Genomic DNA, 68,619 nt, shown 5'->3' with positions numbered 1-68,619 from the left:
CGCACCCCCACTAGCAATGTGTAAAAGCTGCTGCTGCTCGTCATGCTTGCCAACCTTCGATGTTGTCTTTGTTATTTTAGCCATTCTAGAAGGTACGGAACGGTACCTCATTGTGGTTTCATTTTGCATATGCCAATGATTAAAGACTTTAATGGGCTTACTGGGCATTTGCATATCTTCTCTCTTGAGGTGTTTGTTTAGTACTTTGCCCATTTATTGCCCATACTTACTGTTGACTTTTGGAGTTCTTTATTTAGTCAAGATATGAGTCCTTTATCAGATATATGCATGGTGCATGTTTTTTTCCCCCCAACCTGTTGCTTGTCTAATCATTTTCTAAATAGTGTCTTTGATGAGCAGAACTTTTACATTTTTAGGAAGCCCAATTTGGCTATTTTATTGTTTTCATTTTACAAGAGGCAGAATCTGTTTAAACTCAGTAAACCACCTTACAATTCATGGGACTAATGCTATGGCAACAGCAAACACCTGCCTCTGCTAATTTGACAATTTTAAAAAGTGGTTTGTGTTTGTATCCTACTTAAGGAATCTTTGCCCACCACCATGGCAAAGATACTCTAAGTTTTCTTGTAGAAGCTCTATGTTCTGGACTTTACATTTATTTCTATGATCTATCTTAAATTTGCTTTTGTGTATGAAGTGAGATAGAATCAGGGGTTCTTTCCCCCTGTATAGACATTCAGTTGTTCTAGCACCATTTCAAAAAGACTTTGCTTTCCCCATTGAACTGACTTAGTGTCTTTGTCAAAATTTGATTTGTTGTATATGTGTGGGCCTATTGCTGAGCTCTCTACCCTGTTCCATTGATATATTTGTCTATCTTTATACCAATACCACAACTCTATTCATTGCTGTGGCTTTATAGTGAGTCTTAAAAATCAAATAGTCTAGGGGTGCCTGGGTGGCTCAATACGTTGAGCATCTGCCTTCAGCTCAGGTCACGATCCCAGGGTCCTGGGTTCAAGTCCCACATTGGGCTCCTTGCTCAGTGGGGAGCCTGCTTCTCCCTCGGCCTGCTGCTCCCCCTGCTTGTGCTCTCTCTCTCTCTCTGTCAAATAAATAAAATCTTGTAAAAAATCAAATAGTCTAAGAATTTTGTTCTTCTTTCTCAAAATTATTTTGCACATTCAAGATCCTTTGCTTTTCTATATGTAGAATCAGCTTGTCAATTCCATTAAGAAAACTTGCTGGAATTTGGACAGGGATTGCATTAATCTATAAATTGCCATCATAGGGGCGCCTGGCTGGCTCAGTCAGTAGAGCATGCAACTCTCGATCTCAGGGTCATATGTTCAAGCCCCACATTGGGAGTGGAGCCTGCTTTAAAAATATATATAAATTCATGGTCATCTTAACAATATTGAGTCTTCTGATCCATGAACATGGTATACCTCTCCATTTATTCATTTCTCATAGCAACCCCTTGTCATTTTCAGGGTGGCAGTCTTGCACATCTTTTGATAGATTTGTTCCTAGGTATCTGGCTTTTTTAGCTATTAAAATTGGAATTTTAAAATTTCATCCTCCAGTTGTTCATTGTTTGACTTATATTTTAGTAGGATCACTCTGGCTCCTGTACTAAGAATAAAATATTAGCAGTGGAGGGCAAAAGCAGAGCAGGAAGACCAGTTTAGAGGCTATGGCAATAATCTAGGGGAGGGTTGAAATGGCTTGGGAAAGTGGCAGCAGTGGTAGTGTTGAGAAGAAATCAGACTGAATGTAAAGCCGGTAAGATTTTCTGATGGAGTGGATGTAAGTTGCAAAAGAAAAGGGAAAATCAAACTATCTCCAAGGTTTTGTCCTAATCAACTGGAAAGGTGTAGTTGCCATTAGCTGAGGTGGGAAATACTGAGTGTGGAACATTTCAGGTGGAGGCAAGAGATTAGGGACTTAGTTTTAGACATGGTAAGTTTGAGACGCTTATTAGAAAACCAACTGGAGATGTGGACATCAGTTGTGTGTATGAGGCTAGAGTTTGGGATCAAGGTCTAGGCTGGGTTGTTTGTCTGGGAGTCTTGAGCATATGGACAGATGAGCTCATGGAGGGAGTGGGTGTAGGAAGGGAAAGGAAGAGGCCCTGGGGGATCAGGAGGTGAGGGAAAATCAGCAAATGACAGAGAAGAGGCAGCAAGGATGGGGGGGTAGGGAGTGCAAGGAAAACCAGGAGAGGGTGGTAGGCTGGAAGCCAAGGGAGGAAGGTGTTTCAGGGGGAGAGAATGGTCAACTGTGCTGAATGATGACCACAGGATGCATCAGATGAGTCCTGAGAGCTGGCTCTGTGATGTGGAGTGTCAGTGATTTCAACAAGAACATTCTTATTGGTGTGGTGGGGCACAGCCTGACTGGAGGGGGTTCAAGAGCAAACTGGAAGACAGGAGTGGGGTCAGCCCACAGGGACAATTCTTCCGGGGCCGGGGCGGGGTGGGGGGGGGGGTTCCTGTATAGGCGGCAAAAGGACTTCTTGTGAGTTACTGGAATAACTCAACACATAGAGGTTACAGTATGTGTTTTCCACGGTGGGTCTGCTCTCAGCTTCTGTATTGAGGGGCTCACAGGACCCGCTAATGAAGTATATGCTGGGAGAGGGGTCGCAGGGGAAGGCAGTCTCTGTTCTGAACTGCTGGGAATTCCTCAGTCTGCCTAGGGTTGGTGACTTCTGTGTTTCAGAAGCCACCTGTTAATAGATAGTCCTATAGTCCTATGGTTCCCCCATAGCAAGAGCTCAAAGTTCACATCAGTTACCAACCCCTTAATAGATTGATTTCTTCCGGAGCTTAATGGAGACTTTCCATTAACCCAGTGGTGCCTGAGCCCCACCTAACTGGTTATCACAGCCAAGCCGTGGCAATGGGAACAATTACAATCCAGCGGTCCCATTCTAACACATATCCACGGGGTGACTCAATTCATACCTGATTGGAAGCAGAAGGAGTGACACCTGATACTGGAAGGTGACTTGCTCATAAGCCATGTCTCCTAAGAGAGAGTGGAGTAGGGCAACCAGAATTAGGGGGAAGGGAAAAGCCCCCAGCTTGTCTGCTGCACTGACAGCAAGAAGCCTTTAATCTGTATTTTAAGAACATTTTAAAAGAGCTCCTGCGCCCAGGCCTCCCTGAGGAGAGTGCTCCCAGCCGCCCAGTGCTCTCAGCTGGGGGCAGGCTGCACCACCTCCCTTGCCCATCTTCGTGACAGCCCCACATCCCTCTGCATTGTCTCAGCATGCCAGCTCTACAGGAACTCAAGTGGAGCCGGCGTGCCTGTTCTGTTGGTTTTGTGCATTTTAGATATTTTCCGTAGCCGTCTGTGTGGTTCAAGTTCATCTCCAGATACCACTCATTATCTTTATGAGTGCTTGGTTACAAAGTGCCTGGCTTTTGCGGGTTGGCTCCAACTCTGTATCTCCTATAAGCCCTGTTGTTTATTTTGGGCGATTTTGCAGGATACGGGGATTTTTAAGAACACATGTTTGATGTTCAAGCAGAAACCTTGGACTGTCTTTTCAGTGGGAAGCAGGGCCAGGGGAGGGGTGAGTGAGGCGCCCCAGGGACCACCCTGGGAGATCCCGCAGGTGCAGGTTGGGAAGGCTCACTTCCTTACTTCTGAGATCCAGTTGACAAGGCAGATACGTGGTCTTGACACCGATCATAACACTGACCCCCCTACACACACACACACACACCCAGCAGCCACAACTCAGGGTTCAAGGCATGGCCAGGCCTGAGGGGGCCACACTCAAGGCCCCTACAGACCAGCAGTTACCAGGGTTTGAGAAACAATTACGGGAGAAAAACGTAAAATTTGCAACTTTTATAATTGGTTTTCCCTGAATACTGGAAGAAGATTACCAGCATTCTTCTTCTGGGCAATGCCCTAGCCCAAGGGACAGAACTCCCCAAGCACAGCATGGGGACCCCTGCGGCAGCATGCCTAGCAGCATCCACTGAAGGTTCTTGAGCAGGGGCTGCTGAGGGGCAAAGGGGTGCAGACAAAGGAGGCTGAGCAGAGGTCCCCTGCAGGATGGGGTACACTCCTCTCTGCTCCCTGTGAACCCAAGGACAAAGTGTGCAGCTGAAGGGTTTAGATCTGATGTCCCCACAACACACAGTGACCCAGGGAATGCTGATGGTGGTGTCCAGGGGAAGGTGCCAGGTGAGCACCATGGCTCACAGAATCAAAGCTCTTCGGGCTTACAAGTAAGCTGGACCTTCAAGAGCATCTGGCCAAGACCTTCCTGTTACAGATGGGGAAACTGAGACCCAGAGAGGGGCAGCAACTTGTCCAAAGTTATAGAGCAAATTGGAGGCAGAACCAGAATTATTAGGACATAGCTCTTCTGAGCCTGAGCCCAGCAGCCTTCCCCAGCCTCCTGGTCAACCAGGTGGTCAGCCACCTCCATCTCACCTGTCGTGGAAACCAGCCACCCCTCAACAGCTAAGACCTCAACAGCTGTGAGCGCTTTCACTGGGTCAGGCCCCGCCCACGGTGCTGGGGACACAGAGATGGTCAGATGAGGCTCATGCCCACAGCAGTTTGCTGCTCCTACAAAGGGGCTATGACCAGGGGCCCAGCAAGAAATCCTGTCCTATGGCTGGAGGAACAGAAAGTAAACGAACAAATGTATATACGTTCCAGAAACAAAATGGGAGAACAATGGATTCTGCTGGGGAAGTCAGGGAGACTTCCCGGTAGAGGGGGCAGGGAAGTTGGTACTCGAAGTCTGGTAGGAAATTCTAGGCAGAGGGAATGGCATAATCAATGCACAGGCTGGGACTAAGACCCAGAAGACACTGATACATTTATGGAGGGGGTGTGGCCAGGCAGCTACTGCACTACTTGTTTGCATACTGAACCATTTAATCTTCCCTCCAACCAGGTGCTTATATTATGACCATTTTCTCCGACAATTGGGCAGGTGTCTGGTGTGTTAGGAGTGTGGTGGGCTGTACTGGACTGGACAGTGCAAGGGATGCTGGGGCCTGGGAATGATTAGGGCCACCCTGATCACACCCACCCCGCACTGCACACAGGTGCAGACATTCCATGGAGATCTGCTACAGCACATGGAGAAGAACACGAAGCTGGACATGCAGTTCATCAAAGTAAGTGTGGCCCCCCCCCACCTTGGCCCCCCAGCCCATCACCGCAAGACGGCCTCTCCCCGTTTGATGGATGAGCACACCAAGGCCTGCGCTGGGCATTGACTGGCCCCAGGCTGTCCATGTTCCCAGCTGAGCCCCCCGGGGCCCTGTCCAGTGCTCTGACCTGTGGACCTGGAATCTTGAGCTCTTTGACATGGGGGTCTCCCTCCTCTCTCCACCTTCCCCAAGGACAGCTGCCAGCACTATGAGATGGAGTACCACCACCGAGCCGCCAACCTGGAGAAGTGCATGTCTGAGCTGTGGCGCATGGAACGCAAGAGGGACAAGAATGTGCGGGAGATGAAGGTGCAAGAGCTGGGGGCAAAATCAGGCTCTGGGGGGACCCCCTGACACCCTCCTGAGCTCCCGCACCCAGCACTGGCCCAACTCCGGGAGGGCCGTCTGCCCCACGCTCTGTGGTGAGCATAGCGAGGGAGGTCAGCAGGCCCGTGGTGGGTGGGCACCCCTGGCCCTCAGGCCCACCTCAGTGCCGATCCTAGCGTGGTCACTGCCCGGCCTTCCTTCTACTTCACGGAGAAAACCTAAGGCCATCAGCCATGCTGCTCCTGATCCAAGGTGTAATTCCCCAGCAGCGCAGCCATCCTCTGCTCCCTCCTGCCCTGGCAGTGCTCCCCTGCCCCTGGCTGGGGCCAGCCTTCCTCCCAAGCTCAGGGCCCCATCCCTGGCCTCAGTCTCCAAGACTTCTATCTCCTTTCCTGTCTCCTCTTCTGGCTCCTTTACTAAGCTCTTATCTCTCCTCTTCAGAATCTACCCTCCCACGTAGGGACTTAAATCAACTCATTCACATTTCCTTAAACCAATCTCCCTGGGCCCCCCTTCCGTGCCTGGCCCCGTGCCTGGGGCTGGGGCAGAGCGATGGCTCAGACACCAGCCCTGCCTGTGAGAAGGGCCTGGCCTGGGCAGACACAGAGCCCAGGCTCAGGAGGATGAGGATGCCCGTGAGAGGTGGGCCTGGGAGCTCTGCTGAGCTGGGTGCTCAGGGGAGGATCTCTAGGAGGAGATGGCTGATTCAGGAAGGACAGGAGGCTTCAGACAGCTGGTACTTGTGGAGGGTGGGATGAGGCATCCACTCGCTGCCTCCAGCCAGAACCCGCTTCTCCCACAGGAGAGTGTGAACCGGCTACACGCACAGATGCAGGCCTTTGTGTCCGAGAGTCAGCGGGCAGCTGAACTGGAAGAGAAGCGGCGCTATCGTTTCCTGGCTGAGAAGCACCTGCTGCTTTCCAACACCTTCCTGCAGTTTTTTGGCCGGGTGAGCTGGGGCTGGGCGACAGCTTACAGGGCCTTCCTAGGGTCTGTGCTCTCTGTGAGCTGGCTGCCCACGGGGATTTCCCTCCCTTCGCCCATTTCCTTCTATCCTTCCTCTCTGTAGTTATTTATTCTTTACTGTCCCCATCTATTTCTTTGGTTGTTTCTGTGTTTATTTGTATCATCAGATACTCCTTCATGATTTTGTTTATTCTCACATTCATTCACTAATTCATGCCTTTATTCACTCATGTATGAACCATTTATTCTTTCATTCCTGCTTGCATATACTCACCATTTGCAAATTCATCAATTCATAAGTTTATTTTGTTATTGCCTATTACTTTTATCATATTATTTAAATCCTTTATGCTCTTGCTCTGTTCCATCTACTAGACCAATCAGATTCTTTCATTTCTCATTGGCTTTCTAGCAGATTTTGCTTTCTGTATTTAACTGCCATGTTGTTTAGTGCTGTTGGGTTTACAACTATCATACCTTCTCTGTAAATGTTGCCATTTATGTATTTAATATCTCATAATCCAGCTTGATGCTTCTCATTTCACTTTGTCTGAGATTAAAATTACCCTCCTTTCTCTTCTGTTAACTCTTTGTTTTAAGGTTTTATTTATTTATTTATTTTTAAAAGATTTTATTTATTTATTTGACAGAGAGATAGAGAGCACAAGTAGGCAGAGCAGCAGGCAGAGGGAGAGGGAGAAGCAGACTCTCCGCTGAGCAGGGAGCCCAATGTGGGGCTCGATCCCAGGACCCTGGGATCATGACCTGAGCCAAAGGCAGACACTCAACTGACTAAGCCACCCAGGCACCCCAAAGTTTTATTTATTTAAGTAATCTCCACACCCAAGATAGGGCTTGAACTCATGATCCTGAAATCAAGAGTTGCACACTCTTCTGACTGAGCCAGCCAGGCACCCCTTTATCTCTTTGTTTTAAGTGTGTTTTCTGTCATTAACATATAGCTCAGTTTTGACTTTTGACCAGTCTGGCAGCTTATGTCTTCAAATAGAGGAATTCAGTTCATTCACAGTTAACCCAACAACTGATATACCTGTTTTATGTTACTTGGTCATTTCCTCTTTTTCTCCCATGCTTGCTCTTGCCACTTTGGTTCTGTTACTGTAGATTCCCCTTTCCACTTTATTAATTTGCAAATCCTACTGTTCTTTTCATCTCTATTCATGATAACCTCACTTTGTGACCCTCATGATAACATATATTCATCTCTTATATTTTCCAAAATATACTGACACCCCCCTGACACTACTCTGTCCATTGCGCCCCCCACCCCTTAAGATAAGGCCTGGAGAAGGATTTTGCTGCCCTCCCTGGCACTCTAAATTGTTGCCTTACTTCTCCCCTTTTCCTTCCCGACCCCCAGCCCTTGGTTTTGCCAAAAACTTCAGGACTTTTAGTTCTAGACTCTCATAAGTCATTACTTGGCAGCATGATCCTTCTATTTCGAGAAACTTCACTTAGATCATGTATATTCCCACTGCCTGGTGCATGGTCACTTGCACCGATATTTCACTACACATGTGATCAGACATGCTGATACCACTGTTTTCACTCCTTTTCATTTCCTGCTGTCTTGAGGTTTCTGTCTTGATTAATTGAATGTCTTCGGCAGATGTGTCACCTGAATACATGCATATGTGCAAATGTCTCACTTTGACCTTGAGTACTGAGTGGCATGTTGGCTGGTTGAAGGACTCTAGAGCTGTAGGTTTTTTCTCCTGCGGTCCAAGAGGACATTCCCCTGTTTTCTGGTGCTCTGTGTTGTGGATGAAGAAGTCAGGTGCCGGTCTGTCTTCTTTCTCTCTTAAGTAACTGGCTCTTTCTCTGGATGCTTCGAGATTTTCTCACTGTCCCTGGGACTCAGGAATTTGTCCAGGCACCACTAGATGAGTGCCTGCTGGTGCTCCTCATTCTGTGGGCTCAGGTCTTTCTTCAGGTCAGGGGAGCCATTTGCTCTTCCGTTTCTCTATTATCTCTCTGCCATCATTCCTTCTTCTCCTTCTAGAACTCCACATCTATGACCTCCTCCCTCACCAATGCTGTTTCATTTGTCCTTGTTCTGTAGTTTGAGATATTCCCTCTACCCGCCCCTTGACCTGTCAGGTCTGATTGTGTTCTCAACAGGACTGTTCTCTCTTCTAGTTCATCTGCTCAATCTTCAATCTTAAAATTGTGCTTTGTCTGGGTAAGAAGGTCTTTGGTATGGAGCACATGCTCCTATCAAGATCTTGTCAAGCTTGTCACCCCCTTCTCTCAACTGCCTGCGTAGTCTGCTGGGTTCTCCTCCCTCACCGCTGGGTCCTCTCTGGTGCCTTGTTTCTTTCCTTTGCCTCCTCATAGTCCTGTTCCCACTCAGGGTTGAGCTGAACTGCAAGGCCTCAGGCAGTAGTACTGGCAAATGTGGGAGGATTCGGGGAATGGAGCAATCTTTACCCCAGTGGGACCCCTTCTAACCCAGGTCTTCCTGTGGCAAGCATCGGCTCTCACCTCAGCCTCAGGGATAGGGATCAATTTAGCCTACTCTTGCGGAGAACCACTGCAGACACGGCTGCCAGGGAAGATTGTGCAGACTGAGCACTGCACAAGGGAACCTGGTTGAGAGTAGGGGCTGTGTTCTACTCTTCAGGCTGAACACACTGGTGCAGACTGTGTTTTCCTGGAGAAAGGAACGTCTCTTTCTTTGCATAAAGAGTCCATCCTCTCACCAAATGTGGTGGCATCTGCAGAAGGAGGGACCAAGGACACTGGGACATCATTTTTTTCTACCATTCCCTCCTAAAGTGATGACCCTTGTCCCTGCATTTTTCCAATGTCATCTGTTCCTTCATTCATATATTTAATAAATATGCTTTGAGTCCAGATGGCATGTCAGGCTCTGCTCTATGTCATATCTGAGACAGAGCGGGCCACGGACCCCCCACCCGGCAGGCCAGCCTCTCTTTCCTGATGCCCCCGACGCAGCTCCTCCACCCCTCCCCCAGCCTCGTCGCTCCGCCCAGTACTTTCTATTTCTTTGTATTCTTGTTCAGTTTCCATTTCTCTTTCTTTGTATTCTTGCTCAGTTTCCCAGCCACTGTGCTCTGGCTGCGAACCTAGCAAGTGATTTCACTTCTCTGAGTCTCATTTTCTTATCTGGCAAAAGAGGGAAATAATCCCCATCTCGCAAGGTTGACGCAGTGGTGGAACCTCATATGAGGGAGCCCAGTGCAGTTAGGTTCTCCTGCCCCTACTCTCTCCCCTCCAAAGCTGCAAACAAAAGCTACCCTTCAGGAGATCTGTCTGCTTGCAGTCAGCTGCCTCCAACAGCCCCCAGTAGACTCCTGCCTCCCCGCTTCAGCCAAGCCCCTTCCCAAGTCTCTGAACCCAGGGACCCTCTGGTGCTGAGCAGCGGTGGGAGACATGGCTGGACGCAGTGACTGATCTCGGCTCCAGCTGATATCTTTCCGCTGTCCCCACCACAGCCGGCCCCTGGCTCGGGGCTCAGCCTTCTCCTCCTGCCCCTCCTCTCTCCCACAGACTGATGCTCCTGGGAGGAACGGCTTGTTCTTCTTTGAAATAGTTGTATTGCAATACAGTTCGCATGGCATGCAATTCATCCATTTAAAGTGCACAATTCAGTGGAGTCTCGTACATTCACAGACTTGTGCACCCATCGCCACAATCAAGTTTAGAACATTTGCATTACCCCTAAAAAACCCAGCACCCCTTGATCGTCATTCCCTAACCCTCCCCCATTTCCCACCACAACCCCCCACTCTGGTCTAGGCGACCACGGATCTACATTCTGTCTCTAGAGATGTGCCTCTTCTGGACATTTCATATAAATGGAATCATACAATATGTGGTCCTTTGTGACTGGCTTCTCCCATGAAGCATCGTGTGGGTAGATTCATCAATGTTGGGGCACATATCTGTCCTTCATTCCTTGTTACTGCCAAATACTATTCCGTTGTCTGGAGAGACCACATTTTATTTATCCATTCATCAGTTGATGGACTTCTGGGTTGTTTCTACTTTGCGGCTATTATAAATAATGCTCCTATGGATATATGTAGAAGTTTCTGTGTGGACATATGTTTTCATTCCTCATGGCTGTATAGGAGTGGCCTTGCTGAGAATAGGGTAACTCTATGTTTAACTGTTTAAGGAACTTCCAGACTGTTTTCCAAAGTGGCTGCACCGTTTCATGGTCCCACCAGCAGTGCATGAGCTTTGCAATGTCTCCACATCCTTGCCAACACTTGTTATTATCGGTCATCTTGATCCTAGCCATGCTAGTGGATGTGAAGTGGTATCTCATTATGGTTTTGATTTGCATTTCCCTGATGGCTAGTGATACTGAATATCCTTCCCGGTACTTGTTGGCCATTTAAGTACCTTCTTTGACAGGAAGCTCCTTTCTGCTTGTGTCCTGAACAGTTAACCTCCAACGTTAAGGGGAGAGCTGACCCCTTCACTGACTGCCTCCTGATGAGTGATCGCCCCTCAGGAGGGGGCCGTGGATTGAATGAGCCAGATTTCCCCTAGGTATGGGGAGGGGTAGGGACAGGTATCAGGTTGTCTGACCCAGCTGGACTTTAGGACACACAAGATCAAACTCCTAAGATAGTCAAGCATATTTACCCATTACTATATCTATAAACAGAATGCACAAGATTTGGAACAAGATTTAAAGAATGATGAGGGCTGACCCTCTCATCATGAGAGTGACCCACAGCAAGGGGTCACTCTCACGTGCCTTGCGTACCCAATCCTGGCTGAGTCCGAGTCTGGTCATTAACATGCCTCTCTGCTCACCTCGCCCTCAGCTTCTCTACGTTTATTGTACTTGTGCAAGTCTATCTCCAGGATAAATTCCTAGGAATGGAATTGGCGAGCCCAAGGATATAGGCATTGACTGTCCCAGTTTACCCTTCTGCCGGCCGTGTAGGAGATTCCATTCTCCTTGACAACGGTGTGAGAGCAAACTTTTCGATGTTTGCTAATCAGCAAGGTAAAACTGGTATCTCCGTGTGGTTTTATTTTATACTTGTCTTATAAGCGAGACAGATCTTTTCATGGTTCCAAGCCACTGGATGTCCTTTACTAGGACATGTCAGCCTCTTTTCCTCCATTTTTCTTATTCATTTCTAGGAGCTCTTTATATGTTACTGAAATTAGCCCTTTCTTGGTGATGAGTTGCAAATATTTTCTGTTTGTCATTTATCATTTGATGTTGCTTATTGTAAGTTTTGCCATGTTTAAAAAAATTTTTAGTCAAATTTATCGGTGTTTTCTAGTCTATGGGGTCTATAGCATACTTAGAATGACTCTTCCACTCCATAAATGTTTTTAAGACTTCTCCCATGGTCTCCTTAGGGTTTTGAAAGCCTGCACAGTGTTTCTTCCTAACCACAGGTGAAACCACCTGGAGGCAGGGCTGAGGGAAGCCAGTAAAGTTGGGTGCTGTCCAGGCTGGGGCTTGGTGCTGTGGCCTTCACTCCCAGAACCCCCTAGGACCCTGGCAGGTGCTTTCCACGGAGTGTTCTCAAACTGGACAAAAACCCTTTTAAAAATATGGTATGCAGAACCTAATGTCCTTGCTTTGCATACTGCTTCTGCAGCAAGCACACGAAGATCTTTGGAGTTTTGGCTTTGTGCTGTTTTGCTAATTAGTTATGCAAGACAACAGAGGGGGTGTCCACCTAGTGACCAACGGGACTAGTTGCTCCTGTGACGTGAGTTGCTTCTGTTTTGCTGCCAAAGATCCCTATGAGGTTTTCAGCAGCTGGGCCAGACTGAAGGGAGGAATCATGGAAAGGTGCCGTCACAAGGACAACTTGCTTACTATCTCTAGGAATTATCTAGCCCTGGGAGGGGCAATCCCTGCAGGATTGGCAAAGGCCCAGGATGTCAAAACATCATCAAATACAGAAAATTAAAAACACAATTCCTGCACACAGCTGGTCTGACATTTAAAGCCCTCCCACTCCCAAGTTGTTATGGACTGTGTGGTCAATGGCTGAGTTTCCCGTCCTTGAAAGTATTCAAACAGAGTTAGATGCCCATGTACCAGGGACACTAGGGATGCTTATGTAGACTAAAAGGAATAGACTGGAAAAACCGTATGTGAAAGGCCTCTTTTAGGAAACGACTCAAACTGGCTTACACAGAAAAGGTACTTATCACTTTAGTTACTATGAAGTTCAAGGGTTTCAGGTATAGCTGGATCCAGGAACACACATGTCATCAGAAATTTGCCATTTTCCCTTAGTTGTAGTTTCCTGTGTTGGCTTCACTCTATTTAGCAAAGCCCATGAAGTGAAACAATATATTTTTCCAGATTGTTCCAGGATAAGTACTGGAATTGGGTTCTTTGGTCACAGTTTCTGGGGAAGTGCCATCCCTGAGTCCATCACTGTAGCCAGGAGGATGGAGCAACCTGAGTGGCCAGGCCCGGGTTCTACCCCTACCGCTGTACTGGGCAGTGGGAGAGCCCGGCCAAAGCACACAGACTGAGAGAAGGGGCAGGAGAGGCACCTCAAGGAAAACTGAGGGGCCTTCTTCGACAAAAGAGGGAGAGGGTTAGACGGTGGGCGAGTCCAAAGGGGCACCACAGTGGTCTCTGGCTCCTTCCAGCTAGAAAATCGGGTCATCCTCCGCTTGCGGGGCCCGAGTTCCCAGGTCTAGGGTGCCGCTTTTGAGGCCCCAGGACCGGGGGACGGGGGCGCCTGCTCGGATCTGGCTGACGCCTGTGTCCCCACGCGGCCAGGCCCGGGGCATGCTCCAGAACCGCGTGCTGCTGTGGAAGGAGCAGTCGGAGGCGAGCCGCAGCCCGTCGCGCGCCCACTCCCCGGGCCTGCTGGGCCCCGCGCTGGGGCCGCCCTACCCCTCGGGCCGCCTGACGCCCACCCGCCTGGACATGGTGAGGCCCTGGGCGCCCCCGCCGCCGTTCGCGCCCCCGCCGGCCCCCGCACCCTCCGCGGCGCCCTGGGGCCTGCGGCCCTCCGCCCGGAGCCCCCCGCCCCCCAGGCTCCCGGTCTACGCGGCGCCCCCGGGCCGGCCCTTCCGCCCCCGCGCGGCCTGGGCGCCCCCGCGGTGGCTGGGCCGGAGGCCCGAGAACCCCTACGCCGACGGCCGGGACTGGGGGTGGGGGCTGGACTAGGGCGCCGCGGCGCCCCCCTCCCCGCCCCACCCTCCCCTGCCCGTCTCCCCTCGCAGCCCCAGAGGCCCCTGGCGGAGTTCAGCGCCCCCCGCAGCCGGCACGGCTCCGAGCCCGGCGAGGCGAGGTCCCCGTCGCAGCTGGAGCCAGACCGCCGGTCGCTGCCCCGGACGCCGTCCGCCTGTGAGTGCAGAGGGAGGCCCCCGGGGGGGGGGGGCCGGGGGCCCGGGAAGAGGCCCTGAGGGGGCGCTGCAGCAGGGGGGTCGGGGCAGCCGTCGGGGCGAACCGCGCACCCACGCGCCGCCGCGCTCTCCCGGCCCCGCAGCCTCGCTCTACGCCAGCGGCAGCCCGCGCTCGCGCTCCAACTCGTTCGGCGAGCGGCCGGGCGGCGGGGGCGGCGGGGGCGCCCGGAGAGTCCGCGCCCTCGTCTCCCACTCGGAGGGCGCCAACCACACGCTGCTGCGCTTCTCGGCCGGGGACGTCGTGGAGGTGCTGGTGCCCGAGGCCCAGAACGGCTGGCTCTACGGCAAGCTGGAGGGCTCATGCGTGTGAGTGGGAGCCCTGGGGCCCGGGTGCAAGGGGGCCCCGGAGGCCCCAACGGAGACTGGTGCCCCCCCACTTCCACTCCCGGGGCTCAGACAGTTCTCCCCGCTCCCCCCCCCACACACACACATACCCTGTGCCGCCCTCGGTGTCCCCATCCAGCCAGCGGGGGTAGGAAGAGGACAGGGCGCCGGCCCTCTCTGTCACTTGTGCGGACACTGCGGGAACCCTACTGCTTGGGCGCTTACTGTGTGCCCCGCACCGAGGGAGGAGAGGGAGGAGCAGCTTCCCCCATACCCTGAGAGTCAGCGGGGCTCTCTGATGGAGGGGGTGGGCCTGGAGGCGGGCTCCCCCAGGCCAGGCCCACGGGCCATGCTGGGACCTCGCAGGCTGAGCTGTGGTCACGGGTGCAGGGAAGATCCTGGGGTTGGTTTTGACACCAGGGGTGGAGACGCGAGGTGGGGAAGTACATTGTGGTCACTGCAAGGCTGGCGGAGGGCAGGGGTTGGCAGTCAAAAAAGGGGAGTGTGCAAAGATCACTCTTTGTGCCAAAGAAAAAGGGGGAGGTGGGAGCTTGTTGGAGCCAGCCAGTGACCCCCACAGGGCTTATGGGCCGGAGACTGCCTCTCCCCAAGCCCCAGCCCTCTGGAAGTGCAGTCATGAGCCTCCAGCCAGGCAGAGTCCAAGAGCAGGGATGCCTGGGGTCACAGGAACCAGAGTCCTGGGGTGGACAGAAGCAGCGGGGCGGAGCAGGGAAGGGCACTGGGTTGGTAGTCAGGCACCTTGGGCTCCGTACGCCTTCCTCTGCGCTCGTACATCTGCCTGTGGTCCTCAGCCCCTGCCCTGTCCCCTTCCCAGTCACCCTCGTCATCATCCATTTGTACGTCTGTCCATCCGCCTGGCTGGGAGCCTCTGGGGAGCAGGAACTGTGTCTGGCTCTCTGTGGGCCCTCACGTGGTGGGTGCTCAGTGAGTAGGGAATGAAGCGGGTCACCACATGTCCTTGGACACATCACTTTCCTGCTTGGACTTCCAGTGCCTCCTAAGGCGACCCAGCCCCTGGCAGGACATGAGGCTGGCTGGATGGACTTGAATGTTGAGAAAGATCTCCTTGAGGGATTAAATGAGTTAGTCTGGACAAGGCCCTCCGAGCGAGGCCTGGCACACAGCACTGCTCAGTAACTGCTCTCGGGAGTGGGGTTTTGGCCACTGCTCTTGGGCCTTTTGCTTATGGGCCCCTCTGCCTGCACCCCGCAGGAGCGGCTGGTTCCCCAAGGCCTACGTGAAGCCTTTGGAGGAGGTGCCCGTGAGCCCCATGTGCCCCTTGAGCCCAGTGACCTCCATGAACCCGATGAGCCCAATGAATGAGTTACCTTCCAGGTATCTGGGTGGTCGGAAGGGGGGCAGGGGTGGGGACATCTGTGAGTTGCAGTCCTGAGTGGGCCTAGCCTCCGTCAGCCCCTGGAGGAAGGGGACCCCCCATATGAGAAAGTCATTGTGTCCATCCCTCTGCCTCCTCTTGGGGCTGTCTTCAAGCCCGTGTGGCCTCCTTTCGCCTGGGTACAAGGGAGGAGGCTGTAGGACGCTCAGGAGCCCGGCAAGATGGGATGCGGTGCGGTAGGGGCCTGACGCCTGACCCCCTTCCCGTGCCTCCCTCCTCTGGACTCAGATCCTACCCGCTCCGGGGCAGCCACAGCCTCGATGACCTCCTGGACCGGCCGGCCAACTCTACAGCACCCTCAGAGTACTGGGACGGCCAGTCCCGCTCCCGAACCCCGAGCCGCGTCCCAAGCCGCGCCCCCAGCCCCACACCTACAGCCTTGCCTGATAGCCGCCAAAGCAGCATGGGCAGCCCGGGGGTGGCCAGTGATGTCAAGGTGAGCGCCGCCCCCCCAACACACACACAACCTGTCCCCAACCCTGGGCTCATCCCGTGGGCCCGGAGACTGGAGACCAGGTAACCCTCCCTGCTTGGCCACTGGCCGGCTGGCAGGGGGCCTCCCACCCCGGCTTCAGTTTGCCCATCTGCAGGGGAGGTGTGGGATGGACTTCGGAATCTGGGGAGGGGAAAGCCTTCCTCTCAGGGACTGGAGCCCCTGTTGTCCTGCTGGGAGCACTGGAAAAGGCCTGTCCTTCCCACCTCCCAGGAGAGGCAAGACCAGGATCCTGGGTCAGAGCCGGGGCTGGGGCTGGCTGGCCAGGACCGGGGTGAGGAGTGGGGTGCAGGGAGAGCGGCTGGAGCCTGGGGGACAGTACTCTGGCCCAGAGGCTTCTCACGTCTGAAACCCGCAGAATTTTGGGCTTCAGCACGCCCAGGCCTTATTTCCCAGAAGTCTGGCGCTGCCCGGGCCGCTGGTCTGGCCCTCTGCCTTCCTGGAACGGGGAGTGGCAGAGGCAGGGGTGCCCCTCTCCCCCTAAACCTGGCCCTTCCTCCACCCCCACTGCAGAAACTTACGTCCTGGGAGCAGCACCCTCCAGAGCTCTTCCCTCGGTGAGTCCTAGGGTGGGGGTCGGAGGGGACGGGGCTCAGAGGAGGGCTGTTGGGGGAGACGAAGCAGGGGTGAGTGGAGGTGGCCAGTGGGGGCAGGAGGTAGGGGTGAGCCCTGGCTCAGGTGCCCAGCCACTTCCCCTGGACCCAGAGCCAGCTGAGGACCTGGGCCCCTTTCACCCTGACCTCTCCCCTCACAGGGGCACAAACCCCTTTGCCACGGTAAAGCTGCGTCCCACCATCACCAATGACCGCTCGGCGCCCCTCATCCGCTGAGGTGTCTGAGGTCGTCCCCCCACACCTGCCCAGGGGCTGCCCAGAGCTGGCGGCGGCCGCAGCAGCAGTGGATCCGCGAAGCCGGGGTCCGGATACTGGGGGTGGCTGCCCTGCCCCAAACGCGCCGCCCGCAGCTTGAGCAGCTCCAAGGGGACTGGCCTGGGGTCTGGGACCTTCAAAATAAAGCAGGCAGAATTGGGGGACAGGACCATTTCTTCTTCCTCCAAGGGCCCCAGGACTCTCCCTGGGGGCCTACCTCGTGCACCCCAACCCCCTTCCCCTTCTCTGCCCCAGCAGGGAGGAGCCCCTGCGCACCCCCCACCCCACCCCGCATATGTCCTCCTGTTTAACTTTTGTAAACGGTGAGAAATAAAGCAAGTGGACACAGCCGCAGGACTGGTGGTGTCTGATTTGGGGGACAGGGTTGCGGGGGTTGGGGCTGGAGGCCTCTCGCTGGACAATGGGGGTCCAGGAGGTCCTGTAGGTCACTGCCTGGCTCCCGCACAGCCCCTCACGGCCCTCATTTTAAGCAGATCTTTAGGTCTGCCCTGAAGCCCTCGGGCTGTATCCACCCACCTCTGGCCCAGTCTCTGCTGCTCTTGCTTTCCCAGGAAGTGGGCGGGGGGGGGGGGGGGGGGGGGCTCTCCAGAGGGGGAGGGGTGGCAGTGGCCAAGGTCTGGGACCACCAGCAAGTCACCCTCCGGCAGCCTGGGACACAGTACCCTTTGTTCTGTCCCCTCCAGCCCTGTCAGTCCCAGGCTCTCTAACCTGGATTAGCCTGATCCTGGATCCCCTCCTGGAATGTGGCCTGGGGGTGGGGGGCAGGCGAGGCACTGAGGTGAGTAGGGCTGGTGGGGTCTCTCCAGGGCAGGGCGATGCCGCCAGCGCCACTAGGACCCCCCTCTCCCCCAGAGCGGGGCTCTGTGTGTCCTCTGCCCAGTGGAGGGGCTTCCTTATCTCTCTAGCTCTGCTGGGAGGGCCTGACACAGGGACCCCCACCGTGAGGTCCAGCATGGCCCCGCGCTGCGGTCAATGCCCTGTCCCTTCTCCCTTTCCAAGCAAAAGCCTCTTAGAGGGCTGGGGGTGGGGGACACTCTAAGCCCGAGGCCTGAGGGAGTGAGCCGTGGGTGAGTCAGGCCAGCAGCTGATCTGCAGGCAAGCCTGGGGGTCTTCGGCTGCGTGCCCCCATAAGACCCGGCTTCCCAGGGGGACCCAGAGAGGCAGCCCCTCCTGGGAGGCCTCAGGAGATGTGAGGCTGGACATCCAAACCCACCGGACAGCTCAGGTAAGTGTGGGGCGAGAGCTGCCAGGACCACCCCCTTCCTTGTCTTGGTCTTCAGGGGGCTGCAGCCCCGGTGAGGGGACAACAGGCAGTAAAAGCCAGAACCTGGTGCTGGTGAGAGAGGGTCGGGGTCCCAGATCCCCACGGGGGGCCCGGCATCGCCCAGTGCCAGGAGGGAGACCCAGGTGCGGGGGGCAGTGGGAGGGAAGGGGGCTCCTGCCCCAGCTGTGGGCTGGCCCACCCTGCCTGTGAGGCCCACCACCTCTCTGTTTTGGGGGGCAAAGGAGGCTGCTGTGTGAACCCCCGGCTGGAGCTCCCGGAGTGTGAGAGACTTCAGAGCTGTTTTCTGCTTGTGGAGGGTTTGGGGGTCTGCTAGGGGTCTGGCGAGCAGAAGGTCTCTTTAGTGCCCCCTTAAAGGTCCCGGTGGAAGCAGAGAGCTGACCAACCCCCACCAAGACCCCCGGTTGGCCCCGGGTAATCAATCACCGATCTTACAGGTGGCAAAACTGAGGCTCAGCGAGGGAAGGGGACCTGCCCAAGTCACAGCAAATCCATGGCTAAGCTGGGATGAACTGGAGCTCAGCCCCCTTGGCTCCCCAACCAAGGCTAATGTTATCACGGCATGTCTTGGGTTGTTTGTTTTTTCCCCAATGTTCTGATGGCAATAGTCATTTCTGATCATTGAGAAAAACGAGGAACATACGGCCAAGGCCCAGGAGCAGAATAAAGCCACCCATTCTGCAGCAGGCGCCTGGCTGCCCGTCTCTGCCCCACACCCCGCACTCTTTCCTGCGCCGAGACCCCACAGGAGCCCACTGGGAACCCCGGGGGCTCCCACGCACACGGGGCATGCACTGGCCCGCCCGGCTCTCCCACTCACCAGCACCCCCTCTCCGGCCACACTAGGTCCCTGAGCAAGGAGTGTCCCCCGGAGGGCGTCTTCCTGAAGTCCGGACTCAGGTGGGAACCTATCACCCTCCCCTCATCTTTCACAGGCCCCCTGGAGGAGGGGAGATTTGGGGTGCGGCTCTGCCTCGGCTTCCCCTCCGGGCTCGTTAACAGAGCAGGGCTCCCGTGGGTAGCCCCGTGCCTCAGTTTTCCCACGCTGGGTCTCCATCCCCCTTTCTTGTCGGGACTGCAGACCTCCCTCTTGTCCCCTTCCTCCAGCAGAGGCAGCAGCGATGGGCGCTGGCGGCCCCCGGCGGGGCGCGGGTCCCCCAGACGGAGGCTGGGGCTGGGCCGTGCTGGGTGCCTGCTTCGTGGTCACCGGTTTCGCGTACGGCTTCCCCAAGGCCGTGAGCGTCTTCTTCCGCGCGCTCATGCGCGACTTCGGCGCGGGCTACAGCGACACGGCCTGGGTGTCCTCCATCATGCTCGCCATGCTCTACGGCACCGGTCAGCGCCCCCTCGCGGGTCGCTCCCCCAGGCCCCTCAGACCCCCTGGGCACCCCCCAGACCCCTCGGGGAGAGCACGGAAACCACCTTCTTCCCCAGAGACAGGGGAGGAGGGGGCAGGAAGGGGGCGGTGGCGCGAGGTGGAGCCCACAGCCCCGTGGCTGACCGGGCCAGTTTGGCCAGCCGGCAGGGCCCCTCCATTCCTGCCAAAGACCCACACCCGCTTCTGGTACAGGTGGGGAAACGGGGCTAAATAAAATTCCCCGCTCCCCGGCGCCCTAACCACTGGGGGGCCGCCCGGGGGCTTGGGAGTAAGGGGTGGAAAGAGCCTGAGCAGCCCAAGGGACGATGTCAGCTGTGCAGATAAAAAGCGAGGGGCGTCTGCCTCTTCTGCTTTGGGTTCCCTGTTCTCAGGAGGGTTGGCGATGGGGCCTCTGGACCAAGACAGGTCCCTTCCTTGCGTCCCCTCGCAGGGCGCTGCCTCCTTGGTCTGTCCTAGCCAAGCTCTGTGACCTTGGGCAGACACTGCCCTCTCTGAACCGAGGGTGCCCTTATCCCCTCGAGCCATCTTCTGGGGGCTGGCAGGTGCCAAGCCTGGAGTGTCCACGGGAGAGAGATTAGTCCAGCCCGAGCGGTGACCCTGCCCTGCCCACAGGTCCTGTCTCCAGCATCCTCGTGACCCGCTTTGGCTGTCGCCCGGTGATGCTGGTGGGTGGGCTGTTGGCCTCGGCGGGCATGGTCCTGGCATCCTTCGCCACGCGCCTCCTGGAGCTGTACCTGACGGCCGGGGTGCTCACAGGTGAGGGCGGCCACGACTCGCCTCCCCTGCGCGGATGGGGCTGGCCGTGCGGGTGGGGGGCGGGGGCGGGAGTCCTCGCTGCGAGGCCTCCTGCCCTCAGTTTCCCCTCGAGAGGTGGTCGGCCCGCCCCGTCGGGGCCTGGCCCCTCCCTCCCGCCGGGGGCTGGGGGTGGGGGCGCCCTCGGGGAGCCCGGCACAGCGCCGCCTCGCCCGCAGGCCTGGGCCTGGCCCTCAACTTCCAGCCGTCGCTCATCATGCTGGGGCTGTACTTCGAGCGGCGGCGGCCCCTGGCCAACGGGCTGGCGGCGGCGGGCAGCCCCGTGTTCCTGTCGGCGCTGTCGCCGCTCGGCCAGCAGCTGCTCGAGCACTTCGGCTGGCGCGGCGGCTTCCTGCTGCTCGGCGGCCTCCTGCTGCACTGCTGCGCGTGCGGCGCCGTCATGCGCCCGCCGCCGGGGCCCGGCCCGCGACCTCGCGGGGACAGCGCGGACGGCGCTCCCGGGGAAGCGGAGGCGGAGGCGGAGGCGGAGGCGGGGGGCGCGGGGCTGCGTCTGCGCGAGGCGCCCCCTGGCGGCCGCGCCCGCCGGCGCCTGCTGGACGTGGCCGTGTGCGCGGACCGCGCCTTCGGGGTGTACGCCGTCACCAAGTTCCTGATGGCGCTCGGGCTCTTCGTGCCCGCCATCCTGCTGGTGAACTACGCCAAGGACGCAGGCGTGCCGGACGCCGACGCCGCCTTCCTGCTGTCCATCGTGGGCTTCGTAGACATCGTGGCGCGGCCGGCGTGCGGCGCCCTGGCGGGCCTGGCGCGACTGCGACCCCATGTCGCCTACCTCTTCAGCCTGGCCCTGATGGCCAACGGGCTCACGGATCTGAGCAGCGCGCGCGCGCGCTCCTACGGCGCCCTTGTCGCCTTCTGCGTCGCCTTCGGCCTCTCGTACGGCATGGTGGGTGCGCTGCAGTTCGAGGTGCTCATGGCAGCCGTGGGTTCGCACCGCTTCCCCAGCGCGCTGGGCCTGGTGTTGCTCGTCGAGGCCGTGGCCGTGCTCATCGGACCGCCCTCTGCCGGTGCGCCTCTCCCTCCCGGGAGGAGGGGGCGCGGGGCTAGTTCCCTAGACCGAGGGAAGCGCCCTCCCTGTCCCAGATGGAGCTTCCAGGGATGAGGGGAAGGGACCCATTGGCCGGGACAGCCTGGTGCGGTGGGCACCCACTTCCCGTGGCTAATTAGCCCCTCCTCCAAGCCCGGTTCTACTAGCTCTGGGTGGGGGCGGAAGGGCCGGGAAAGGTGCCAGGAAGAACCCAACACTGACAGCAGCGGACCCATTGGGTCATCTCAAACGTTGGCACAGAGTCCTTGTGAAGTACAGATGCTTATTCTCCTTTGGCAGGTGGGTGAACTGAGGCACAGGGGCCTAGTACAGTGCGATCCCAGAGGGAGAGCAGAACCCTGCCCAGGGCTAAATGCCCCTACCTTTGGAACACTCCAGCTGAGGGCTTTAGTGTCCCCAGCCTCCAAAGGGTGACCAGGATAGGGACAGTGTCTTTGAGGAACCAGCTGTGAGGCCGGGAGCAGAGTGGGGGTGCTCATGAGCGGTCACCCTGGGGCCCAGGAGGGGAGCTCCCTCCCTCATCTGTCCAGCAGGCCGTGGCCAGGTCCTGCCCTCGCTTGGTGAAGCTACCGTGCAGGGACAGGGTCTGGGCCTTCCACTGGGCGCACCGCCACTGGGCACTCTACAGTCCTTGGCCTTAGGAAGTCACGATGAGAGGCCAGGGAAGGGTCCCTGCAGGGGCCGGCATGCAGGCAGCCTCACAGGGCAGGACATAGGACAGTGTGGGGCACATTAGGGGGACAGGGTTCCTATACAGGTAAGGCAGGAACTGAGCTTGGAAAGAGGGGACATTAGGGTCCTCCTGGGTTGGCGGATTGTCTCTGAAACAGCACGGAGAGCCAGTCTGTGGTCAGGCTGTGGGATGAGCAATGAGGGGAGGCCACCTCTGCTGGGGCCCAGGCTGCCCCTGAGATAGGGTGAACTGCCCCTCCTTCCAGGGTTGGGCTAGCCGAGTGTCATCAGGCCTTGTCATCTCACCTCAGTGGGAGGGCGGCCCCCCAAGCTCACCATCAAAAGCCACAAAACCAGCCCCCCAGAGGCTCAGGGATCCATCTTCCATTTTCTCATGTGACCTGGGGGGTGGGTCTAATAGGGGGTAAGGAGGTGAACACTGCAGCGCTGAATGTAGGAGGGGCAGGGACAGGACTGGTTGGCTGGGCAGGGACCAGGAAGGCAAGTTTGGGAGCAGTGCTCAGAGGGACTCAGGCAAGCAGCCGGCTTGGGGGACACCGGGAAGCCTCCCCAAAGCCACAGAGCTGTAGACCAAGGGGTCACAGCCTGGGGTGGTGAGTGACAAAAATGCCAGGGGGGGATGGAGCCCGCAGAGGAACCACACTCGGGGGGCAAATATTTGCAATTAAAATTAAAAGATTTTCCTGAGTATGAAAGTAATACGTGCCTGGAGAGGACACTTGGAAAATACAGAGGGCGCAACAGGGATTGTGACCCACAAGTCCTGCCCCCAGCCCGTGCTAGTGGAAGCTCAGCCTAGGGGTACCGGGGCCCCTGGCAGGGGCAGGAGGAGGCTGGGAGGGAGATGGAGAGAAAGCTGAGCCAGGCCCCTGAAGACCAGGGGTGTTAGGTGGAAAGAGCAAGAGTTAGAGGCCCCCAGGAGGGTGAGGCTGAGCCCAGTGCCCCATCCCCGGACTCGCTAGCTGGGCAAGTCACAGGGCGCGGGTGGGGTTTCAGCCTGGGCGTGGAACGGGTGCCTTGTAACCCGTAAAGTGCTGCCTCACCAAAGGCCCCTTATCACTTAAGAAATTGAGGTCCGAGGAGGTGGTGACATTTTTAAGGTCTCAGATGGCAGAACGCGTGTGGGGTTTTGCCTCTGTAAAACGGGAATAAAGACTGGGGCATGTGTCTGTGTCACCCAAATGTGAACCCCACCAAGTGGAGGGGGCACTACCCTGTATGTGAGGTTGTGGGGAAGGGTGAAGGTGGGCTTCCCCGCAGGCCCTCACCTGCCCCCTCCCTCCGCCGCAGGCCGCCTGGTGGACGCCCTGAAGAACTACGAGATCATCTTCTACCTGGCCGGCTCTGAGGTGGCCCTGGCCGGGGTCTTCATGGCCATCGCCACCAAGTGTTGCCTGCGCGGCCGCCGCTCTCAGCACACCCAGCCCGGCCAAGGCACCGAGGGCGCGGCCAGCGACAGCGAGGACGCTGAGGCCCCAGGCGACTCTGAGGCCCTGCCCACCGGGGCTGAGGAGCCTGGCGGCCTCCAAGCCCGGGAGGTGCCGAGCCCCGGGGCCGCGGCACCAGAGGTGGAGGCAGAACCAGGGCGGGACCCCAAGTCTGCATAGCCCCGGGGGCACCAGGCGAGGTGGCTGGTGACTTTGGGGATGGGGTTTACCCTCTCAGAGCCCCGGCTGTCCCAAGAGGGCCCGGCACGCTGGAGGCTGCTTTGCAGTGGTCCCCCCTGGGGTCCGAGTGTGTGGGGGGAGCTCCCTCCCTCATCTGCCCGGCGGGCCGTGGCCAGGCCCTGGCCTGGCTCGGTGACGCTGCTGTGCGTGGACAGGGCTTGGCCTGTGCGAAACTGAAGTTCATAAAGCTCAGCTGCAAGACAGAGGTCCCGTTCCTGTGCCTTCCCAGCCCTGGTGGCTGGGGGTCGGGGGAGGTGGGAGGGAGTCCGAGAGGCTCTCCCCAGGGCCCTTGGACCCGGAAGGTGTTGGGGGAAGAAGTGGCAGAGACGGGGAAGAGGGGGCATGGAGGGGGAGGTGTTCTGACTTGGAGGCACTAGGGGGTCTCTCTTGCACTTTGACTTTTGACCTCTTGCACTTGGATCCAAGTGCAGCAGAGCCCAGGTCTCACCCTGGCTGGAAAGCCTCTGGGATCTATTTGCTCCGTGTATTTATTCTCTTCCCACAAATCTGACACCTGGCACTTTCTTTGCTTCCCTCCCTCCAAATCATGAGTGTGGAAACCAGGCCCGAGAGTCGGAAGGAGCCTTCCCACCGCAGAGCCCTGCTATTGAGCCGTCCCACCCGTGCCTCCCCAACCCCACCGTTTGTCTCATTTTCCAACCGGGTCCTACGAAGGCGTGGGAGCCCTCGAAAATGCCCGGCTAACACACAGGTCTGCATGCCTGAGTCACTAGGGCAGTGACTACATTTATTAAACACTCAGAGCAGGGACTCTGTGCCAGGTGCTGTTAGGCCCTTTACAAGTGTTAACTCACCAGATGCTCATAAGCGCCCAAGGAGGTTAAGGACCACTACTGGCCACAAGCACAGACAGGGAAACTGCGGCACAGAGAGGTTAGGGAGTAGCCCAGGGTCACAGAGGCGGTGGCTGGAATCCAGCAGTGGGTTGCGGTCTGTGCCCTTGGCCTTCACGCTGGCTGTCCTCTCACAGCCTCTTGCCTCCTCCCCTTCTCAGGATGAGCGTATAACTCACTGTTCAAACAGGGACACTTCTGGGGTGAAAAGGGCCACCGTTCATTACACAGGGACCACAGGTGTGGTCTGTGCTGACAGGAGACACAGCCGATTTCCACCACTTTGCAAAGACGCAGGGTACTAGGGCGGCGGCGCCTGCTGGCCTTCTAGGTGCGCCGAGAGTGCGGGGGGTTCCCCGACGTTCTCTCCCCCATGTGGGGCCTTGGGGCCTCCCGACCCAGCGTCTGCCCTGCCCTTCCCAACGGCAGCAGAGCTATGGCCAGAAGCCCAGGCGGAGCAAAGGTGAGGGAGGAGGTCAGAGGCCCCACAAAGCAGCAAGCCTTGGGGGCTCTGGGACCTGCCAGATTCGAGTCCAGATCCCTCTGTGTCCCTGGACACTGGGTGGCCCTGAGCAGGACACTTCTCTAGCCTCAGTCTCCCGTCCGTACGCGGGGACAGGAGTGCCGCCAGTTCACAGAGCTGCGGCGAGGAAGACGAGTGAGAGTATGAAGGGAATGTCGATACATCTTGTTGCCCGCCCTCCCTCGGGACCAGGGAGGCAGCAGACGGGGCGTCGAGGGGAGGAGGAGGGTCTGAGGCCACCGCAGAGAGCCCGGCTCAGTCTGGGTCTGTGTTTATTCGGTACAGGCCCAGCGCCCGGCCCGGCCCCGGGGACTCGGCTGAGCTGGGGGAAATGAATAAATAAAGGCCGCGGAGGTGTGAGTGTGGGAGGGGCTGGGCCGGCCTGGGGCAAGGTGAGGGGGTACACGGCCCCAGCCTCCAGCTCGGCTGTGCGCCCGCAGCCCCCCACGCTGGCAGGCTCCGGGTGGGGCCAGTGCTGGTGCCCGTGGGGAGCGGGTCCTGGACTTGGGGCCACCTCCAACCCCTCCTCTCTGCGTCCCCTCTCTCCTCCCTAAGGCAGTTCCAGGGGCCAAGCTCTCCATCTGGCTGGGGAGGTGGGGGGGGAAGGAGGAGGGGTGCCGGTGTCCAGGTCAGGCCGCAGGCCCGGGGACTTTCCTGGGCAGGAGCCCGGTTCGCTGAGCCAGGACAGAAGAGCGGGGAGGCAGCGCCCCGAGCCAGCAGGCCTTTATGCGCCACCCTGTGGTGCAGCGGCCCCGCCCCGGCTTCCACCTTCTGTCCCCCCGCTCACCCCCCCCACCTGCACCCCACCGGGGGGGAGCACTCAGGAGTCACACCAGCTCCCACCCTTGTCCAGGGGCCCAGCAGCCCCTCGCGCATCCCTGGACGGCTCCCCGACTGCCGTGTCCTCGTCGTCTTCGTCCTCCTCGTCCTCGCCGTCGGTGAACTCGTCCTGGCCGAGGCCGTAGGCCAGCGTGGTGTGGGCCAGGTCCACTTCGATGGGGAAGACGTCGGCGTCCCGCAGCACCGCATAGCAGTCGTTGTAGTACTTGGACATGGTGGACACGAAGCGCTGCAGCTGGAACACGATGTCCTGGACTGGGGCGGGAGGGCAGGCAGACAGGCACCGGTGGAGAAGAAACCCCCCAAGCCAGCCCGGGCCCGCCTCCTGCCCCAGCGCAGACGCAGATCTCCCAGCTCCCGGGCACGGTGGGGAGATTGTGGACCCCACTGCACCCCCAGGGCACGGGCCAGTCCCACCCCAAGCCAGGAAGGGGGGCCCAGGAAGGGGGCCGCTCCTGCCAGGACTTTCCATCTTGGGTCCGACTCAAAGCTCTGCACGGCGGGACCATGAGACCTCACGGAGGTACCTTACCTTTCCGGGCCACCGTTTCCCCAGCTCTGAAATGGGGAGATGGTACCCGCCCCCCAAGCGCAAGCATGGCACAGGGCTGGGGTTGGGCAGGCCTCTCTGGCCCCCAGTGCCCACCTACTCCCCTCACCGTGCTTCTGGTCCAGCAACTCAATCTTCTCCAGCACGTCTTTGCGCATCTGGGAGAAACGGGCGCGGGCCTCCTGGCGACAGCGCAGGATCAGGCGATACTCGTAGTTGCCAGTGCTCACGCGGTACAGGGGCTCCCCCAGGGCCTGGGGCAGGCGGGGAGCACATCAGGACCCCGGTGGGGTGGGGAGTGGGGGAGGGGGAGCCTGCTCTGGGACAGACGACGGCGGGAAGGCTGCAGAGCCAGCTCCCAGCTCACACCCCTGCAGCACACGGCACTTTCCAAAGCTCCCACGGTCCCTCACTTCTGGGACGCCAGAAGCACTTACTCTTTGTGAAGAAAACAAAAGACCACACCCTTGCACGTTAAATAATGAACATTTAGTGCTAAGGTGGATCCTGCCATCAAAAATATTAAAAACGTAGAGGATTAAAAATGGCCTCTTAGGAGTGAGGGAAGTCAGCTTCTCCCCACAAGAGCCTCGCAAAGCCTGGGGGAGCGGCCCCGCAGCAAGCCGGCTGGCACTCGGGGGCCCAGAGGGGCCTGGGTGGGGATGGACAGCCCCACACCTCCAGAAACAAGAGCCCAGCCAGACCCCCAGGCCTCTCCCAGGTTGGCCTGAGCCACCCGCTGCCCCTGGCAGCCCCAGGACATTCTTGGGCCTCTGTGAGACAAGCACGGGAAGCTGTGTGCACCCCCAGACTTTCCACCACCAGGGCCACCCCCCAATTGCCCCTGAAAACTCACGATGCAGCTGTACTCCTCGTCATCCATCTCCTTCACCTTCAGGCAGTAGGACTGTGTGGGACAGCGAGGCCACGATGTCAGAGGGGCTCTGCCTCCTGGATGCCCACCCTGATGCCCACTTCCTTCCATGCCCCACAGGACCCCAAAGCCCTGCCTGGGGGCAGCCATGCCAGGCCTCCTGGGCCCTGCGTGCCCTCAACTAGGACAGGCTGGCATCTCACTTGGACTGGCCCTTGCTTGGGGAGGCCCAGGGCGAGGTGGCAGTACACAGGAAAGGGCACTCATCTGGGAGGGTGGCAAGGGCCTGAGAAAGAGCCCAGCATTTGCCAAATTCAAGTCCTAAGAGAGGTTCTGGGTTAAAAGGGATTCCATGGTCAAAAGAGCATAGGAAGACCCTAGAAGATTCACGTTGCACACAAGCCTGTCAAAGGCTCTGAGAAGTCCTGCAGCAAAGGAGCCTTGGCTTGCTTGGTGGAGCATTTTCCCCTCAACTCTTTTGACCATCAGAATTTTTATTTCAACATAAAATGTCCAGGAGCGCCTGGGTGGCTCAGTCAGTTGGGTGTCCAACTCTTGATTTCAGCTCAGGTCGTGATCTCAGGGTCGTGAGATCGAGCCCCGCGTCAGGCTCCACGCTCCGCACAGAGTCTGCTGGAGATTCTCTCCCTCTGCCCCTCTCCCCACTCACAATGCTCTTTCAATCAATCAATCAATCAATCACCTTAAAAAAAAAAAACCCCACAACTCAATAATGTCCCTTGGCACCCACTTTATAACCACTGACCCATTGTAAAAGTGACCAAAAAATCCCAAAGGGTCAGAGGGGTCCAGAGTAAGGGCTCTGCCTACCCCAGGCTCTCAGAGGCTCCTCGGTGCAGTCGGGGCAGGGTCTAGGCTGTTGCCCAACTCCCCAGTACCTCCCAGGTCCCTGGTCCCATATCCTCAGACATGACAGAGGTTCTAGGCCCGTCCTGCTTGCCATCCTGTGGCCAACTGAGGGGAAAATCTCTGGGTGGGTTCTTTCCCCTGCATGCCAGACTCATCCCTCCACAGGGGCTGGAGACCACTTACCAGGTACTCGAACTTCACATCCAGGTACTTCTTGATGGTGAGGCGAGTGTCTGGGATGGCTTTGTTGAGGTACGTGTTCAGGTCGGTCAGCATCTGGAAGGGAAGGAGGGGGCAGGGGTGAGGCCGGCCAGCACGACAAAGAACGGCAATGATCCAGCAATCCTTCTAGTGGACCCAGGTGTCAGAGCCAAAGGGCACCCTCAGACAAGTCCGTCCACTCAAGGGTGAGAAGACAGGGCCGGGCCCAGGGCAAACCGTAACTCAGGTGTAGCCCGGGCCAGAAACCAGCCTGGAGGTCAATGCCAAGTGAGGCCAGGGAGGCAGAGTGACCAACCCACAATCAGTCGTGTAGGTGACCAAGCCAGAACCTACACCCACATGTTCTGACTCCAGTCCGGGACCCTTCTGCATGCCACACTGTCCCCTCTCTACCCTCACATGCTGACACACACACGCCCAACACGACCTACCGGCTTGATGGTTTTCAGCAGCCGGATGCCGAACTTCTCGATGCTGCGGTGGGCGTCGGCAAACTTCACGAAAGCCTCGCTCGCGGCTGGCTGGGGCTCCCGCACCCCGATGACGGAGAACACGTCCCCAAAGGCTGCAGGACAAGTCTGCCCTGAAGGCTGTCCCTACCTGACCCCTTCGTGGGGAAGCCAGGGATTTGTTGGGGAGAAGCAGGGCAGGGGGCGTGGCAGGCTGAAGGCCAAGGTCTGAATGAAGTTTATGTCCCAAGGGAGGTGGGTCTACACCTGCAGAGAGTTGGGTCTGTACCCCCAAGGGAGCTGGGTCTACACGCGAGAGAGCAGCCCTCATTCCCCAGAGTGACCAGACCATGTGGGAAGAAGGCTCAGTCCAGACTGGACAGGCCAGTGTTGCCTGACGGCAGATCACTGCTCTGGGAATCTGAATGCCGGGGTCTAGGGCCAGCTCTGCCCAAAGGGACTGGGTGACCATTTCCTCTGCCTGGGCTTCATTTTCCCAACTGTAAAATGGGGATAACTGTAGCTGCCCTGCCCAGCTAAGCAGACTTGTAGGAAATGAGAGCACAATAAGGAAGGCTCTATACACTGTAAGCAGCCGTAGACGTAAGATGGGGCAGGGCCCAGACGAGGGACTGGGCCCCACAGAAGACCAGCTGGTCCAGATGCTCCCTACTGGCCCCCATTATTGCTACCTCCTGGCATCTAGACAAGGCTCAGCCTGAACCTGGCCTGACATCAGATGCTGTGGCATCTGCCTGGGTGTGGCTGTGAGGAAGGCCCCAGGAAGGGTTCGGCCACACCCTCACCGTATGAGGGAGCACTGAGCTCAGAGGGGAGCGAGGGTCTTCCCAGGGTCACACAGCATGTCTGGGGGCGCCCTTACCCCGGTGTGTCTGTGACAGCTCATAAAAGGCCCGGAGGAGGTTCTTGGTGTGTTCTGTCATTCCTGTGGGAGAGACCCAACCGAAGGGGGATGGGGGCACATGGTGGGACCACAATGGCCCCCCAGGACACGGCCTCCAACCCCACCCTGAGGCCCTCACTCTTCCTGAGCTCACTGGCTTTTCCCACAGCCCCACTAGGGCTCAGCCCCAGGCCCAGCGCCCCCCAAGAGGGGTCCCCGTCAGACAGGAGAGCCAGGGCTCCGCCGGGCAGACGGTGAACAAGGCCTCCTACGGGCCGGCTCTCTGGGAGCTAGCTGGGTTCGGAGAGACTCCCACTGCATTCCCGTGTGCTATTACTGGAATTTTTATGGATACGTATTAGCTTCATAATCAGAAAAAGTATGTCTTAAGAGGCTTTTTTTCTTAAGAACCCCTGATGGCCGCAGTCCTAGGATTTCCCAGGCCGGCATTCCTGCGCCTGCCGCCACCGTGTCGGAGCAGGGCCGGGACGACCCACCCCAGCGGCCCATGCCGGGCACGCCTGCTCACCTCTGTACAGCTCGGCCGTCCGCTCCAGTTCCTCCAGCCTCTTCACAAGCCCGTCTGTGGGGGTGAGGGGGGCAGTGAGTCCCGACGAGCCCGGGGCGAGGAGAGCGCCAGGGGCGGCCCGGAAGAGAGCCAGGACTGGCAGCGGACGGGCCCCAGGAAGGGGGAGCTGGCTCCTCGGCCGCACTCGGGAGTGCTCTGTAGCAGCCCGGGACCCCCAAACCACAGGCAAGCCGGGAACAGGCAGGGCGGCCCTCGGGCCGCTCCTGAGGTAAGTCCCCACCCGGCAGGCGGCACATCAGCGGGGCAGGAAGGTGGTGATCATTTCGGTACTGCCAAAGTCACCGGTGAAAAACGGCTGGGTCGTCCCCGAGGCCCCACCTGTGGGTGGTTCCGGAAGGCCAGCCAAAGGCGGGCCCAGTCCTAGCAGGCAAGGCCCGCGTACTTCTAGCACAAACCCTGCCGACAGCCAAGGGGGAAGGCAGTCAGAGATAAGCCGGAGAGATGAGTCGCTGTGACAGCCTCAGTGCAGGCGTGACAAGCAAATGTGACAGCTCAGGAGGGAGGACCGCTCGGGGAGGGAAGACCGAGTCAGGAAGGGCCCTGAGGCAGAGCTCGAGTGGGACCCGCCTGGGCGATCATCCTCATCCACGTCACAGAGCTTTCTCAAGCACCTTCTGTGTGCCGGGCCGCGTCAGGCCCATAGAATGACCTTGGTGAATGAGCCCCACGTCATGCCCTCAAGGCTCATGGTCCAGCAGAGGAGACGGTGGCCAGGCAATGACTGGGGTGACCATAGGCCTGTCAAGGGAGAGGTGGGGGCAGCTGCCTCCCCTCAAGGGCTCAAAACGGGAGCAAGTGGACTGCCGGGGCCGGCATTTCAGATCAGGGAGGGAGGGCCCTCCAGCAGTGAGGGGATGAGGGCCCTCCCACCGCCCCACCAGGAGCACCAGTGGCCACCACAGGGCAGGGTCGGTGCCGTGGCTTCCTCACGTGGCGGCCCCTCAGGGCAGGGCCTGGCTGCACTGAGCTCGGCTGCTGTAAGCCTGGACCCAGCGCTCAAGGCTCCTTGCACACAGCTCAGTCCTTCCTCTGAATGAGCCTCTGGGGCAGGGACTATGTAAGCTGAGGGACAACTTGCCTGAAGGCACACAGCTGGGCACTATTCAAGCCGGAGTGCCCTCTGACACCCCCTTCCGCCCCGGGTGGGGTTTTCTGAGCGGGAGGTGGGGAGGAAAGTGGAAGCCGAGTCTGGGCAAGGTGGCTGGGTGTCAGGTGGCCATATGGGCTCTGGGGGGGCGGGGGGAGGAAGTATCGCGGGGGTCTTTAGAAGCTTGGCCCCCAGCTGGCCCCCAGGCGCTGGCTCCCCAGAGCCCTGGCCCCTGGCCAGGCTGGCAGGAAAGGAACCACGTAAGCGCCGTGCTGTTGTTTTTAGCTGGGTCATGGGACATCATGACAGCTTCAATTTTAGAAACCCTATTTAAGGCTGGGGAAATTGCAAGGTTTGGGGGGAAAAACACAACAACCAGTTCTAATTCCATCTCAACGCATGGTAACTACAGTAACAGGGATTTATAGACACCAAGAAGCTGAAAATAGCAGCCACCACTTTTGTACACCACTTGGAACGAGCTCAGACCCCACCCCCACGTCCCAGCCAACGCTGCCCAGTGTGCCCAGCTGAGCCGACAGTATATATAGGCAGTGAAATCGAGCCCCCACACATGCACAGCAGAAGTGCTATTTATAAGCTCGGGCTGCGGACGGTGGGAGCAGGACCAAGTGTTTTACAGGCCACACACATGCGGGGGTGTGAACGTGCGTGTCCGTGCTTCCCCCGCCCCCCTCCCCCCGTCCTGGCCTGGAACCTCGGCAGCAAGGGCAGCAGCGCCGCCTCCTGGAGAAAGGCAGGGGTGCGGGGGGGGGCAGTGCGGGAGCGGGGAGCTGGGCTGCACTTGAGGGCACGCGGTGGCTGCCGCGGGCTCTGTGACAGTGGCTGGGGACAGTGGCGAAGGCACCGCCGCGCCGGGCATCTGTCTCATCTGTGACCTGGGCCTGGAACCCTGGCGCGGGCATGGGGGCCGCTGGCCGCAGGGGGCCTCGGCTGACTGCTGCGGACGCTCTGTGGGAGGCAGCGAGGCCTCTGGGGACGCAGATGGTGACCATCGGCCCCACGGGCGGCAGGGCCCACGTCAGTTCCACGGGCGGCCGTGGTGCCCCTCAATCTGGAAGCCTGGGCCTGAGACCCCGGGCGGGAGGAGAGGACTCACCATTGCACAGGATGGCCCGGCTCAGGCCCAGGGCGTCTGCGGTCCCCGAACTCATGTTCTCTACCAGCCGATGCTTTACTTTCTTCAACACTGGGACCGGGAAGAAAGGGACTCAGTGAGGGGAGTGTACAGCCGGGCCGTCAGGCCATCCCCGCCCCAGCTCAGCTCCTCATGGCCGGTGACAGCAGGGGCTGAGGGGGCTGCACTGAGCTCTGGTGCAGGGGTGACTGTGAGGTGGGGAGAGCCCCAGTGGGGCCGCGCTGGGCCCTCTGCCCTACTCGCTCTCTGTGAAGGCGGTGCTGGGAGCTGGAAGGAGGCGGATGTGTAAAGTGCCAACAGGCAAACCAGGGAGAGCCTCTTCTCCCTTCACATCTGGGAGCCGGGGTGCCATCAGTGCAAGTGACCTCAGACCCCGGACTCAGTTACTGTATGACGTATACGAAGTCCCTGAAAGGGGACCGGGATGGGACCCAAGGGGTTTCTACGGAGCACCTCCATCGAGGACACACTTGATCTTAGCCTCTCTCCCTAAAAACCAGGACGTGGCTGTGGCCCTAGGGTGGGAGAAAAGTGTGCTGGCTCCAGAGCCAAAGATCTGGGTGTGCATCACCAGGGGACACAGAGCCCTCTCTGGGCCTCAGGCCTTGATGTGGAATGAGGGGGCTGGTCCAGAGGACCTCAAAGCTGCAATGTTCAGCTCTGGAGCCTGAAGCTTTTACAGAACCAAAGCCCAAACCCCCTAGCAGGAGGAAACCTGTCCCACGGAATGCTGTGAGAGTAAGAGGTGGCCCGTGACCCTCTATCCAAGGCCTGATGTCCAGCTCAGACCTCGCGCCTTCCTGGGAGCAGGCGGGCAGAAGAGGCGGCCAGGGCCACGTACGGGTGTGCAGGTGGGCATGAGGCACCACACCTCACTGCAGGCTGCCCTCCCTTTTGGAGGGGTGAGGGGCTGGCCTATAAGGGACAACCCTAGGGCAGCGCGGCCCCAGAGGAGGTGGCCCTGGGAGAGGACTGCAACATGGGGCAGAGCGAAGTCAGGGACAGATTTCTTGGCAGCAGCTGCAGGAGAGCACCCCGGGTCCTCCCAGGCCCCTGACTTGGTCAAAGGCCACATAACTCTTGACACACCGTCATAAAAATGCAGAACAGGGGCCAGGGCCTATGGGGCCACTGGGTGCCACTGCTCTGGCCCAGCTTACCAATGTCCAGGGACATGCCCTGCTTGGGGTCCGCCTGCAGCTTGTTGTAATGGATAGTCACCTCTCCCTGGAAAAGAGGAGAGTTGAGAAGGAGTCTCCTGGGTCCCAAGCCCCTTCCCTGGGGAAGCCTGTCTGCCCCGAAGTATGTGGTCACGAGGGAATCCTGAGACCCGGGAAGGGCCCAGACCAACCATGAATTCTGCCATGCTGGGCCAAGGGCTGTGACCGGGCTCTGCCTTGTAACTGGTTTGTTCCCAGGTCCCTCCTTGTCCCACTAGGTGCCGGGCCCTGGGGAACCAGCAGGGACATGGACAGACACGGTCCCTGCCATCAGAGCTCACAGCCTGGTGGTCTTGGGGGTCCTGTGCTCCAGGAAACCAGGTGCCCCGCCCTTCCCCACACCACGCCCCACTCCAAGCCCTCGCCACGCCGTTTGCCCCACGGGGAGTATCTGCTGTGCTCTAAATCGCCCCAGGCTCAGCAGCCCCCGCGTTCACCCAACTAACACGTCTGCGCACATTCTCTGTGCCTGGTGCCAAGATGCCAAGGAGCAGGTGTGGGGCAGCCCCCAGCCCTCAGGGCCCAAGCCAGCAGGGAGGCCGAAGCAAATCACTTTCTACAACTGGAAGAGAAGCGCTGGCTTCTCCTGAGAAGCCTTCCCTAACCACGGGAGGCCACCACAGTCACTCTCATCCCTGCAGTCCTAAGACCCTTGAACTTGGGACAGAACCCATTCAAATACAAAACAGGATTTCCAAAATGAGCCCTGAAGGGAAACCAAAATGACCTGATGCCGTCAGAGTCCGGGGCAGAGGCAAAGGCTCTCCCAGGCTGCCGCGGAGTGCGCTGTGGGGACTGTGACAGGCGGCAGCTGAGGGCAGTGGGACTCACTGGGTGCTGGTCCAGCCGTGCGACTAAAGCAAATCCCTTCCTCCCTCTGCGCGCCAATAAATGGGGACCGTAGTCCCTGCCCGCAGCCAAACACGGGCGCCGGGAGACCCCTCCGTTAGTGCCACGGCTGCACACACACGTGAAGACCTCTCGTCCTCGTGCGCAACATGGGGGGCTGGCGTGAGACAGGCCTCAGAGGACGGGGGGGCTGTGGATGAGCACAGCTGTGAGGGCTGAGGAAGCGGCCACAGGGGGCACGCCCCGTCCCCCGGTCTGTACCAGGATGAAACACCGTCCACCTGCTTCCCACGAGAGCTCCTCTGCCCGACAGGCTGTGCCGGGTCGGGAACACCCAGGCTGCGTGGGGCGTAACAGGAGAATAAACGGGAGAACGTGGAGAGGCACCTGGCCCCGGGCTAAGGCAAGAGGGACTGGCAGGGACATCGGTGCCAGGTCCCTAAGACACAGAGGAGGAACAGGGGTGAGGAAAGGTCTGGAAGGATAGGGGTGAGGGAGTCAGAACACTCGGCCAAGCTCAATTTACAGTTGGGACCCTTGACTCTAAGACTTTGAAATCATCCAATGGCTTTGCATTGGTTTGGTTTGCTGTTTTGGTTTCCCAAGTCACTAGCAACAAAATCTCTAAGAAATGGCCAAAGGGCTACACGCTTGCTTCCATGAGCGGTCAGGATGCTGCCAACCATTGGTGGGGGAGGGGACTTGTGGGGCGAGGCCTTGGCCCGTAGCAGCTGGGGTGGGGCGTGGGGAGCAGGGGACCAGCCGTGTGTGATTGTGGTCTGCAGAATAAAAGACCTGGGGCAGGACTGAGAGCTGCCCCAGAGCCCAGAAGTTTCCCTGGGGGTCTGTGAGCCCAGGAGGACCAGGAGGACCCAGTGGATGGAAAGCTCCTACAGGGATGAGGAAGCGGGGGGGGGGGGGGGCACTCATCTTTCCCTCGAACCCCTCCCAGGCCCAGCATGGCCCAACTGACATTTACTGGGTGTCTACTGACCCCAGCAGGTTCACCTTGGACTTCTAGCTTCAGCTCCTGCCCTGAGTGGGGACACACTGGCTCGCACTGAGGCATGGTTCCCAGTCCAACAGCAACCCTGGGAGCTGAAGGGCAGGGCACAGGAAGGTGCCCACTCTCCCGCCAAGGCATGACAAGTCCTGAAGCATGAGTGGTATTTATTGACCAGATGTGGGAGACACTGAGGGAGGCTGGAGTGTGGCCCAGACCCTGGTGTACCGAGGGGGCAGCGGAGAGAGGGCCCATCCCCTTCCAGGCCTGCCGGGGCCTCTGGCAGGCTGGGCATCATCGAAGTGGCTCGGCTGCCTGTGTGCCCCCGCCACCCCCCACCCACAGCAGCCTTACCTTCACCTCCTGAATCATCTTTGCCACCTCCACCTTAGTTTTGCCTTTGATCGACCGGCCATTGACACCGGTGATCTCGTCACCAGCTGCCACGGTGCCATCCAGGGCCGCTGGGGTGTTGTCAAACACCTGGGGGTGCAAGGGAGGGCGGGGTGGAGACAGTCACGCCCTGCACCCCGACCAAGGCCCGGCTCGGCCCAGCCCTCACACACCCAACTGAGCGTGTGCTCCTCCAAACTCAGTTCTTTAACAGATTTTCCCCACAAGGCTGCTCTGGGCTGACTCGAAGCCCCAAAGCCCCTCTGGTCAGTTCCTGCGCCTCATCTCAGTCCCCAAAGAGCAAGGACTCCACCGCGCATGTGAGTCCCTCTCCCAGGGTGGCCCCTTCAACGGGGTCTACACTCATTGTGGCGTGAGGCTGGGTGGGCCTGTCCAAGCACAGATGCGCGAGTGCTGCTCAGGGCAGGGGCGGGGGGAGACCGCGAACGCGTGTGCAGGGGTGGACAAGAACACAAAACATCGTAGCCAGCCAACAGCCACTGAGACAGACACCGAATTATTAGCAGTGGTCATCTGCTACTGTCTTCCCTCTACTTTGTCTCTTTTTTTTTTAAGATTTTTTTTTTTTAATTTATTTATTTGACAGAGACACCGCGAGAGAGGGAACACAAGCAGGGGGAGTGGGAGAAGCAGGCTTCCCGCCGAGCAGGGAGCCTGATGCTGGGCTCGAGCCCAGGACCCTGGGATCATGACCTGAGCCGAAGGCAGACGCTTAATGACTGAGCCACCCAGGCGCCCCTACTTTGTCTTCAGTTGCTAAATTTTCTACACAAAGCATGTAGAAAGAACACCTGATAATGTTTCACATATGTAACATTATAAGGAAAAAAGGAAAAACCTGAGATGAGAGTTTCTTTCTACTAACTTCCAGAATCACACTAAAAATACAATTATTATTTTTTAAAGACTTATTTATTTCAGAGAGAGAGAGCATGAGCAGGGGGAGGGGCAGAGGGAGAGGGAGAGAATCACAAGCAGACTCCATGCTCAGCCCTGATGCAGGGCTCCATCCCAGGACCCTGAGATCACAATCTGAGCCGAAATCAACAGTTGGATGCTCAACTGACTGAGCCACCCAGGCGCCCCAATATATTTTTTTTAAATGGTAAAGAAGACAATGAGAGGGTCTACCTGTTCTTGGAAGACGGACAACGGGAACCCAAGGGCCTATGGAGGGGCTTTAGGAAGAAAGATCTAATCTTTGCTGGAAATTGTCAGTGGGTCAGGAAGCAGATCTCTGGCAACAGCCACAGGTGGGTGGAAGACAAGGTGTAGAAAGTAGGGAAAGGACTCAACTCCTGGTTCCGTTCCCATCCACACAGCGGTCCATGGAAGGTGGAAGATGGACATGGTTTTCCCCAGAGAAGCTCCTGACTCGGCCCAGGGACCGAGGGAGGCAGGAGAGAGGCACGGGACCGGAGAGATTTGGGTTCAGCGAGCCCTAAAGCCCCGTAGCCCCAGTGGGGGCCCAGAATGCCAGCAGCCAGGCTTACGGCCCTTCCCCACAGAAACTGGAGGCCACTGCCCTGAATGGCTCCACATGAAAGGCCCGTCTACATACAGACACTGGCAGATCCCCCCCCAGCTCGCCTGATGCCTGACCGCCCCCCAGGGAAGCCCCCCCAGACATGGTCTGCACACAGATCCTCAAACACCATAGCACATGACTGTGATGGCTCACTCATCATGTAAACACAGGCGAAATTACAGGGCACTCGAGAAAAGTGTCCCATAGGAAAAACACTTAAAAATAGAAAAAAGGAACCACAGGAAGCAGAAACAAAGTAGAGCCGGTACAAAAACAAAAAGAAAACCATAATTAACATCTTCAAGATGATTAGAAAAAGAACAGGATGATGTAAAAGGATCGATTCAAAAATAGGGTGGGGGTGCCTGAGTGGCTCAGTCCATTAAGTATCTGACTTTGGCTCAGGTCATGATCCTGGGGTCCTGGGATCAAACTCTGTGTTAGGCTCCTTGCTCCACAGGGAGTCTGCTTCTCTCTCTCCCTCTGCCCCTCCTCCCACTCATGCTCACTCGTGCTCACTCTCTCTCAAATAAACAAATCAAATCTTTAAAAAAAAAAAATACGAGAGATCTCAGAAATGCAAATTATAACAGAAATTTACAATGTCCAAAGAAGCTACGCAACCAAGCCAAGGAAAGTGAAAAAGACATGGACAATCAGAAAAAAAGAGAAAGAAAAATATTAGAAGATCATTTCAGGAAGCCCAGCACTAGCTAACAGGAGTCCCACAAGAGGGAACAGAAACCAGAGAGCAAGATCCCATCAAAGAGCTAATACTAGAAACTTCCAGGGTGGAGAAAGACATGAGGTTCCCCGAGGGATGTGCCCCCTGAGGCTCCAACACAACAGACAGATAAATTCTTTATAGATCTTGGATACTAGCCCTTTATCGGATATGTCATTTGCAAATATCTTCACCCATTCCGTCATGACCCTTCAGAATGCCAGGGACACAAGGAAATTCCCAAGAGTCTTGAGAGACCAAGGATAAAACACATTACAGATAAAGGGTCACAAGTAAGAAGAGCACCATCAGACACAACTATGCTAATGGCAAAAGATAATGAAAGGATGCCAACGAATTTCTAGGTGAAAATTATTTTCAAACTTGGCATTCTTCTTTTTTTTTTTTTGACATTCTTGAATTTGATCTGCCCAAGTGCCAACTGGAAGGAATATGAGAATAACAACAAAGACAGGAAAATGGCACTTTCAGAGACACAAGCTCTCAAAAAATGTACCTCCCATGCAGCCTCTCTGAGAAAGCTACAAGACGATGTGCTCCACCTCGATGAGGAAGTCAGCCGAGAAAGAGGGCTCCCGGCCTGCACAGTGAAGTAAACAGTCAACAAAACTGAAAGGCAACCTACGTAATGGGTGAAGATATTTGCAAATGACATATCCGATAAAGGGCTAGTATCAAAGATCTATAAAGAATTTATCAAACTCAACACTCAAAAACCAAATAATCCAATTAAAAAATGGGCAGAAGACATGAATAGACATTTCTCCAAAGAAGACATCCAGAGGGCCAACAGATACATGAAAAGGTGCTCAACATCACTCAGCATCAGGGAAACGCAAGTCAAAACTACACTGAAATACCACCTCATACCTGTCAGAATGGCTAAAATCAACAACACAAGAAACAACAAGTGTTGTCGAGGATTTGGAGGAAAAGGAACCTTTTTGCACTGTTGGTGGGAATGCTAATTGGTGCAGCCGTTCTGGAAAACAGTATGGAGGTCCCTCAAAAAGTTAAATATAGAACTACCCTACAATCCAGCGACCGCACTGCTGGGTATTCAGAATACAAAGAATACAAAAATGCTAATTCAATGGGATACATGCACTTCTATGTTTATAGCACTATTATTTGCAATAGCAACGATTATGGAAGCAGCTCAAGTGTCCATCAATTGATGAATGAATAAAGATGTGGTGTATATATATTTAATGGAATATTATTCAACCATAAAAAAGAATGAAATCTTGCCGTTTGCAAAGACATGGATGGATCTAAAGAGTATAACGTGAGCAAAATAAGTCTGTCACACAAAGACAAAGACCACATGACTTCACTCATATATGAAATTTAAGACACAAAACGAATGAGCAAAGGGAAAAAAAGAGTGACAAAGCAAGAAACAGACTTTTAACTACAGACAACAGGGGCGCCTGGGTGGCTCAGTCAGTTAAGTGTCTAACTCTTGATTTCGGCTCAGGTCATGATCTCAGGGTTGTGAGATTGAGCCCCGTGTCGGGCTCTGCCCTCAGCAGGGAGTCTGCTTGAAATTCTGTCTCTCCCTCTCCCTGTCACTGGCCCCTGTGCATGCGCTCTCTCTCTCTCAAATAAATAATCTTAAAAAACAAACAAAATACAGAGGACAAACGGCTGGTCACCGGAGGGGAGGGGGGTGGGGGATGGGGAACCAGGTGCTGGGGCTTAAGGCGGGCACTTGTGACGAGCACCGGGTGATGTGTGGGGGTGCTGAATCACTGTGTTGTACACCTGACACTAATATTACCCTGATGTTAACTAACTGGAATCAAAATAAAAACTTTAAAAAAAAATAGAAGGAAAGAAAGAGGGCTCCCGGAAGTGGGGGAGTCCCACAGAGAGGGAAGGGGAGGCTGAGTGAGGACAGACTACAGTGTGGGGGCAACAGAAAGACGGTGGCAAATGGCTGCCTGAGGAAAGGTACTGAATGTACAAGGAGAACGCAAATGGAAGAACCCCAAGAAACGACATTAAAAAAGAAAAGACTGAGTTAAGAAAAGAAACAGAGGTTCCTCAAAAAGTAAACCACAGAAGCACTGCGTGAGCCAGCCATCCCGCTCCCGCTCCCGGGTACACACTCCCTGAACACAAACACGCGTGTCCGCCCAGGAAGTGCGCGTGCGTGCTCACAGCTGCATTGGTCACAGCAGCCAAAAGGTGCAAACAACCTGAATGTCCATCAAATGAATGGATGAACACAAATGGAATATTTGTCAGCCATAAAAAGAATGAATTACTGAAATATGCCACCACTTGAATGAAATTCAGAAACATTATGCTAAGTGAAAGAAGCCAGACACCAAAGGTGACATGTTAGATTCTTTTTATATTAAAATATCCAAAAAACAATCTATCTAATAACCAGATCACCAACCAATCTGACATAACCAGCACGGACACGAGTCGCAGAGTCAGAGGAGTGGTGGCCAGGGGAGGGGAGGGGGGTGACGAGTGAATACTTAAAGGGCACGGGCTGTTCTTCTGGGGGGATGAAAACGTTCTGAAATTAGAGAGAGGTGACAGTTGAATTTAGCAAATGCACGGAATGCCACTGATCTTGAAAACTACTAACTGTATGTTAAGTGAATTTCACCACAATAAAGTAATTTTTTAAAAAAGCACGACCACGGACGATCGTGAAGCTCCGGATGCAGACCAGTGTCTTACCATCCTCCTACAACAGCAGCTCGGGAGGACGGGCTCCTTGTTCCCCTCACTTCCTTATCCCTCGTGCCCACAACACAGCCTGGCCTGTGGCAGACTCTCAGACAGCGGATTAGCCCAAACTGCACAACCACCATGCTGGGAGGATGGGGTGAGAGAAAGCAGCGTGGCTCTGGAAGACAGCTAACATTCCCATCTACTGGACTGGGAAAAGTTGACAGATATTTACAAGTGACAGATCAAGAAATAACAGGGTAAGTATCTAAGTGAGGAAAAATGGAGGCTCACACCTGAAGAAACAGCTGTAAGGGTAGAAAGTAGCGTTGCTGCTGGGATGGGGTTGGGGGAGGGGGAGTGGGGGAGGGTGGATGGAGAAGGGGAGGGTGGTAAGAAGGGGTAGAAGAGGGGCGCCTGGGTGGCTCAGTAGGCTAAGCGTCCAACTCTTGGTTTCAGCTCAGGTCATGATCTCAGGATCATAAGATCAAGCCCCACGTCAGGCTCTGCACTCAGTGGGGAGTCTGCTTAAGATTCTCTCTCTCCCTCTCCCTCTGCCCCCCCCCCCCGGCTCTCCCTCTCTCTCTATAATAAATAAATAAATCTTTAAAAAAAAAAGAACAAGGGGTGCAACGGTGGGTGCTATTATTTGACTGAATTCTATTACTTTATAATCGCAGTTTGTTCTAAGCAAATCTGGTCCCCTGTGGGTGAGGAGGGGGAGGTGGCAGGGGCCACACTGGCACAACGCAAGGGGGACAGGCCTGGCCGAGGCCTCCCTACCACCTCCTGGGCCAGAGGAGGCCAAACTGCTCATGAAGGCGGAGCAGGCCAGGCCACATCCCAGGAATCTCTGTCTTCAAGGCCCAGAAGCGACTCTTTTGCAAGAACCTCAGAGAGACAGCAGCTTCCCATCTGCCACCAACAGCTACTGAGCTGAGCAAGTTGGAACAGGGTAGAAGCCGGGTCACATTTATGTCTGAGGTGGCGAGCTTCCTTCCGAGCCTACAGAAAAACCAGTGATTCCGACCAGCCGCAAGGTAAAGAAAACTGTCCCCATGGCTCAGGGTCACAGCTGACCGGAAGTTACCAGGGCAGCTTCTACAAGAACCACAGAATTGTTCAGTACCATCTGGGGAAGTGAACAACTGTCAGAAAAATAACAACATCTTCCACTTCGTGTTTATTAAATGCCAGGCATTACTTGGGGCATTCTGTTAAATCCTCACGGTGACCAAACATTTTACACCCTCACTTTCCAGGGGAGGAAGCTGAGGCCCAAAGAGGGTAGGTAACTCGCCACTGAGCAGGGAGGCTTACATTTGAACTCAGGCCATTATCACTTCATAGACTTGGAGACTTTCCACGACACTTCACTTGCCCCAGTACCCCCGGCTGAGAGTTCTGTGGATTTGACCCTATGCCAACATTGTACTCAGTGCTGACGGCAGTGAAAAAGCAGACTGAGATCCTGTCCTCACACTGCAGAGACTAGGAAGCAGCTAGGTACAGAATCACGAATGGGCAAACCCATGATTACAGAGGGTGAGGGGTGCTGAGAAGGGAAGGAACACACTGACATGACAGAGAACAAGGGTGCACCTCCGGTGAGGGGCACTCGGGAAGGCCTCTCTGAGGGGGTCAGACCTCAAGAAGAAAAGGCATCAGCTCTGCAGAGAGGAGAATGAACCTGCCCGAGCAGGGAGATGGCTCACCCTTTCCAGGACCTCACCCCCACCTCCACATCACCCAATACCTGGACGATATAGAGGCAGGGGCAGTACTGGGCCCCTCCTCCGATGCTGATCCCGATCAGGTTCTGAGCATCCTTCTGCAGTGTCACCTTCCCGGGCACAGTAGGGATTCCGCTACAAAGAGAAGCACACGAGGCTGAATCTCCTGGAAGAAGGATGACTGGAGGGGACAGCAAAGGGAACAGGCCCTCCAAAACCCCTGAGAGGCTCCAAGTGCAGCTCAGCTTTTTCTTTTCTCATTTGGCCAAAAGAGACAGCCTCTTGCAATGGAACATGCGCAGCTCCTGGGAGTCCTGCAGATGTGGGATCAGATCCCAGCTCTGCCATTTACCATCTACAGCACTTGGGTAAGTCAGTCCCCTCTGTGCATCTCAGCTCCCTCATCCATAAAGTGGTGGTAGAAATGGGTTGCTACTTGGTGAAAATTCTCGTAAGAAAGCACATGGAAGGCACTTAACACCAACCCAGCCCAGAGCAGGCACTCCATGAAAACAGGTCCCCCTTCCCTCTCCTTCATCCTACCTCTGAGACCTGAGTCAGACTCTGTCCTTGTCACCTTCTCAGGCACACGTGGAACATCATGGCCACCTTCTCCAGGAAGCCTTCTTCTGTTCACCTCTCCATCACCCATCTCTCAATTGCTCTGTCAATTACCTCTCAGTTTTCATATAAACCAGCACTTATTTATGTTCTGTGGTAGACATTTGCCTTTATTCACTTATCCATTCAACAAACATTTGCTAACAAGCTACTGACGGCGAGCACCATACTAAGTGCTGAGGACACCGGCAGTGGACAGATGGAGGACAGATTTTAGGAAGGAGACTAACAATTTTTGAAAATCTGTCTCACCAATTGTCTATACTGGGAAGGAAGGTAGGTTTACAATATTCCTATTCACCTTGAAAACTTGCTCAATTGCCACCCCCTTTATGAAGCCTTCCTTGAATACCCTAGCAAGGCACTGCTCCATCTGCTCTCTCCTTGTAGCCAGGCCATTCTCCATTAGTGCCCATGTGGCCCTGACCTATTATCTGCTAATGTGTCCACAGCGCAGCTACAGAAAGTGAGCTCCTGGAAGGGCAGGGTCCATTCCTGCTACAGTACAAGACCTAATCCCCCGCTGAGAAGCAAGGGTCTGTAGAACTGGGAAGTCTGGGGATCTGGAGGCCCTGGAGCTCGTGCATTCCTGGGACTTGCAGGAAACAAAATACTCACAGTTTATCCTCCTCGATGTCATAATCCAAGTCTGCAAACATGGTTCCGAGAGTTGAGGCGGGCTGGCTAACTGTCCAGCTCGGCAGGGGAATGGGGAACTGGATCAGGGAGAGAAAAGAGCGTAGGGTTTGGGGACCCGACGCGCCTAGATGGCAACCTCCACCCCGGCGATCCGGGAGAGCAGGACCTTCCCCCTTCCCTCTGGACGGCGGGGAGAGTCCCCGAGGTTAGGGGGCGGGAAGGTACGGGATTCTTACTAGGTACAGGGGGGAATTCCAGGCCAGGACGGTGGGCTCAGACCCCAGAGCCCGTCCCCACGGGTCTCCAGGCCCTTGGGAACTACCTCTGTCGCTCACCGGAAGCGTCGGTCCCACAGCCGGGTCCAGGCCAGGCTGGCACCTGAACCCACCTGCGGTTCCACCTGTCGGCGGCCGCGATTGTCGCGTCACTTCCTGTGAGACGCGGAAGTCCCGCCTTCCCCACCACCAGAGTGTTTGCCCCAATCCTTGCAGACAACGCTTCCTCCCTGGCTCCCGGTGCTCCCAGGACCAGAAAAGGGAACAAGTATTGGCGGAAGCTCGCCGTTAGCACGAAAAAGCGGAAACAGGGGAAAGGTCTGGACAGGCTGACAACGTTCAACTCCGCCCCCTGCCCTGTGGCCGCCGCCATCTTGGTAAGGGCAGGGTTTTTCCCAGCTTCCTCCGCGGGACTCCGGGGACCACGCCGGCCCGGCGGTTGCCGTGGCAACGGAAGCATCCTTGGGCGCGGAGGTTTCCGGCGAAGTTCAGGGGAATACAAACCCTTTCACATTTTCTGCACCCCGGCCTAGGGTGCTGCATCTCCGATGACGGTCTCCGAGCTGGAAGGACCCTTCGAGCCTAATCCCAGTTGTGTGACCAGGAAACTAAATGCCAGAGAAGGGAAGGGGTTTTGTCCGGAGCCACCCACAGTTGGTATAAGATCTAGATCTTGACCCTGAGACTCCTGCCATCTAGTGCAGCGCCCTTTTAACGTTTGCGCACTTGTATTCAGTGGCTTTGTTATTAACGACAGATTGGACAAGTTACCTTCCTTTGCCTTTATGTGCCCCCTTTCGCCATATGCAAACTAAGATCATCGAGGCAGATGCTTTCTATGGTATTTGGTGAAAGACTCCTCACACCTCATCTCTTTCTTTAGTCCTGAGGAGCAGCCCCCCCAGGCCCCACGGAGGGTCACAGCTTCCTTCCAGGGGCAGCGGAGGAAGGAGAGATATAGAAGGATGATTATCTGCACATCCCACCATCCCATGGGAGCCCCACCCCACACACTCCTTAGGAAGCTAATCTGAGTCCCAGCAAATGTGCAGAATGCCAAAGTAGCAGCGACCTTCTCATGTACCCACTGCTCTGCAGTTCAGGTTACTCACAGGATTTCAAATTTCACCATGACCCTGTGAGAGGCGAATAAGGATTGCCAGCCACATTGTGCAGGTAACGAAACTGAGGCGCAGAGAAGCAGCTTCCTCTTGTCTCACAGATAGATGGTCGGTAGCAGAGCTAGGGCTGGAACTTCGAAGCCCTGTTCAGGCCAGGATTTTAGTTTTAAAAAGCAGCAGCTGGGGTCCTGGGTGTCTCAGTCGGTTAAGCGTCCGATTCTTGATTTCCACTCAGGTCATGATCTGAGGGTCGTGGAATCGAGCCCTGCCTAGGAATCAGCGGGGAGTCTGCTTGAGAGTCCCTCTCTCCGTCTCCCTCTGCCCCTCCCTCTCCTGTGTGTGTGTGCGCGTGCACGTGCTCTCTCTCTCTCTCAAAATAAATAAATCTTAAAAAATAAAAAAGAAGGCAGCAGTCTTAGCTCAAGCCTATGTTCTGCCATTTTATAACTGGGTGACCTTGGGCAAGTCACTGTCTGACTCTGAGCTTCAGGTATCTGTAGACCAGGGGAAAATGGTCCTCCCAACAGGTACTTGTGAAGGTCAAGATAAAGAGGAGAACCAGGTGTGAGTGTTTTGTAAACAATTCTCATGGCAAAGATGCCACTCAAGCCTCCTGACTCCCCACCCACTCTGGTCCCTCTTCTCAGGGGAGGGTCCCTCTCTTCTGCCTCATCCTCCCCATCTTCCAGGCCCCGTTCTGACCCACCTCTTCCAGGTAGCCTTACCAGACAATCCCTGCTCACAACTCTTGCCACTTTTACTTAGTTCCAGAAACAGTTATTTGGGTCATTCATTTAGAATTATGTCTGGCCTTCTGAAATCCCTTTATGGCTTCCCTGAGCCAATTCTGAGTTGATTAACTTATGCATGCTTGTACTTTGTCTAAGGAGGTTTTTTTCCCCTTTAAAATTGGGGCCTAAGGCTCGTATCTCAATAAATTGTAAACTGATGCTCCCTGAGATCCCTTTTTGTATGAGCTTTATCATCCCTGGCACCTTCCAGAGGATACCAGGAATCCATCAATGGGTGATGTCACTGTGACAAACAAGAAAAAGAAAACTGGATTGCTTTTGAATGCCTATTAGTGTGAAAATATTATGAACCACTTAATCAGCCAGCCCATGCGGCAGGGAAACCTGTTACAGCCAATTAAGGGGGCGAGGTTGGGACCATGAATTTGAGGGGAAAGAAAGTTCAAGTAACTTGGCCCATCACCAAAGTAAGCACTTCCTGGGGCTCCTGGGTGGCTCAGTCGGTTAAGCTTCTGCCTTCGTCTGCCTTCAGCTCAGGTCATGATCCCGGAGTCCCAGGACTGAGTCCCGCATCGGGCTCCCTGCTGGGCAGGGAGTCTGCTTCTCCCTCTGACCCTTCCCCCGCCCTCTCGCTCCCAAATAAATAAATAAATAAAATCTTTTTAAAAACCCAAAACAACAAAGTAAGCACTTCCTGTCTTCCCAGACAGAAAGCCCCCGGGGGCAGATCTTGTTCTTCTCTGTACAGGCACCGTGGAAACATCGTGGGCTCAGTTCCAGACCACAACAATAAAGCAAACATCGCAATAAGGCAGGTCAGGTGAACTTGTTGATTCTCTAGTGCAGACAAAAGTTATGTTTACACTGTACTGTAGTCTATTAAGTCTGCAAGAGCATACATCTAAAAAAGCAATGTGACATACCTTAATTAAAAAATACTTTATTGCTAAAAAAATGCTAACCATTTTAACTTAACTCACTGGGCTTCCAGTGAGTCATAGCCATTGATCACAGATCACCGTAACAAATGTAATAATCATCAAAAATTTTGGAATATTGGGAGAATGACCAAAATATGACACACAGATGCGAAGTGAGCAAATGCTATTGGAAAAAAATAGCACCCATAGACTTGCTTAATGCCACAGACCTTCAATTTGTAAAAAACACAGTATTTACAAAGTGCGATCAAGGGAGGTTGCCTGCCTCTCCCACAGAGCCTGGCACAATCCCCGGCTGTGGATGAAAGTGCCCTAGAAAAGGCTGTGGCTTCATAGGAGACAGGACATTTTCTGGGCCCTGGAGGAGAGGACATGGATGGACAGAGAGAAGGGATGGTAAGGGCCTGAACTTGAACCGTGACCTGAGCTTCCTCCATGGGGCTGGAATCACCACACTAAGTGTAGGTCCTGGATTTTGGAATTTTGGTTTTTAACAAACAGCAACCTCCAAACCCAGAGGCTTTATCGTTGACTGCTGGCCCCACCCCCACCCCAGGACGGGTCCCAGCTCCAATCTGAGCTCTGTTCTTTTGTAGCTGGGGGATCTTGGGCCAGTCACCCTTTGTCTCTGAGCCTCAGGGGTCTGGAGAATTGGGGATGATGATCCCTCCCAAGATAGTAGTTTAAAAAGATGATGATTAAAAGAAGCAGCAGGTGGGAAAGTACCTTGTGAGTGATGCACTCGGTGCCGATGCCAGAGGTTTTTATTGTCGTGCCTCATTGCGATTATTTTGTCCAATGGCTTCAGAAGGCAGGCCTATGGCACACGAAAGGGCCTTAGGATGCTCAGGCCCCTGCATCAGACTCCCATGCGAGGTGTCTTACACAGAGATTCTGGGGCTCTGTCTCAGACCTCTTAGATCAGAGTCTCCATCTCGATCTACCGGCTAACACGTTCCTACTCGTCTGAGTGCATCCAACAATCCCATCTGTGTATGATAGCTCTAAAGGGATTCCAGCCCATTCCATCGGAGGGTCCCCTCCCCCAGGCCCCATGGCCGTGGCCGCCAAGGACTTTCACTCAAATTGCTTATCAGCACGTTAACCTAATACCATGCTCTGGTCTGTAACTGCACAGAACCCCTGCTGGACCAACAGGTTTAGGTGGGGACATCTCTATGCCCCTCATTCAGCAGGAAGAAGGTACTGAGGGGAGACCTGTGTCCAAATGCCAAAGATTTGTCATTGTTGATCTGAAGGGCGGGGGGAGGGGGGTTGGGATGTAGAGACCTCTTTTAGGCAAACAGACTTGAGCAACGGAATGTAAAAAGGGGCCACAGCGACCCCCTGGCTGAATCCAGACAGGCCCATCAGACGACGCAGGTCAGAATATCCATAGGCCCTAACAGATCAATGGGCTACTTACAACCAGGCACAGTCACCAAAAAAGGGAAAGTTCCATACGTCCCCGTACCTCCTCATCTTTCCACTTTATTTTGTTTTTTTTAAGATTTTATTTATTCATTTGAGAGAGTGAGTGAGAGGGAGAGAGAATCTGAAGCACACCCCACACTGAGCACAGAGCCTGAGTGGGGGCTTGATCCCACCGCCGCGAGATCACGACCTGAGCCAGAACCGAGAGCTGGATGTTTAACCGACTGAGCCAGCCAGCCGCCCCCCCTTTCCACTTTAAATACAGCCCCCACCCACTGCCTCCTTGCAGATAGCCTCTCCTCCGTCCTGCCTGCCGCTTCCTTGAGTCTCCAAGGAAGGGCAGCTCTTGGAGGCCACATTTTCACAAGGCTCCGTGCATGGCTTCAACTGCAGGACCACCGTGTCACAGGCTCAGAATGTGCGGTGTCTGGGCCTTTCAGGTCCACCAGCAATCCCTGCCCCAGGGGGCTCAACATCCAGGAGGAGCCCAGGGTGTTATGTGGGCCCAGAGAAGGGGCTCCTTGCCAGGCTGAAGGTCAGAGAGAGCTTCCTGGAGGAAGCGACATCTCAGCTAAGTTCTGCAGGAGTGGGTGCTACCCAGGCTGAGAGGGGCAGGGTGGCACAGGCAGAGCGCACAGCTGGTGCGGGTGGCCAGGGGTACAAGGCACAGTTCAGTGTGGCGGGGGAGACAGGCCGGGGTGGGGAGGGAACAGCCGTCCAAGTCTGGGCGGGAGTACCACCACCTCTGCCAGAGGCATGGGTGAGGGGTGTCAGCAGGGCCTCAGCACTTACTCAAGGATGGATAGGATGCTGGGGGTCGAAATTGGGGTAAGGACATCCACCCCCTTCCAGGGGGCTGAGTCAGGGCTGGCCCTCACGCTCACCCTCCGAGCTTGCTCCTCCTCCTTCTTCCTCCCTCCGCTCCTGAGTCTCTGCAGGCAGGCGGGTGACCTCTCACCTGGCCAGGCCCTGCCACTGAAAGCTGTGTGACCCTGGGAGAGTCCCAGCTCCTCTCTGGGCCTGGCTCCCCCTCCAAGATTCCCACCTTCTGGTCCCAGGCTCCTCCGCCCCATATTCATGGAGAAGTGCTGCCACCCAGTGGCCATTGGGAGGAACACCTCCTGGAGCGGAGCACCAGAGCCCTGGCCAGAGTCCCTGTGTTTCCACTGCATCCACGGCCATCACCCCCTCCCCCTGCCACCCGACCACCTGCCCAGCTCTGGGCTGGCCAGGGAGACCACGAGTCTCTGTACCCTGTGGGCAGTGGGTGAGACTGGTCATACGCCGCCTGTGCCCAAGGTGCCCGCCCCTCAGCCCCGCTGGGGCCCCAGCACAAGGCCTGACTCCTCACCTCCTGACCGCTGGCTTCCAAGGCCCCCGTGAAGGTCAAGAAACCAGGGGTGGGTGGCTGAAATTCGGTTCAGTTCATCAGCAGCATAGAGATTTAGGTAATGGGTTTTAGAATCAAGCATAATGACAGCAATTCTCATTCATTAGCTCATGTAACATCACTACAGCCCTTCTCTCGGTTCACGCATTCGTTCATTCAGTAAATATGTAGTCAGCACCTCTGTGTCCAGGCCACGGGACACCTCAGGAAGTAGGAAAAGCAAGGTCCCGCCCTGACAGAGCTCACATGAGTGAGAGAGGCAGGCAGTGAACCCAGACACCAAGAAATGGGCTCATTCCAGCTGGTGGTGGGCGTCATGGATACTGCAAAATTGGGGGGGGGGGGGGGGAAAGGGGGGGGGCGGGGGGTTTTTTAGAGAGGGGGGTTGGGAAGGTCTCTGAGGAGGTGACTAGAGACCCCCGAGAGGAGCCCAGGGGCAGAATGCTCCTGTGGCAGACGTGAGCTGACCTCTTGGAAAGGCCAGGGTACCTGGAAGCGCTAGGATGTGGCATAAGAATAGGTCAGTGAGGTCGGGGGCGGGGGGGGCAGGTCATATTGCCACCCCTGTTTCCCAGACGAGGCTCTGAAGGGTTGGACACCTCCCAGTTCATCCCTGGTGAGGCCAGGGTTCGAAGCCAGATGTGCCTGACCCGGAGCCCACCTGATCCCTGAGCTTTCCGGGCTGCGTGGGTGTGGACGGGTGACCCAGCCTCTCTGAACTCCAGCCTGCTCGGCTGCACGGGAGGGTAACACCCCCCACTTCCGAGCACTGAGAGGCCCCAATTCAAAAGGGGAGCCCTGTGGCAAGGGCATGATTTTAGATTTGTGGGGAGCCGGTGAGGGGGCTGACAGAGTATTGGCTCAGTGGTGGCTACGTGACCCTGGAAACATCACTTGACCTCTCTGAGCCCTGCTCTCCATGGGCAAAATGGGTATCCTAAGAGCCCGAGTGTTGGTTTTAAGTCAGACCATGACACTCCCCTGCTCCAACCCCTTCACCCTCGTTCCATCACACACAAGAATAAACCTCAGGTCTTATCTCAGATCTGGGCCTGGCTGCCCCTCTGGCACATGGCCCACTCTTCCCCTCTGTTCACATTCTGTTCTAGGGCCTCTTGCCATTCCTGGTACCTGTTGGGTTGTTCCCACCTTAGGGCATTTACCCTTGCAGCTTTCTGCCTGGGACGTTCTTCCCCAGGAATGCTCATTCCCTCACTTCATCCGTGTCTCTACTCCCAGGTTACATCCTCAGGGAGCCCTCCCTGCAGACCAGCTCAAGCACAGCCCTTGGCTGGTCTCTCTGAACACCCATTTTAATACCCAGGACCACAAGTTGCCCGCGGGCAGGAGCCTGGGCTGTCCTGGTCACACCTGTCACCAACACTAGCACCGAGCCCAGCACAAAGAATATTGAATGCATGCCTATTGAATGAATGAATAACTGTGTCGTCCAGAGCGCTGCTCAGAGACTAGGGAGTGGTCAGAGACAGCAAAGGCCTCACGTTTCAGAATCAGGGCCCCAGACTCCATCTGCCTGGCACAGGGCAGACGCAGGAGACTAGCAGAGGAAGGGCAGAGTGGTCAGATCCGTAGTTGGCTGGACCCCACCGGCTACCGCAGCAGGTCAGCGGACGTGGGGGGAGTCTCCCCTCCCCCAATCTGAAACAAGGTGGTGGAACAGGGCCCAGGGACTGCACGACCCACCAGGAAGCTGGGCTTCGAGACAGAAGGGGGCACTGGTTCAGTGGGTCAGGCTGGGGGCGATGGGTCTGTAGAGGCCAGATCCTCCGAGGGACCGGAACGTCCCTCCCACTCGAGCAGCAGTGGCTGAGGAAGAGGATTAGCATTGCTCAGAGCCATTTGCCTCCTTCCAGAAGCCCCTTCCCAGCTTCGATGGGGCTGTGGACCTCATTGCCCATGGGGTGCGGGGCAGCTCCCTCCTCTCTCTCAGTGGCCTCCTCCAGTGGTAGGGTGTGGGCTTCCGTGGGGCCCCAAGTCCCTCCAGCCACCTCCAAATCGGCTCTATTCCTGGCTCTGCTTAGCATGCGGTGGGCTGACCCCTGACCTTCCCTCTCTCCCCCCCCCCGCCACCCTTAGCGCTCTGCCCCCGGAGTTAGGTCAGTGATGAAAGCCTAGGGGGGTGGAGGGAGAGGGACAGTGCCTGATTGTTCCCCGCCCCTGGCAGCGAGGCCCCGCTGGCCTCGGCGTGACTGGCTCTTTGCTATCTTGTGTTCTCTCCTCCCCCCTCACCCCACTCTGTCATTCTCTCTTTTCCTCTCTCTAGTTCATGAGTTCCAGGCTCAAGTGGGACATTAGTAACCATGCGGATGCCAGGACATCCCCAGAGATTAGGAATCAGCAGGTCCAGGATGGGGGCCCATGGTTCAGATACAGGGCAGGACCTGGGAGGACCCCACTTTGGAAAGAGCCTAGGACCAGAGCCAGAAGACCGTGGGCACCACTGGCCTTCTTTGAGCCTCCACCGAGTGTGAAATGGGATCTTGGGACACTTACGAGCGAAGCCAGCCCCACAGGAAGGCTGTGAGGACGACATGTGACAGACGGGAATGTGTTCGCGCCCCCCGTCCCCTCCGATCTGCCACACCCCCACCTCTGTGTCAGGTCTGTCCGTCTCTCTGTTTTGTCCCATCCGTCGAGTGGTCCATCTTTGCTCCAGGATACACCACACTGTCCTGATCACTACAGCTTTGTAATAAGCCTTGATAGTTGGCAGGGCAAGGGCCCTACCTTCTGTGAGTGTCTCAACTATTCTTAGCGCTTTGCCCTTTCTTACGGCTTTTAGAACCAGCTTGACAAGCCCCACCGACACGCCGTGGGGGTTTGATCAGGACTGAATTGAATCTAGACGGGAATCTGGGAAGAACTCTATGATACTGAATCTCCCTGTGCAAGCTAATGGCTGTCTCTCCGCATTTCCTTAGGTTTCTTTCTTTTGCTTTTTATTAAGACAATGTCAAGTGTACAAAAAGAGAGAGAAAAGGATAACAAAACACTTTTTACCTGTTACCCCTCGTGGCCTCTCTATGTTCAGCCATAACCCTGTCCCTTCCTGCCCCTTCTCCTTCCCCAGAATTCCTTATTTTCAAGCAAACTTCTGGGGTCTTCTTAAATGTCTTCTAATAATGTTTTTAAATTTTTGTCTTACTTTTTGTTTCCGAATAGTTACAGATTGAAGGAAGTTGCAAAAATAGAATAGCTCAGCTATTAAGCGTCTGCCTTCGGCTCAGGTCATGGTCCCGGGGTCCTGGGATCGAGCCCTACATCGGGCTCCCTGCTCAGCGGGAAGCCTGCTTCTCCCTCTCCCACTCCCCCTGCTTGTGTTCCCTCTCTTGCTGTGTCTCTCGCTGTCAAATAAATAAAATCAAAAATCTTTAAAAAAACAAAAAACAAAAACAGAATAGAGAGTTCACGTGTGCCCTTCACCCAGCTCCCCCCAATGGTGACAGCTCGCATCACCGTGGTACTTCACCCAAACCATCCACCGACCTTGTTCACATTCCACTCAGTTTATATGCGTTTGCACATGTGTGCACGTGAGTGTGTGTGTGTGAGTGTGTTGCCATGCAGTTCCCTCCCCTGTGTGGATTCGTGCAATCGCCACCATGAGCCAGACACTGCGAAGACCTGTCATGCTGCGTGTTTGGAGCACCCTTCCCTCTCTCCTCCCCACCCTTCCAGCCACTAATCGGTTCTCCGTCTGTCTCTATACTTTTGTCAGTTTGAGAACGTCACATTAATGAACCACACAGCGTGTAACCTTTCGAGATAGGCTTCTTTGACTTAGCATAAGTCCCTTGAGCTCCATCCAGTGTGATATTCCGAGCTCTGGATGTACTAATTTTTTAACCATTCACTCACTGAAGGGCACTTAGATGCATTGAGGGTTGTTTTGTTTTGTTTTGTTTTGTTTGTTTTGTTTTGTTTTAGTGAGCTCTATGCCCAATGTGGGGCTCGAACTCACGACCCCGAGATCAAGCGTCGCATGCTCTACCAACTGAGCCAGACAGGTGCCCCTGTTTCTTATTTTTTACTATTACAAATAATGTTGCCATGCATAATCATGTATGTACTTTGTGTGGATATTTTCTCTGTAACAAATGCCTAGAAGTGCGGTCTCTGGGTCATATGGTAAGTGTATGTTTCGTTTTTTAAAAAAACTGCCAAACTATTTTCCAGAGTGGCTGCCCCTCAGTAACATTTTATGCTTTCTCCGTAGGTAGTTTTTTAGATTCAATTTTTGTTATTATTGTAAATGGGAGATTTTTTAAAATGATACTTTGCTGGCTCTGATGTTTATAAATGGCGATTGCTTTTTATTGAGATCTGATTTACACAATATAAAATTAATCATTTTTAAGCGTACGGTTCAGTGGATTGTTAGTATGTGAAAAAGATGTGCAACCGTCCCCACTATCTAATTCGAGAACATTTTCATCACCCCAAAAGCACCCACTAGCAGTCACTCCCCATTCCTCCCTCTTCCCCTCAGCCCCTGGCAACTGTTAATCTACTTTCGGTCTCTATGGATTTGCCTATTTGGGAAATTTTGTATAAATGGAATCATACAACATGTGGCCTTTTGTGTCTGGCTTCTTTCCCTTAGCGTAATATTTTCAAGGTTCATCCACATGTTGTAGCCGCAATTAGTTTTTGATACTGATTGATATAAGAATATCCTGTATCTCTGTTAGATTCTGTTCATGGTTAATTTCATAGATTGTTTTGGGTTTTCTATGTAGATAATCATGTCATCTGCAAATAGGCCAGTTTTGCTTCTTCCTGTCCAATCCTTATACCTTGTCGTTTTTGGGTTTTTTTCCATCTCTTACTGCCCCATCTGGGACCTCAGGTACGATATTAAATAAACACATGGATGCGGGCAAACTTGTCTTGCCCTGGATTTTAAGGAATTTTGTCCATTGTCCCTTTAAGAACCACGTTGGTGCTGGGTTTTATAATCTTTATCAGTTGAAGGAAGTTCCTTTCGATCCAATGTTCGCTAAAGCATTTTTATCATAAGTAGATGTTGAAATTTATTGCCAGTGCTGGGAGGATCATGTGACTTTTCTCCCTTAATTTATTAATGTGACAGATGGCATTAATAGATTTTCAGATGTTGAACCACCCTTGCATTTCTAGAATAAACCCAATCGGTCATGATGGATGTATCCTTTCTCTTCGTTGCTGGATTTGTTTTGCTAACATTTTATTTAGGGTTCCTGCATTGAACTTCACAAGTGGGACTGGTCTGTAAGTTCCTGTGAATGTACTATTAAATGGAAAAGAGTCATCTCTGAGCTACCGTGTCTCTCTCAGAAGACCTCTGTCTCGTCTCTGTCTCTCTCAGGTCCCTCTCTGTCCCTCCCCATACATGCTGCTCCTGCGGCTGGCAGAGGGTGGGGACCACCCCCCGGGCCCCCAAGGCAGCCACAGAGGATGGGAGCTTCAGAATCAGGACCTTGAGCTTTGGAAGGGTCCACAAGGCTGTGACTCCCCCGACCAGCCCAGGGGGTCCTGGGCCTCTCATTGAAGAGGGAGGCTTAAGAGAAATCTTCCCCTCCCTTCTTCTTCTGGTGGGGAAGCCCTCCAGAGGAAGTGGCTAAGAAGGGCCCAGGGTCAGGGGTTAATGACCCCATTGTGCTCAGGGCTGACGGATGGCCCAGCTTGTCAGTGGCGGTGGCGGCCCCAGGGACATCCCCTTTCCCCTCCCAGCCGTCATCTGAGGGAGGCCTCCCTGCTGGCCTTTGATAGCCGCTGAGGGCCGCCCTCCCTGCCATGGGGACACAGGCCAGCCTCTTTGGTGGGCTCGGGTGTGCCGAGGCCCCAGAATGTAGGCCTGTACCCGCTCTGCTTCCCACCCACCCCCACTCCCTACCGCCTAAGTGGCCGCAGTGGGGGTTCTGACCAAAGGCGCTGGCCATGCCCCTCGCTCCCCTCCCCCTTCTCCCCCATCTCGGGCACCCTGTAAAGGCTGTCCCATGCCAGCCCTGCCCTCAGGTGAACGACCACGGCCTCAGAAGTGACCGGATGCAGCCCAACTCTCCCCCATTTCAGATGGGAACCAGGTACGACCTGGTTTAGGCTCTCCTCAGGGGCAGCAGCAGGGGACAGCCAGGTCCCAAGACTTCCTGCTCGGACGTGCCCCTTCTGAGGCCAGGGCTGGATGCTGAGGTGAACCAGATGCATCCCCGCCCCTCCAGGGGCTCACAGGCTGGCAGGGAGGGGGTCAGAATGTGAAGAGAAAGGTAGCAGTGTGGTAAACTCAGTAAGCACAGATTCCTACAGTATCAGAAAGAGGAGCCAGGAGGGCAGGAAGGCTTCCAGGAAGAGGTGACGCTTGGCCCATTCTAAAAGGGTGAGCGGAAGTTAGACCAAAGGGGGCGGGCGCAGCAAGGAAAGGCATTCCAGGCAGAGGGAACAGCATAAGCAAAGGCACAGAGTAAAACCAGCGTGGGGTGTATGTGAGCCAGAGCACTTCAGTGGTGAGACGTGAGGCCAAGCAGATCAGCAGGGCCAGGTCTTCCAGGGACTGATACGCCCTGTTAGATGCTTAGACTAGGCAGTTTGTCACTCAGGTGGGGAAAAGAGCTGAGAGCCAGGTTCTAACTTTGCCTCCATCCGTCCATCTTTTCTTCATTCATCCAGCTCCCTGAGGAGCAGTGTGACCCGGGGCAGGTCACTTCCTCAGGAACAGCCTCCCACAAGCTGACCCCCTCTGGGCTGCCTGGTCCCGGCCCCCAAGTGGCACCAGGTGAGTGCAGACACACCTCCAGTGAGGCCAGCATGGGGCACGGTGTGCATAGGCTGTTCTCAGTCCCAGGATGGAAATCGGGTGTGGGGGACAGGAGCTTGAAAGAGAGGGGCTCAGGGTGAATAACAGGTCTGCTTTTTGATCGTCCGCAACAGCATCATGGAACCACACCAGCTCTGGATGGCCTAACGGGGACTTCCTGTGGCCGGAGGTGGGGGGAAGCAAGCAACCCCCTCGATGGTATTGGGTTTTCCATTATTTGTAGTCAAGATGCCTTCCTGATTCAAGCTCTACCTCCAGCTGAAAAATATATAAACACACTCCAAGATCTTATATGTTCACACAAGAAGATTTTCCAGAGACGTGGGACTCCTTCTTAAAGACAGGCTACGCGCCGCACCTTCATCTCCAATAACTTCAACATTGGAAAGCGTTTATTGTAGAAATTTGGAAATACGATAAAAGACAAGGCACTGAAAACGTTCCAATCACTCGCGGTTCCACCACCCAGAAATAACAAGGTTAGCATTTTCTAGTTTTCTTTCAGGTTTGTTCCTGTAATTGTTAAAAGAAGTTGAGCTCACAGCGTGTAGTTTTTTTTCTTTTGGCTTTTTATTGAATTACACAAATGCCTGTAGCGTTTCACGTCTTGCTTTTCACTTAAATTATACCGAAAACATTTCCTATGTCCTTAAAATTCCTCATAAACATCATTTTTAAAAAGATTTTATTATTTATTTATTTATTTAGTGAGTGTGCATGCGCGAGCTGGGGCAGAGGGCGAGGGAGAATCTCCTGGAGACTCCCCGCTGAGTGCGGAGCCCGATGCGGGGCTCGATCCCACAACCCTGAGATCATGACCTGAGCCAGACACTCAAGTGACTGAGCCCCCCAGGCGCCCCCATAAACATCATTTTTAAAAAAAATTTTTTTATTGTTATGTTAATCCCCATACATTACATCATTAGTTTTAGATATAGTGTTCCATGATTCATTGTTTGTGCATAACACCCAGTGCTCCATGCAGAACGTGCCCTCCTCAATACCCATCACCAGGCTAACCCATCCTCCCACCCCCCTCCCCTCTAGAACCCTCAGTTTGTTTTTCAGAGTCCATCGTCTCTCATGGTTCTTCTCCCCCTCCGATTTCCCCCCAAACATCATTTTTAATGGCTGTGTCATACTCTGTCACAGGCCTGTGACGGTCCCCGACCACTGAGCATTAAGGGGGTGGCCAGTGGGTCATACTCTACATCTTTGGGCAGAACTATTTATACTGAGTTTGTTTTAACAAAGCGCCATGGAAATTGGCCTCCCCTTGTACCTGGTCGTGACAGCAGTGACGGACGGCATCCCCGGGTCTTGGGGCGCGCAGCCGCCAGGCAGGGCCCGTGTCCTGTGCTTCCCCTGTGGCTCTGTGTCCTCCCTTGAAAGTAGGTGGCAGATGCTGTTAGCAATGAGGCCAACTTAGCAACCCTGTTTTTTATTTTATTTTGCGATAAGAATTAACATAAGATTGACCCTCTTAGCAAATTTTTAAGGGTAAGGAACTGTTTTCCTCTGCCTGCACTGTCCCTCTGTCTGTGCTCCTTTCTGCTGACCTTCCTCTTCTTCTGCTCTGGGCTCCGAAATCAGAGCACCCAGCTGTGGAAACTGTGTCAGAAGGGGGAGGACGGGGGCTTTGGGTGCGGGGCTCCCTCGGGAGACGTGCTGATGGGTGGGGGGCCGTAGCAAGGCTTGCCCTCAGAGTCTGGTCCACTCAGCCCCTCCCGGGAGGGGGCACAGGGAGTTCCAGGGTGGGGGGGTGCTTGGAAATGTGGAAGAGCATATAAGCACGCAGGCCATCGGTGTCCAGGCCCTACTGTGTGCCGAGCTGGGGACTGGCAGCCAGTGGGGCAGGAGGGAGGTGCCTGGAGGCCGTGGGAAGCGTCTGGGAGCCGCTTTGCCTCCTGCACTGGGCAAGGGGATGACAGGCTGCCCCGGACCAGGACAGCAACACCTCCAGGAAGCTGCAAATAAGCTTCCGGACGACAGGCCATGGCTCCTCAGGCATGAGCACATGGCCTGTGCTCAGAACAGCTGGAAGAGAAAGGACGCTGCCATTTTAGACCCGGGCCCCCTCAGCCCAGCCACTGCCTGTGCTGGGTCCTCCCCCAGCTCCAACCACCCTCTCTGATCCCCAAGGCGTCCTTCTTCCAGGGCCTTCTGTGGAGACACCAAACCTCAGGACCCCCTGCAGCCCCTTGCCTCTCCATTCCGGTCCTCCATCACAGAGGCGAGGCCCCTGGGCAGGAGTCCCTTGACCTCCCCTCCTTCGGCCTACAAATGACTCTGCAGCTCCCATCCCATTCCCTTCCCTCCCTCCAGCTGGAGGGCCCCCCATCCAGCTCAGGACCACCCCACCCCCACTCCAGGAGCCCCTCCCCCACGTAGCCCACCTCTGCGATGCCCCATCAGCATCTCTTCTATGAACAACCTACGATCCTCGAGTACCCTTCAGCCATTGCCCTATATCTCCCCTGGTCTTCCTGGCCGAGCTTCCCGAAAGACCTGTCTCCACCTGCTGTCTATACTTCCTGGCTGAATGTCCCGCCATTCTCCCCCGGCCCCTGAGCCTGCTCTGGGACCCCCGCCCCAAGCTCTCTCCCTGTCTCTCTGAGCTACTTTGCTGGCCCCCTGCCCTCTGTGACAATGCGTCCCCTTCTCTGACCCCCTCCGCCTGCTCCCACCTGGGCACCTCTCCTCTGCCCAGGCGCCCACTCTCCCTGAGGGAGCATCACTGAACCAGCTCCTCTGCATTCCCGGATCCCAGTCTCCAGACCCATGAAACCAACTGTCTCCACCCGGGGGTCCCTCGGGACCTCCAACTCCACCTGCCCACCACCTGACTGACCTCACCCTACCTGGTCCCCCACCTGACCTCTCAGGCCATACCCACTAGTGTCCCCAGTCCTGTTCGCCCCCCCATGCTGTCTGTCCAGCCCCTCTACGCCTCTTCAGGCAGAGCCATGCTCATCCCCTCTGACGTTCTCCAGACCTCCATGGCCTCTCTTCCAGCCCTCGCATCTTCCCTGGCTCCCACTGCCTACAGAAGAGAGCCCCTTGTCCCCCTGTCCAGCCCCCTCGTCTCCTGGGCCCCCTACGCTGGCTACACCAGGTCACCAACTATTTCCCAAAGCACCGCCATTTCCACTCACCACGCCTCTGCTCCTGCCGGCACCCCGCTTGCTACCTGTCCCCAGAAACTGAAGCCCAGCCCAGGGTCACCGCTCCCTGTGCCCCCATACCTTGCAAAGCTGGCAGTGGCAAGCTTTTTCCGGGAACCCTTTGCCCAGGGTCCTGTCATTGGGCAAAATGTCTGCCCCCCCAGCGGGCTGGGAGCCCCCCAGGGCCTTCAGCTCGGACTCTGGCCAGCAGCGACGGCGGCATAACCGCCCCACCACCGGGCTCACTGTGGGGCAGCCGCGCTCCAGGCCCTGAGCTCACTTCTGGGAACCAGGCAGTTTGTGCCAGGACGCCGCAGGCCCTGCCCCTAACGCCCATTAGCCTGAGAATTACCGTCCTCCGTGTGCCGGCCCCCCGGCCCTTATCCTGGAACTTTCTGCTCCCCTACTGCCCACCCCATCCAGCCCTCCAGCTCTGCACCCCTTTGAGCAGACTGTGTGCCCTTCACCCACCGTCAGGCCCCACAGAGGTCCCGAGAGCAGAGCTCGCTCCATCTCCCTGCTGGCCTCCCCCGTCACAGAGGCAAGGTCTGGGGCCCGTGGGGGTGGCAGAGGCATGGGGAGGGGAGCTGGCCAGACCACGTACCGAAGGGGCCAATGAGGCAGGCCTGCGTCCTCCTTCTCTCTTCTGCAGATGCCCCCACCTCGGCTCACACCCAGGCAGCCCTCAGAGCCTCTCCACGCGTCCCCAGCCTGGGCCTGGGCCCTGGGTCAGTCAGAGCCCTGGCTACCGGGGCAGTTGGGACCTCTCACTGTCCATTGGGATGGAAGTGAGGATGGTAACGGGGCCCCTCACAGGGTTTGTTGGGAGGATTTTAATAAGGTAACACAAGGGCTCAGGATAATGTCTGGCACAGAACAAATGCTATATAACGTCTGCTGCACCAGCTCCAGAGGTGGGGTTCCTCCACCCCCCACAAGCCTCCCACTTGCCCCAGGATCTTGTTTCACCCTCGGCCACATCCGCAGCTCAGACCTCTCTCCTAGATGCCAGACTTCCCGGGCATCTCCTCCCAGACTCAGCGTGTCCACCCCAAGCCTGCCCGTCCTGCGGTGTCCCTTGCTCAGGAAATGGAATGACCTTCTGCCGGGTCACCCAGGCCAGAAACCGAGGGGCATCCTTGATGCCTCCCTCCCTGCCCCCCACCTGCCTCCCACCATCTGGTCCATCCGTTCGGACTGTGTCCCCCTCCCCCGGTGGTAGCCCACTGGCAGGCCATCACCAGCTCAGGGGTCACTGGGCTCTGGTGTCCAGGGCACTTCCGTCTCCCACTCACCAGCCTCGGGGCCTCAGGCAAATCACTTCACCTCTCTGTGCCTCGGTTTCCTGGACAATAAAACAGGGGTGACCATAATGCCTGCTTCATTAGCTTGTTTTGAGGATTATAAGAGTAAAATGCTCGAAGAGCTTAAGCCCTTGATCAACGTTGGTATCATCCTCTCGCCCGGATGACTCCGCCCCTCCTCACCTGCTCCTCGCCTCCGTCTCGCCCACAGCGCATCCTGCGCACATAACAGAAAGATACCAGGTAGGGAGCGCGAACCTCATGCAGGACACTGAGCAAAGCCCTGCCATGCACTCCGTCCCTTCGCCATTTCGGCACCCCCAAGAGACGGGGGTTGTGACCCTCGTTTGAGCTGAGGCCCAAGGTCCTACAACTGCAGTTAACCACTACCTCAGGGTACACTGTTGGTATTCGTGTATTGATTCAAAACATTTATTGAGCACCTACTGTATGCCAGGCACTGAGCTGGTTGCTGGGAAAACAGTAATAAACCAGACTGGCACAGACCCAGCCCATATGATCTTTCTAGAACACAAATCTGACCCCTTGAAAATCCTTCAGTGACCACCCCACTGCCCTCAGGATCTAGTTCATGTACCGGGGCATCCTAGTCCGCAGGAGCCCCCCGACTGCCCTTGGCAGCCCACACGGTTCCTCCCCTGCCCACCTCTCCCACCTTCCCTGACCCCACTCTGCTCTGGCACACTGGTGTGGGCCCTTCACCCCATTACACACCACTCACCTTCTCCTCCCCGGCCCCAGCCGCACCCCCTATGCCAGCCCCTTTCCCACCTTCTGTCTCAATTTCTTTGCCTGGTTCACTTATCCTCGTCTTTTCAGGTCCCATCCTCAGTCACCTGCTCCAAGAAGCCTTCCCTCCTCAACCTCCCAGCTAGTGGTGAGCTCGCAGGTGCCCTGCCTTGCAGCCCGCTGGCTCTTCACTGAATTATGTCTCCTCCTGGACTGTGGCTCCTTGAGGGCAGGCCCAGGGATGTATTCAACTCTGAATAAATCTTCCCTCTCTCTCTCTGTTGCCCCCAGCCGCCCATCCATCCATTCATCCGTCTGTCCCCCATCTACTCATTTTACCTCTTCCTGCCGTGGCCCGAAGGCCCCAGACCCAGCTCGGTGGTCACAGATGAGTGCACACCTCTAACACGGCACGCGGGGTCTGTTCCGCGGCTCTGCAGACACGGGGACAGAGGGAGATGGAGGAACTGGGGGATGTTTGAGCACCTGAGCACAACCTCCTCAATCACAGACAGGCTGGCTGGGCTGCCGTGACCGACCTGAGCCTCCTCCCCAAGCCCCTGGGCCTCCGCAGGGGTGGGCAGCCGCCCTGCAAAGAGACAACCAGAGCTGGAGTCGGTTGGGTGAGCGCCAAGTCCTGGCTATGTACCCGCTCTGTGCATGTTTCCTCATCTGAAAAATGTCCTCAGCCTGTGCCTGCCTGCCTTGCAGGACTGTGTGAGGGGGCAAAGGAGGGGACAGTGGACAGAGACGGAATTCCCTGAGAGCGACACTTCAGCATCTGACTGCCTTCCTGACACTCCCATCTTGGGCACAATCTGCTCCATTTCCAAAAAAATTCCAGTAAATTTGGTTTTAGGCTTCCATCTCAGTGTTTCCCATCAGTCAGGGCATATTCTGAGGGCTCCTCCCTGGAGAGGTGGGGGGCGGGGGGAGCACATGGCTCGGTCCGGCTGCAGCACATGCTCACTGAGCCCCTGGTTGGAGCAGACACTTACCCCACGGAGTCTCCACCTGCGGAAGGCGGGGGGTGACTCCCGCCTCGGGGGCTGCTGCACGCGGCTCAAGCAAGATGGTGGCTGTGGCAAGGTGTCTTGTCTCAGTGCAAGGAGGCGGCCCGGGTCGGGGCGGCCAGTGGGAGGGTCCCCCTTCTCCCTGGAGAATAGGAGGTGCGCCACGAGACCTCCTGTTGAGCCCCAGCCACCCCACGTGGCTTCCCCAACCCCGCAAGCCTCTCAGAAGCCAGGGGCCGCCTGGAATGGCCGCTCTCAAAATGGCTGCCGCAGCCACAAGGCCCCTGCTCTCCCTGGGCGCCTCGGGAGAGGGAGGGCACCGCGGCCAGACCACGGTCACTCCTCGCAGCCCAGGGGTGCAGTGTGGGGCGGGAGGTGGGGAGGAGGGAGTCGGGGTGGGTGGGGGGCCAGGGAAGAGCCAGAGAGAGGGGCAGGGAGAGGAACAAAAGGTCCCTTTGTGGAGTGGAGCAGGGAGAAGAGGGAGCGCATTACCCAATGCCCAGAAGCCATGTTGGTAACAAGAGAACCATTCTCTGCTTCACTTGGAAAACAACTTGGAGCAGAGAGAGACAGGGAGAGATTTAACCCCATGGGCGCGGGGCACAGGGGCCTGAGGCCACTGTGGGAGGTGGGGAGGGAGTAAGGGCATGCTAGGGGGCCTTTCGGGCCCTGAGCAGGGCGATTTCCTGTCTCCCAGGCCTGGTCTGCGGTTCCCAGGTCCAGAGGCCCAATATGGCTGCTTGGCCAAGTCCCAGCAGCCTTTGGACCTGGGGACTGGAGCCATGGCTTCTGCTGCCTGGGCCTGGTCAGACCAGTGACCCATGCTTGCTCCAACTGCAGAGCCTGGCCCACCCCAACCTCGGGGAGGACTCCCCTGAATCCTTACATCTTATGGCTTCAGGTCCTCAGGCTTGTTGGACCCAGTTCCAGGGCCTCCACCCTCCACTTGCCTCCTTTTGCTGACAGGGAGTGCATTTTCTCCTGAGGAAGTCCCTTCCTTGTTGCACAGTGTTGCCTTTTGAAAATTTTTCCTAAAATTTAATTAAATCTCTTTCATCCCTAGCTTTCTCAGCTTTCTCCCCTTCCCCCACTTTCCACCCACCAGCCCTGGTTCTCAGGCTCCTAGAGACCACATCTGGTAATACAGCAAATAAGGCAAAAAAAAAAAAAAAAAGCTATGGTGCTCTGGGCACTTCACATATATTCACTTAATGACCATTGCTACCTTGGTGTCAGCTGGGCTCAAGTGAGCTGCTGTCCCCTCTGCTGATGCTACCTGTTCTAGAAATACCTAACATAGGGCCACACAGGGGAGGCACTCCATGAATAAGCAGAAGAAAGAGGTCTTTCCCTCCCCCCTTCCTCCCTTCTTCTACAAATAAGAGTTGGGCACTAGTCATGTGCACTGTCCCAGCTCTGGGGTTACAGCAGTGGACAAAACAGACCACCCCTGCCCTCACAGAGAGAATGTTCTTGTCAAGCTGGACAATAAACCAGCGAATATACAAGCTAATGTCCGGTGGCCACAGGCTCTATGATGGCAAACAAAGCAGGGCCAGGGGAGGGACCAACAGGAAGGGTGTGCATTAGGAACAGTGATCAGGGGAGGCCCCTGGAAGGGTGTGCTGAATGAAGAGAAGAAGAATGTCTGGGGCAGAATGTTCCAGACAGTAGGAACAGCATGTGCAAAGGCCTTAAGAGGGAATGTGCCAGAGAGTCTAGGAGCAGCCAGGAGGCCAGAGTGGCAGGAGCAGAGGGAGCGAGGGAAACATGGGGAGGCCAGAGAACAGGGGTCAGATCATGGGAGATGCTGGAGGAACATGTGAGGGGCCCATGGGAGCTTGGAGCAGGGAGTGGTGTGGTCTGAGTACCATGTCAACAAGGACACTGTGACTGCCATGCAAGGAATAAACTGTAAGAGGTCAAGGGTGAGGGCTAGAGACCCACCAGCCCCCCACGCCCTATGTGCTCCCATTCCTGGTGGCTACTCCCCCCATGTTGCCCACCCCCTCATAAGTATGGTCCAATCATTCTTTGAATTAGTGATGAGCCAGCACCTGCTATGTTAAGGATAGAAAGAGGCAGGTTCCTAAAGAGAGCAAGGCTGCCCCCCCCCCCCCCCGCCGCCAGGAGCGGTTCATAGTCATGGGGTTCCAGGCCCCCACAGTGGAACCATTGAAGGGGGAACCTGGCCCATGGTCACCCCACTTGAAGAACAAAGCCTCTTCTTTGGGAAGTTTTTACAGTCTCACAAAGAACTCTCAGGACATTGCCCCCCCTGAATCCCACGGTGCTGAGATATTGCAAATGGCCCAGCAAAGCAGGGCCCACCTCCCAGCTCCCACCTCCCAGCTTAGGCCGGTCCCTGGCTTCCCAGAGCCGCAGGTTCCTCGTCTGTAAAAGCACACACACCTCGCGGGTTTGACGTGATCATAAAAAGGCGGCACTTCCTTCTTCAGGGGGTGGAAACTGAGCCTCCAAGAGGTGAGTGACAGCTCAGGGTCTCCAGCTGGGAAGGGGCAGCGCCTCCCCACCCCTAGTGAGGGCTTTCCCTGAACCCTCTGTTGCTCCCAGGGCAACTGTGGGTACCTCAGCTCAGCCCCGGCCACAGCCTGGAGCGGTGGGGTGGGGCGGGCAGTGGCTACAGAAAATAGTGACAGTTATCAGGGGACCCTCCAACGGCAGACAGGCCAGGGGGTAGGGAAGGAAGGCTGCAAGGCCCAGAGAGCCAAAGGCAGGACAGACTCCGGTGTTCCAGCTGAACAGGAAGGAAACATGCCCCTACTAGGCCCCAGCCCGGGGCTCTGCACTGGGGGGCAGGTGACAGAGAGAGACAGAGACAGAAACGAAGAGACAGAGAGAGAAAGCGCGAGTGAGGGCTGTGGTCCTGTCTGCTCCCCACCTTGCTGTGGGCCTCGGGCAGCCCCTTGACCTCCCTGACCTCTGCATCAACTGTCGGATGGTCCCTTATCCCTCCTGGCCCCACAGGACGGTAGCAAGGGTTGGGCATCTCCATGGACGGAGACTGCTACCGGTGGGGTTGGCGGTTCCTGGGCTCCCGCCAGGCTCCAGGCTGTGCGCCATTTACAAGAGAATCCATCACCGTGGACCGTACAGCAGGCCGTGCTGACGAGAGCGAGGGAGACGGCCGTGGCAGGGAAGGCTTCCTGGAGGAGTCAAGCTATAGTTGTATGTACTGGGCGGTGGGAAGGGTTTGCGCAGGAGGGCCTGGAGACAGAAGACCTGCACAAGTAAAGGCACAGAGAAGGGAGCCAGCTTGCAGAGCAGGAAGTGACATCAGCCCCCTGGCTGCAGAGGCACTGGGTGGGAGACTGGGGTGGGATCCCCAGGTCTCACCTCCCCCCTCCCAGTCTCAGCTTAAAGCTCCTGGTTTCTACCTCCCCTGGAGCGCTGTCTCTGGAGTCTTTGCTGGCCAATCACTGTCCAGAGCCATGAGGGCTGCCCCTCTAGGAAGCCCTCCCTCACCCCGGGCCAGATGGAGAATCCCTCCCCTGGGAGTAGTTCATTCAGTCCCAAGGGAAGGAACTATTATTATACCCATTTCACAGAGGAGGAAATTGAGGCTCAGAGAAATATCAGTATCATCCAGGGTTGTACAGCTGGTGTGAGGCCTGGCTCCTATGAGCGCTTCCATTACCTCCCCCACCCCACCCTGTGCCGGGCACCTGCTCGTCGGATCTAGTGCTGGGAGGCTGCTGGCTCTGTAACTATCAGCCCCGCTTCACTGAGGAGGAAGCTGAGGCCCAGAGAAGGGCCAGGACTCAGCTGCCACCACACAGCTTAAGATGGCTAAGCAGATTCCGAAGCTAGGAGTAGCTGTCCCCAGTCCTGCCACCATTTGAGAAGGACAGACAGGACCGGGACACACAGGTGAGTGGAAGGGGAGAGGCCAGGCCCAGGGCCCAGGATGTGGGCAGTTCTGGAAGACAGGAAACTCAATCAGCAGGGACAGCGAGCCCAGCATGGCCAGGCCTGGGGAAGTCGAGAGACGGATGGCCTGTGGCAAGGCAGCAGGCCTGAAACGGTGGGGGGAGGCAGCAGGAAGAAGGGGGCCTGGCTGTGGACAACAGACAGAGCTGAGAAGGGGCCGCTGGACAGGCTGGAGGGGAACTGGGAGACCTGGCGGGGGGGCACTGCACAAAATCCCAGGGTTCAGGGCACCACCACCCCCCACCCTGCCCAGGTTTGGCCCTAGGTACCTGCCCCTTGGGCTTGTGCTGGAAGTGGGGGTCAGGCGATGGTCACGGGCCTCTCCTACCCCACGGTCAGAGGGCTTGGCCTCCAAAGGAAAGAGCATTGAGACAGCGCAGGTCACGCGGGAAGTCACCCAGTGTGGGCCCAGTGCCCTGGCCCACGTCACACACTCGTCCTGCCAGCGCAGGACGGAAGCCTCGAGGCCCTTCCATGTGGCACTGTCGTCAGTCAGAGGAGTCACATGGGGGGCGGGCGGCGGTGGGGGGGGCCCATCCCGCGCCTTCCTGCCTTCCTGAGGTTTCCCCCGCCTCCGCCCCGCCCCTCGGGATCCTGCCACAGCTCTTGAAAAACAACTGAGGGAATCAAGTGGAAACACAAATCCGCCACCCAGTCCCTCCTGCTCCCTTGGGCCGACACCCACCCCAGGGCACCCAGGCAGGGGGCTCGGACCCAGAGGCTGCGCCAGCCCGGCAGGGTTTGCCTTGCTGAGGCCTGGTGGGCACAATTCTCAGTCCCGGCCTCCCAGCAGCTGGGCCTGTCCCCCCAGCTGGGTCCCACAGAGCCAGCCCCTCCCCAGGAGGACATGGGCCCTGGAGCTTGAGCCCCTCCCTCCCTCCCTCCCTTCAACCTCTAGAGTCTGGCATCCAGGGCCAGGGAAATCCCAGGCTTCACTCTGGCGAAAACTAGCTGGTCACCCTGGACAAGCCCCTTCCCCTCTATGGGCCTCAGCTTCCTCACCTGTCAAATGGGAGTGATGAGCTGCCCAGTGCCGGGGCTGGTAAAGCCAGACCAGGAACTAGGGAAGGCCAGCACAGTGTAAACTGTAGAGTGCGGGGCCACAGAATGTCACTTTGATTTTTACAGAGAGGAGTTGCCTCCCAGGGTCGGGGAGTCAGCTCTATTCAGGGGACGTGAATTAGAGATGGCGGGAAGGGGTCCCTGAGGTTGCTCACCTCCGACCAGCAAGGGCCCCTCCCCAGCCCACCCAGCCCTGCTCAGCCTCGCTGCCTCCCACCCTGCCATCCTCAGCCCTCCCAGCACCGGCCACCCCAAACACCTCCTGCGCCCTCTTACAGCTCCACGGGTAGGCTGCTTCCGGGCTGGAAACACCATTCTCAGGAACCAACTGTCTCTCCCCTGTGAAGCTTCCTGATTCCGGGCCGAGGGAGCAGCACCCACGGCCCCTTGTACACCCCACAGTATGGGGCCTGTCGGGTGTGAGCTCCG

At 56.3% G+C, this 68,619-nt stretch overlaps 3 protein-coding genes across 6 annotated transcripts in view; 2 read left to right on the top strand and 1 right to left on the bottom strand.

Annotated features, from left to right (window-relative positions):
* BAIAP2L2 (BAR/IMD domain containing adaptor protein 2 like 2) overlaps positions 1-16,946 on the top strand; it is a 24,189-nt gene extending 7,243 nt beyond the window's left edge. The window contains exons 5-14 of the mRNA XM_032416633.1: positions 5,049-5,120; positions 5,349-5,465; positions 6,286-6,432; positions 13,219-13,371; positions 13,668-13,791; positions 13,934-14,156; positions 15,408-15,530; positions 15,820-16,027; positions 16,598-16,641; positions 16,839-16,946. Of these exons, the coding sequence (XP_032272524.1) occupies positions 5,049-5,120; positions 5,349-5,465; positions 6,286-6,432; positions 13,219-13,371; positions 13,668-13,791; positions 13,934-14,156; positions 15,408-15,530; positions 15,820-16,027; positions 16,598-16,641; positions 16,839-16,914 (1,287 nt within the window). The 3' untranslated portion in view covers positions 16,915-16,946. The remainder of the gene's footprint in view (positions 1-5,048; positions 5,121-5,348; positions 5,466-6,285; positions 6,433-13,218; positions 13,372-13,667; positions 13,792-13,933; positions 14,157-15,407; positions 15,531-15,819; positions 16,028-16,597; positions 16,642-16,838) is intronic.
* A 2,431-nt stretch (positions 16,947-19,377) lies between these two features.
* On the top strand, positions 19,378-23,792 carry SLC16A8 (solute carrier family 16 member 8). Its single transcript, XM_032416916.1, has 4 exons — positions 19,378-19,591; positions 20,247-20,390; positions 20,606-21,451; positions 23,476-23,792. The coding sequence occupies exons 1-4, from the start codon at positions 19,378-19,380 to the stop codon at positions 23,790-23,792; spliced, it is 1,521 nt and encodes a 506-aa protein (XP_032272807.1).
* Positions 23,793-24,550: 758 nt separating this feature from the next.
* Positions 24,551-44,866, bottom strand: PICK1 (protein interacting with PRKCA 1). 4 transcript variants are annotated; one of them, XM_032416669.1, is made up of 13 exons: positions 44,456-44,866; positions 44,199-44,296; positions 42,983-43,094; positions 36,200-36,328; positions 33,934-34,000; positions 32,735-32,824; positions 30,468-30,521; positions 29,918-29,980; positions 29,017-29,150; positions 28,547-28,639; positions 27,476-27,526; positions 26,729-26,873; positions 24,551-26,324 (listed from the first exon to the last, which is right to left on the bottom strand). In XM_032416669.1, exons 2-13 carry the CDS (start codon positions 44,237-44,239, stop codon positions 26,050-26,052), a joined length of 1,254 nt encoding a protein of 417 aa, XP_032272560.1. In that variant the 5' UTR covers positions 44,240-44,296; positions 44,456-44,866; the 3' UTR covers positions 24,551-26,049. The 4 variants fall into 4 exon arrangements, with proteins under 4 accessions (XP_032272560.1, XP_032272561.1, XP_032272559.1 ...); XM_032416670.1 differs by having other exon boundaries at positions 44,542-44,866; XM_032416668.1 differs by having other exon boundaries at positions 44,555-44,866.
* Positions 44,867-68,619: the final 23,753 nt, after the last annotated feature.

The sequence above is a fragment of the Phoca vitulina genome, unplaced genomic scaffold (assembly GCF_004348235.1).
Source record: "Phoca vitulina isolate PV1807 unplaced genomic scaffold, GSC_HSeal_1.0 scaffold19, whole genome shotgun sequence".
In the NCBI taxonomy this organism is placed as follows: domain Eukaryota; kingdom Metazoa; phylum Chordata; class Mammalia; order Carnivora; family Phocidae; genus Phoca; species Phoca vitulina.
Note: the sequence above shows the minus strand (reverse complement) of the source record. Positions and strands in the feature narration are given on the sequence as shown.

Excerpts from the sequence above, each read along its gene's own strand:
- SLC16A8 (XM_032416916.1), top strand. The coding sequence starts at position 19,378 with ATGGGCGCTGGCGGCCCCCGGCGGGGCGCGGGTCCCCCAGACGGAGGC. Across the intron at positions 19,592-20,246 it reads CGCCATGCTCTACGGCACCG|GTCCTGTCTCCAGCATCCTC; the intron begins GTCAGCGCCCCC and ends CCCTGCCCACAG. Across the intron at positions 21,452-23,475 it reads CATCGGACCGCCCTCTGCCG|GCCGCCTGGTGGACGCCCTG; the intron begins GTGCGCCTCTCC and ends CCTCCGCCGCAG.
- PICK1 (XM_032416669.1), bottom strand. The coding sequence starts at position 44,239 with ATGTTTGCAGACTTGGATTATGACATCGAGGAGGATAAACT. Across the intron at positions 30,522-32,734 it reads CCGGGCCATCCTGTGCAATG|ACGGGCTTGTGAAGAGGCTG; the intron begins GTGAGTCCTCTC and ends TCACCCCCACAG. Across the intron at positions 28,640-29,016 it reads TGCTGAAAACCATCAAGCCG|ATGCTGACCGACCTGAACAC; the intron begins GTAGGTCGTGTT and ends CTTCCCTTCCAG.